At 43.7% G+C, this 72,089-nt stretch overlaps 1 protein-coding gene across 2 annotated transcripts; it reads right to left on the reverse strand.

Annotated features, from left to right (window-relative positions):
• Positions 1-17,216: 17,216 nt before the first annotated feature.
• DIPK2B (divergent protein kinase domain 2B) lies at positions 17,217-60,132 on the reverse strand. 2 transcript variants are annotated; one of them, XM_070289943.1, is made up of 5 exons: positions 59,745-60,132; positions 53,152-53,416; positions 28,308-28,481; positions 24,628-24,916; positions 17,217-22,887 (listed from the first exon to the last, which is right to left on the reverse strand). In XM_070289943.1, the coding sequence occupies exons 1-5, from the start codon at positions 59,975-59,977 to the stop codon at positions 22,547-22,549; spliced, it is 1,302 nt and encodes a 433-aa protein (XP_070146044.1). In that variant the 5' UTR covers positions 59,978-60,132; the 3' UTR covers positions 17,217-22,546. The 2 variants fall into 2 exon arrangements, with proteins under 2 accessions (XP_070146044.1, XP_070146045.1); XM_070289944.1 differs by lacking the exon at positions 28,308-28,481 and having other exon boundaries at positions 59,745-60,097.
• Between the last annotated feature and the right edge of the window lie 11,957 nt (positions 60,133-72,089).

Genomic DNA, 72,089 nt, shown 5'->3' on the forward strand with positions numbered 1-72,089 from the left:
GCTGCTGCTAAGTCGCTTCAGTTGTGGTCCGACTCTGTGCGACCCCAGAGATGGCAGCCCACCAGGCTCCCCTGTCCCTGGGATTCTCCAGGCAAGAACACCGGAGTGGGTTGCCATTTCCTTCTCCAATGCATGAGAGTGAAAAGTGAAAGTGAAGTCGCTCAGTCGTGTCCAACTCCTAGCAACCCCATGGACTGCAGCCCACCAGGCTCCTCCATCCATGGGATTTGCCAGGCAAGAGTACCCTCCATATTTTAATAACCAGGCTTCAAGCCCCAAGTAAAACTAACTCATCTAAGAAGTCCCAGAAACTAGAGAAAAGATAATTCAGATCAAGGATAACACATGTCCAGCACAACTTGTTCAAAATAACCATTTGAGTCAAAAAATATGAACATGGGAGGAGTCATTTTCAGTGCAAAGTATTTTCTGAGTCAGCAGTACTTCCCAAGTGCTCAATTCAGAAGCTGATTAGAAGAAAAGGATGGTTGTTGTTAAGGCACAACATGATGGCTTGCAAACTCAAGTTGAAGAAATACTTTAGTGCATAGCACAAAAACACAAAAATGGAAAATGAGGGACTTGTCATAAATTGAGGTGAATGTATGCATGAATTTCTTTAGTATATACCCAAGTAGAACTGCTAGGTCATAGGATATGTGTATCTTCACCTTTGTCAGAATATGCTAAAGCATTTTTTAATGAGATGGTACCAATTTGTAACTCATCAGCCATTCTGAGTTACTTTGCTGCACATCCTCCCCAACATTTGGGGTTATCAGACTTGTAAATGTTTGCCAATATGATATGTGTGTAGTGTTATATCATCGTGGTATTCATTTGTATTCCTTCTTTAACATGAAGTCAAATAGTTTTTCATAGGCTTATTGGCTACTTATATTTACTTGTTCAAAATGGCTATTTCAGTGTTTTCCCCATTCTTATACTGAGTTGCCTTTCCCCTTTCATTTGTATGGATGTATTCTTTATATATTCTGAATGAATCCTTTTCTTCTTTAAAAAAAACAATATTTTTGGCAGCGACACTGGTCTTGTGGGATCTTAATTCCCTGAAAGTGAAAGTCACTCAATCATGTCTGACTCTTTGCGACAGTCCATGGAATTCTATACAGTCCACGGAATTCTCCAGGCCAGAATACTGGAGTGGAGCCTTTCCCTTCTCCAGGGGATCTTCCCAACCCAGGGATTGAACCCAGGTCTCCTGCATTGCAGGCAGATTCTTTACCAACTGAGCTATCAGCAAAGCCTTCCCCAACCAGGGATCAAACCTGGGTCTGGCAGTGAAAGTGATGAGTCCTAACCACTGGACCGCCAGGGAACTAACTCCCCGTGAGTCCTTTGACTGATTTGCAAATATCTTCCCTCATTTTGTGCCTTCTTTATGTAGTCGTCTAATGAATTAAAATTTGCAAAATTTTAGTGTAGTCAAATGTATCAATCTTTTACTTTGTGGTTATTGCTTTTTGTGTCTTAAGAAAATGTTCCTTCGTCTCATGTCATGAAGATATTCTTCCATATTCTATTCAGAAGTCTCAAAGTTTTGTCCATATTTAGTTTCATAATCCACCAGAATGCTTATGTAAGCTATAAGGTAGGGATGAATGTTGTTAGCCTCTTCCAATCTCCCAGATATCCTCACATAAGTAGTAATCTTTTATTATCTCCTCCTTGTTCTAATCAAGGACCTCAACTGAACACTCTTTGGCACTTCTCTCCCCCCCCCCCCGAATTTTCATTAGACCAACATAGCTCAGACCTTCTCTTTCTCTCCTAAAGAAAAATGTCTCATAGAGACAGTGAACAAGATAGTGAACATGAGGCTGACTGTATAATTGACCATGAAGACAAGAAGTGCTTGATAAGAGGGAGACTACTGAGGGGCAGTATAAACAGGAAAGACCCCTCCAGGAGCAGGTAAGCTTCAGCTGGGTTTTGAAGGATGGTTAGTCCTAAGAAATCCCAAGCAGGAAAAAGAGCAAATGCAGGGGTGGGCTTGGACTTGGAGTCTGGTGGTACATTTGGGTTGGTAGTCCTTGCCACTGTGATCTGACCTTGTGGCTTGACACTCAGGATCTACCAGGCTGTATCCCATCCCAATGGTTGGTGGTAGAACATGAATGTGAGCAGAGGTCTTGATACCATCAAAGCATTATATTATAGCATGATGGTTAAGTACATGGACTCTAGAATCAGACCTAGGCTCAAACCCCAGGTCCACTGCTTACTAGTGTGTGCCATGGACAATTGACTACTATGCACTGAATTGTGCCCTCCTCCCCAATTCATATGTTGAAGCCCTAACCCCCAATGTGATGTATTTGGAGATGGGGCCTTGAGGAAACAAGTAGGTTTATATGAAGTCATAGGGGTGGGGCCTTCCATGATGGAATTAGTATCCTTATAAGCAAAGGCACCAGAGAACTTGCTCCCTCTCCCTGCTGTGTGGGGACATGGCAAAAAGGCTCTGTCTACATGACTGAAGCGACTTAGCACACTACAAGCTGGGAAGAGAGTTCTCACCAGAACCTGACCGTGTCAGCACTCTGATCTTGAGCTTCCAGCCCCTAGAACTGTGAAACCATAAATTTCTGTTGTTTAAGCCACCCAATCTGTAGTATTTTGTTAAGGCATCCCTAACCTAAAATGTTTATTTTCTCTAAGCCATGGCTTCCTCACCTGTGAAAAGAATAACATAATATTTACCTCTCAGGGTCTATATAAGAAGTAAATGCATGCAAGAAGCGAACAAGCACACAACAAAATGAAATGATTTGTTTCTGGCACACAGTAAACACTCAATAAATCTGTGAAGTTACCCCTGAGGAGTGGAAATGGGAGGAGGGCATCACTGTGACTGTGGGGAAACTTCTTCAGCAACATAGATTCTGCAAAGGAGATTAGATCAGTTTCCTTGGTCTCCATGGCATGGGTGGAATCAGTAGTCCTTTTTCTGGACCCATGGCTAATACCCTCTCCTGAGTGAAGGGATAGGGCAGGGTCATCTATGAAGAGGTGGGTTCAAACCCCATAGATGAAGTCATTTATGTTAGACTTGCTAGAGTCTGGAGAAATCAGCCAAGCACAAAATTTTAATCAAAAATAAAAACTTGAGCTCAATCACGACTCCCATTCATTGCCATCAGACACAGCTGCCTTTGAACTGTTAGGAGCATTGGACAGCCTCCTTGGGTGGGAATACCTGGGACACTTCTTTGATGCTCTAAATCTATTTGTGAGCCGGGCCTCTGGCCATCCTGCCAATGTCCTGTTGCTCTCAATGAAGATTTTGGACCCAGACCTAACTGCCTTGGTCTTCCCTAGGAGACATGGATTCCTCTGTACAACAAGAGTGTACGTAAGTCACATCTTCACATGTACAAGAACATTGACAACAGCTTTATTTCTAATAATCTTGAACTGGCAGCAACTCAAATGTCCCTCAGTGGATGAATGGATCACGGATAGATGATATCTCCACTCAACAACGAAAAGGCACGAAGAACAGATACACACAACATGGCTACACCTCAAAAATATGTTGAGTGAAAGAAACCGGATGCAAAAGAGTACACAGTGTGCAAATGAGGTGCACTTCAAGAACAGACGAAACGGATCTATGGTGGAACCATTTGGAATTATGATGACCTTCATTGTAGGTGAGAGGGGCAGAGTAGTGAATAGGAAGTTACATGGAGGACATTTCTTGGGAAATGATGGTGCTCACGTGGGTGAAGAAATCTGAAAATTCATCAAACGGTACACTGAAGATGTGTGCCTTTTAGATGTCTAAGTTATACCTCAATTAAAGGAATAAGAAAAAAAGGATGGGAAGTGAGAAATGGAATCATCAATTAAACCAGTAGAGCACAAAAGAAGGCTAGATGGAAGAGTCACTTCAGCATGTCCTCTGTGGAGGGGGGCAGCCAGCTGCAGTGTGGTCCCATAAATGCAGCCAGTGTTCCCAGCCACTTCTGGGGGGGTAGGGGGGCTGTGCAGAGTCACCCCAAGAGGGGAGGCCTGCCTTTATCTGAGTACAAGGATTGGGGCTACTCAGCCAGAGACTCCTCAGCCTCCAGGAACAAGTTATCACACAGTCTTTCTGAGAAGACAGACAATTTGCTAAAAATTACATGAGATTTTGCCAGCCCTATTCAGTCTCTTAACCTCTTGGCAGCTGCTTCAGGCATGTCACAGAGCCAGTTGAGACAGTTTCCAGAGTGGAACAGAGTGGGCGTTAATCCCACAGATTTGCTGCCAAATGGGAAGAAAAATGGCAACTTAAAAAAAAAAAAAAAAAACCAAAGTAATAGTATTTACAGGCCAAGACTGCTTTACTGAAGGGCCCGAGTGTCTCCTAGAGCTTCCGCCCAATTCTGGGTTGGATGGAGTTTCCTCCTGTTCTCAGGGGGTCACTCCCACCAACACTGTGGCCTCACTTGCTTGTTCTGTCAACGCTGAGCCACTTTCTTCACGAGCAGAGGTCGCTTGTCCCCTTTCACTCAGCCTAGAGTGGCCGCTGCTTCCCTTTCTTTCCTCCCAGAGGTCCTGAGAGTGGCAGGGCAAATTGGATATCTCTCTCTCTCTTCTTCCATCTCCAACATATAGTTTTCATGCATCTCTCCACAAAAACCTCTATTATGGACACTGCAATGGACAATTACTCTTTGATATGAGTAGCCCAAAATTATGTATGTGCAACCTTACCAAAACTTTTTTAATGTGTAAATATTATCCCCCTTTTCTATGAGTACACCAAGGCAATATAAACTGACTCCCATGTAACTCACGACTCTAAGGAGCAGCACAAAACTCAAATGGAAACTGAGAGACAGCAGGCTGGGGGTTTAGCCCTGAACCACATAAAATAGAAGAAATGGTCGGTGTGAAAATTATTTGTTCCAACTTTCATAGTTAGTCACCCAGTTTCTGAAATTCTTCTGAAACTTTGTGTGGGTGACTTTAGTTTCTAGGACTTAACTGGAAACTCAACATTAAAACTGGTTCAGTTTTTTTTTTTTCAATAAGATTTTATCTCCATTTTTTTTTTAAAGCAATCTTGGCACTGAAGATTAAGTCTGTCTCAAAGTCAAGGCCAAGTCTTGGAAGCCTTGGTCAAGTCCCAGTTGGCCAGACCATCTTGGACATGGCTGCTCCCAGGCCACTGAGCATATATGAGGGAGAAATCTCTGCTCTTTAATATGTCTGCATTTTTTCATAGTAAAAAAATAATTTTCCACGCCTTTTCTTTTATTCTAGGTTCATGTTAATGCTTTTAATTTTCTATAGTGACCACATATTTAATATTGTTATTAAAATAGTTTTAAAGCTCCAGAAGGATATTTATTAAATTAAAAAATAGAATTGGTTTTGTAAAGAATCCAAAGCCCCTTTATCTAAATCCAACCACTGTTAATATTTTGTTGCCTTTACTTCTAGTCTTATTTCTATGCAAAACTTTTTATTGAAAAAGAGACAAAAACCAAAAACAGAAACAGAAAAAGCTCAACACATGTAGAGCAGTTTGGTGACCTGTTAGTTTCACTTAGCACTGGAGTCAGAGGCATTTTCTTAGGCATTTTCTTCAGCCATTATAACTTCTCTGTAAATGGTATTTTAATTTATTACATATATAATTGTGTGGCTGCTGCTACTGCTGCTAAGTCGCTTCAGTCGTGTCCGACCCTGTGCGACCCCATAGATGGCAGCCCACCAGGCTCCCCCGTCCCTGGGATTCTCCAGGCAAGAACACTGGAGTGGGTTGCCATTTCCTTCTCCAATGCATGAAAGTGAAAGTGAAAGTGAAGTCGCTCAGTCGTGTCTGACTCTTAGCGACCCCATGGACTGCAGCCTACCAGGCCCTCCATCCATGGGATTTTCCAGGCAAGAGTACTGGAGTGGGGTACCATTGCCATTATGTGGGTGCAACCCTAAATACAGGCTTCTCTAGTAGCTCAGCTGGTAAAGAATCTGCCTGCAATGCAGGAGACCCTGGTTTGATTCCTGGGTCAGGAAGATTCCCCTGGAGAAGGGATAGGCTACCCACTCCAGTATTCTTGGGCTTCCCTGGTGGCTCAGATGGTAAAGAATGATAAAGAATCCGCCTGCAGTGCGGGAGACCTGGGTTCAATCCCTGGGTTGGGAGGAAGGCATGGCAACCCACTCCAATATTCTTGCCTTGAGAATCCCATGAACAGAGGTGCCTGGCACGCTGCAGTCCATGGGCTCACAGAGAGCTGGACACCACTGAGCAACCAAGCACAGTACAGCACAACCCTAAATACACAGGCATTTCTCTTGGGAATTTGAATTACATACAACTCTGCTATTTAAAATAATAGTGTGATTGTATAATTTCAATGCATACATCTTCTGTTTCTTATCTTGAAAATTTTTAGTGTTGCTTTAGAAAAAATTTTTTGGCAAAGTTATAGATGTATATACTTTGGAGAGTCATATAATGATGCAGGGACTGTTAAAAAAACAACAGCTGCCCCCCACCTCTTCCTCTCCATTTGCCTTGTCACATGGTGGCAAAAAAATATCTTTCAGCTAATTCTTCAGTCTACTTACTACCGCTTCTCTAAATACCAGGTTTGAATGAAGACGTCTTGTTTTTTTCTATTGTCTGCATTATCTATTGAATCTCTGCTATGGAAGATAAAGATGTTTTGCTTTATTTTTTTCTTCCTAGCCCTCCCTTCCTATACACACTCTTTCCATTCTCTGAAAATGAATATATCACCATTCTGGCTAAGTCAATATGTAGTGTTACGAAAAGAAAAATTTCCACAGACAACGTGCTATTCCAGTAGGTTTTTATTCAGTGATTCATGAATTAGGCATCATCCAATCTAGCAGACAGAAAGGAGCTCTGCAAAGCTGTACAAGGTGAGAGTTCTTTTTTCTTTCTTTTTTTAAAAAATACTTAAATATTTGGCTGTGCCGGGTGTTAGTTGCAGCATATGGGATCTAGTTCCCTGGCCAGGGATGGAACCCAGGCCCCCTGCATTGGGAGTGGAGTCTTAACCACTGGACAGCCAGGGAAGTCCCTAGGTGAGAGATTTTAATGGAATAAAGGGAGCAGGGACAAGGAAGTCATACTAGGCATTTGACACACAAAAAAGTGTTGGACCAGGTTGGGTACCTTGTGTGGAGCAGACAAACTCTGATTGGTTGGTTGACGTGGTCTTCTTTTTTCCGGAGAGCGGAGTGTAGAAACTTAGTTAAATTTTGATTTGCTGGCATGTGGCTTAGCATGAGTGACTCCATCTTGGGCCTAATCTGGTTGTTTTAACAGTGTTTCAATTATTGTGTCTACGTAAATGCCATTTAAAGCTGAGCCATGTAGTACACAATGCTCATTTTTTCCTTTCCTTCATAATTTTTTTTTCCCCTCAGAAGTTGTTAATTGCATGGTTTATTCCTTTGCTTGGTTTTCTATATATTTACTGTTAATTCAAATCCAAATACTTCGCCAGTGGTCTGCATCTTCTCTCAAAGCATTCAGATGCATCAGGTTTATATGAGTTGCATCTTCCCAAAGGTATAACTCTTGAAGCCTTCCGACCTGCTCCCCTGTGGACTACATAGCCCCATGCCTAGTGCACAGCTATGTCCTGGGACCACCCTTTGCCGTCATCCAGGGATCTTTTCTCCTTTCTCCTGTGCTGGATCCCTTGTTTTCTATATCTCTGGTCTCTTTTATCTTGGGTCTGTGTGTGTAAAGTTGCTTTAGTCATGTCCAACTCTTTGTGACCCCAGAGACTGGAGCCTGCCAAGCTCCCTCTATCCATGGGATTATTCTGGCAATAATGCTGGAGTGTTGCCATTAACTTCTCAGGGGATCTTCTCAAACCAGGGATTGAACCCAGGTTTCCTGCATTGCAGGCAGATTCTTTACCATCTGAGCCTTCAGGGAAGCCCTTTTCTTGGTCTACTGCCTGCTTTGGGTAGAACACCTCCTCCAATAGTTTCCTAAGACAGAGTGCTTAAAAATGAAAACATTTGAGAACTTGAATGTCTGAGATTGGTAGTTTGAACAGATTTAGAACTGACTGATAATTTGGGTAGAGAACTGAAGGTGGGAAAAAGTTTCTTTCAGAAATTTGAAGTCACTGGCTTCTGGCTTCTAGTGCTGTTGAGAAATATGAGGCTCTTCTGGCTCTTGACCCTTTGTATGTGGTCATCTGCCCTACTCCCCAGCCTCTAGAAACTTTAGGGTCTTTCCTTTGTCCCTAGAGCTCTGACCAGTTATGTATTGTAATGGGCTTTCCAAAAGTTCTTCCAATGTAAACACTTTCATTTTGGGAAATTTAATTTTCTTGTTGATGATTTCTTCCAGTGTGTGTGTCCATGTTTGCGTCTGTATCTGAGTTTGGGTATATGGGTCTGTGTCTCTGTATATGTGTTTGTGTGTGTCCCTATGTCACTGTGTAGTGTCTGTGTGTCTGTGTGTGTGTGTCCTCTTTGGAAGTCCTATTATTGGATGATGGACCTCTTGGACTAATTTAATTAGTTTTTGATTTAAAAATTTTAATTTTTCTCCTCTCATTTTTAGTCTGACGTTTTGCCCTAGTTCCTGGGACTTTTTCCACTGGTCAAACCTGGAAAAGTTTGGATCACCAAAATCAGTTCAGTCACTCAGTCATGTCTGACTCTTTGTGACCCCATGAACTGCAGCACATCAGGCTTCTGTGTCCATCATCATCTCCCAGAGCTTACTCAAACTCATGTCCATCAAGTCAGTGATCCCATCCAACCATCTCATCCTCTGTCATCCCGTTTCTCCTCCTGCCTTCAATCTTTCCCAGCATCAGGCAATGACTCAGTTCTTCGCATCAGGTGGCCAAAGATTGGAGGTTGAGCTTCAGCTTTAGCATCAGTCCTTCCAATGAATATTCCGGACTGATTTCCTTTAGGATGGACTGGTTGGATCTCCTTGCAGTCCAAGGGACTCTCAAGAGTCTTCTCCAACACCACAGTTCAAAAGCATCAATTTTTTGGCCCTCAGCTTTCTTTATAGTCCAACTCTTACATCCATACATGACTACTGGAAAAACCATAGCTTTGACAAGACAGACTTTTGTTGGCAAAGTAATGTCTCTGCTTTTTAATATGCTGTCTAGCTTCATCATAGCTTTTCTTCCAAGGAGCAAGTGTTTTCTTTTAATTTCATGGCTACAGTCACCATCTGCAGGGATTTTGGAGCTCCAAAAAAATAGTCTGTCACTCTTTCCATTGTTTCCCCACCTATTTGCCACAAAGTGATGGGACCAGATGCCATAATCTTAGTTTTCTGAATGTTGAGTTTTAAGCCAACTTTTTCACTCTCCTCTCTCACTTTCATCAAGAGGCTCTTTAGTTCTTCTTCACTTTCTGTAATAAGGGTGGTGTCATCTGTGTATCTGAGATTATTTATATTTCTCCCAGCAATTTAGATTCCAGCTTGTGCTTCATCCAGAGTTTAGTGTGATGTACTCTGTATATAAGCTAAATAAGCACGTTGACAATATACAGCCTTGACATACTCCTTTCCCAATTTGGAAACAGTCTGTTGTTCCATGTCCAGTTCTAACTGTTGCTTCCTGACCTGCATACAGATTTCTCAGGAGGCAGGTCAGGTGGTGGTATTCCCATCTCTTTAAGAATTTTCCACAGTTTGTTGTGATCTACACAGTCAAAGGCTTTGGTGTAGTCAATAAAGCAGAAGTAGATGTTTTCCTGAAACTTTCTTGCTTTTTTGATAATCCAGTGGATGTTGGCAATATGATCTCTGGTTCCTCTGCCTTTTCTAAAACCAGCTTAAACATCTGGAAGTTCACGGTTCACATAACCGTTGAAGCCTGGCTTGGAGAATTTTGAGCATTACTTTGCTAGTGTGTGAGATGAGTGCAATTGTGCCATAGTTTGAGCATTCTTTGGCATTGTCTTTCTTTGGGATTGGAATGAAAACTGACCTTTTCCAGTCCTGTGGCCACTGCTGAGTTTTCCAGATTTTCTGGCATATTGAGTGTAGCACTTTCACAGCATCATCTTTTAGGATTTGAAATAGCTCAACTGGAATTCCATCACCTCTACTAGCTTTGTTCATAATGATGCTTCCTAAGGCCCACTTGACTTCACATTCCAGGGTATCTAGCTCTAGGTGAGTGATCACACCATCGTGGTTATCTGGGTCATGAAGATCTTTTTTGTATAGTTCTTCTGTGTATTCTTACCACCTTTTCTTAATATCTTTACCAAAATAATATCACCAAAATAAATGATAATAATACACTATAACCATTGAATAAAATAAGAATCTCCAAGTCCATATGTATATAAATGTATTAATAAGTAAGTAGGAGGGAAGAAAAGTTTAAAAAAAAAACAATAGAATGCCAGCTAATAAATGTGAAAGGAATAATAGAATTTAAAAAATCACCATTTGGGAACTTCTCTGGTGGTCTGGTGGTTGTCTGCCTTCCAATGCTAATGACGCTGGTTTGATCCCTGGTTGGGGAGCTAGGATCCCACATGCTGCAGAGTCACTGAGCACGAGCACCACAAGTAGAGAAGCCCACGTGGTAATGAAGAGCTAGCACAGCAAAAAAAAAAAAAAAAAAATCACCACGCGGCAACCATCACAGTAATACTTGATTCAGGCAAGAATCATCAATGGATGTTAAAATGAGTGTGTGTGAGTTTGATGAATACAGGACATTTACATAGTCTTGAAGTATTTCCTCTCCAATTACAGAGTAAATATACAGTGGAGAAACCAAGTGAATCCAAAATAGGACAAATTGACTTCTTGTATCTTTTGATAGGCTTCAATGAAGTGAGCACAGCATCACTTCTGAAGCATTTCTGCCCAAGATGAAAAAAAAAAAAAACCCTAAACTAAACTGAATCATGAGGGAACAACAGACAAATCCAAATTGATGGAAATTCTACAAAATAAACAGCCTTTTCTCTTCAAAGATGTCAAAGTGATGAAACACACGCACACAGACGCTGAGAAACTGTTCTAGATTAAAAGAGAGTAGAGAGAGGTGCCGATTAAATGCAATATATAAGCCTGGGCCAGAAAATTTTTTTCTGTGAAAGACATGATTGGAGAAATTGACCAAACTTAAATAAGGCCTGTAGGTAGATAATAGTGTTGTATCAATGTTAATCCCCTGATTTTCAGAATTGTACTGTGGTTATATAAGCATTTACTTTATTTTTAGGATAAAAACTCTGAAGCATTTAGGGGCACATCTGCAATTTACTTTAAAAGTGCTCAGGAAAAAAAATGGAGAAAAGGGGTGGTGGGGGAGGGAGAAAGAGGAAGAGAGAGACAGAGAGAGGGAGAGAGGGATGATGGAGAGGGAGAGAATGATAAAGCAAACATAGGGAAAAATTTAACAGTTGGGAATATGAACACAGGGTATATGGGAGTTATTTGTAATCTTCTTTCAACTTTTCTGAAAGTCTTAAATGATTTAAAAATAATTAGAAAAAAGGAGAAAGAAATGAACAGCCAATGAAGTTTGCCAACTGTGACCTCATGTGGCTGGGTGAGGTGTTTGAGGGGCTTCCGATGTTGGGATCTTTTAGCTTTTTCCCATGAGGCTTACTCTGCAGTTCTGCCTTGGGGGACGTGCACAGCCACTGTGCACACATGCCCTTGAGCCCCCTGAAAACTGAGTGACCTGCTGTGCTAGTCTCTCTGCAGCCCCTGAAAACCCTTGGATTGACTCTCTTCAGGGAAGAAGCTTCTGATTTGTTGGCACTTGGAGCTTGGCCATCACCTGGCCATTACCTGGCTGTGAAGTGTCGGGGTGAGGGTAGAAAACTGGGATCCAATTGCTTCTTAAAATGGCCTTTTACAACTCACCCATATTTCAGCCTTCTCCTTCACTTTCTGAGAGATCTAGAGCCATCAATTTCTCAACCTTTTGAGAGATTTTGTGATATAAATTGAGGAGTTTCTCAAGTGGCACTAGTGGTAAAAAACCCACCTGCTAATGCAGGAAACCTAAGAGTCACGGGTTCCATCCCTGGGTCAAGAAGCTCTCCTGGAGAGGGAAACGGCAACCCACTCCAGCACTCTTGTCTGGAGAATCTCATGGACAAAGGAGCCTAGTGGGCAGTCCATAGCTTTACAAAGAGTCAGACATGACTGAGCAACTGAGCACACACACATGCTATAAATTGGGGTGGTCATCAGCATCCTTTGCTGCCAACTTAGGGTTCTGTTCTTTTGGTCCTGCCTAGTTATTTGCTTTCCAGCTTTCAAAATTTTGTTTCTATTTTTCTCCTCTCTCATTTCCCCCTGTGTGGTAGTTAATACCTATTAAAAGCTCCAGTTAATCTCATTTTAGGAGGGGTTACTTTCCTGGTGGCTCAGATGGTAAAGAATCTACCTGTGATGCAGGAAACCCAGGCTTGATCCCTGGGTCGGGAAGATCCCCTGGAGAAGAATATGGCAGCCCACTCCAGTGTTCTTGCCTGGGAAATCCCATGGACAGAAGAGCCTGGTGGGCAGTCCATAGCTTTACAAAGAGTCGGACATGACTGAGCAACTAACACACACTTACACAAGTGTTTAATCCATGGTTTTTAACAATCTGTGCAGAAATCACTCTGCATTCTTGCTTACTTCCTTTGGATATTGTCCCAGAAGTGAAATTATTGGGTAGACTGTGCAGTCCTTTTGAGGCTCTTGATGAACATTGCCAAATTGCTTTTTGATAGGATTATATTTTCACCAAGTTCCCACTACTTACCTCTTTTCCCGAAATTTTGCCTGCCTTGGGTAGCATTATTTTAAAAGCACAAGAAACGTGTGATTTTGACATGGGGAATATTAACTCACTTTTGGCACAGTTCCTCCTAAAGAATGATTTTTTTCAGAGAGAAGATGCAGGTAGGGGTATGAAATGGAAAGGTGGGTTCAGGTAAAGGGCCGGGGGCTCAGGGTACTGTGTGTGAGGTTGGGGGCGGTGCAGATTTCAGCTCTCTTCATGAGGCACCAGGGTTTGTATGTAGAAGGAAAGGAATCAGAAGTGAATGTGTGAGCCCCAGGTCTCTACTGCCTTCCAGAATGGTAGGGGCAGCCCTACTTCAGTACAGGTATATTCATTCAGCTGGGCAAACTGAACAACGGAAATGGTGCTTCTACTCAATGTGCATCACCCTGGAGTAAGCCCTAAACGAGAGACCTGAATCTTCTTTTTATTGATTTATTTATTTCTTTTGCTGAAGTATAATTGATTTACAATATTGTGCCAATCTCTGCTGTACAACAAAGTGACTCAGTTATATACACATAGGTAATCTGAATCTTCCTTTTAATCCATCTCAGTTTCCCTTCTTAGTTAGGACCATCTTGTCACACGTATAATCCTTTTGTGTTTTGTCTTTTGTGTTATATTACCCAGCCCCAGTATGCAAGGCAGTTTCTTCACCTGGTGCTGAAAAATTTTTGCTTCACACACTGAGTTGCTTTTTTAGTTTTTTATTTTGGAATAATTTTAGACTTACAAAAATGTTCCCAAATCATATACAGAGTTCCCCCATCTGACATCCCTTAATGTTGACACCTTACATAGCCATAGTACTAATGCTTCAACTAGGAAAAGAACACTGATAAAATACTATGTACTGATATAATTCAGTTCAGTTCAATCACTCAGTCGTGTCCTACTCTTTGCGACCCCATGAACCGCAGCACTCCAGGCCTCCCTGTCCACCACCAACTCCTGGAGTCTACCCAAACCCATGTCCATTGAGTCGGTGATGCCATCCAACCATCTCATCCTCTGTTGTCCCCTTCTCCTCCTGCCCTCAATCTTTCCCAGTATCAGGGTCTTTTCAAATGAATCAGCTCTTTGCATCAGGTGGCCAAAGTACTGGAGTTTCAGCTTCAACATTAGTCCTTCCAATGAACACCCAGGACTGATCTCCTTTAGGATGGACTGGTCGGATCTCCTTGCAGTCCAAGGGATTCTCAAGAGTCTTCTCCAACACCACAGTTCAAAAGCATCAGTTCTTCAGTGCTCAGCTTTCTTTATAGTCCAACTCTCACATCCATACATGACCACTAGAAAAACCATAGCCTTGACTAGATGGACTTTAGTCGGCAAAGTAATGTCTCTGCTTTTTAATATGCTGTCTAGGTTGGTCATAACTTTCCTTCCAAGGAGTAAGCGTCTTTTAATTTCATGGCTGCAGTCACCAACTGCAGTGATTTTGGAGCCCAGAAAAATAAAGTCAGCCACTGTTTCCACTGTTTCCCCATCTATTTCCCATGAAGTGATGGGATCAGATGCCATGATCTTAGTTTTCTGAATGTTGAGCTTTAAGCCAACTTTTTCACTCTCCTCTTTCACCTTCATCAAGAGGTTCTTTAGGTCCTCTTCACTTTCTGCCATAAGGGTGGTGTCATCTGCATATCTGAGGTTATTGATATTTCTCCCGGCAATCTTGATTCCAGCTTGTGTTTATTCCAGTCCAGCGTTTCTCCCAGTCCAGCGTTTCTCATGATGTACTCTGCATATAAGTTAAATAAGCAGGGTGACAATATACAGCCTTGATGTACTCCTTTTCCTATTTGGAACCAGTCTGTTGTTCCATGTCCAGTTCTAACTGTTGCTTCCTGACCTGCATACAGGTTTCTCAAGAGGCAGGTCAGGTGGTCTGGTATTCCCATCTCTTTCAGAATTTTCCACAGTTTATAATTAGATCCTAGAATTTCACCAGTTGTCCCACTGAGAAAGAGAAAAGTGGCTCACAGTAGCTGGGCCTTTGCATTCTCCTTGAACCTAAAGCATTTCTCAGATCACTAACGTTAAGCAAGGCCACTCTGTGACCATGGTGAATCAAGACAGAAAACAAGGCCATTCAGGTCTGAACACAAACAGCATCATGAGCATTGTTTAAATAAAAATGACCAAATACACCCCGTCCTGGCTACTGTGAGTGACTGCTGCTTTCCTAACTACAGAGTTAACCTGCGCCATTCCTCCTGCTTTTAATGATAAGATTTACTGAGGCGTACAATTATGGATTTACCTCGGTTACTGACAGCATTCCATCTAAAGCAAAGCTCTTCTTTCTTGAACTCTCCCCTAAATCACTTAATAAGCCCAAATCTCTAAGTCTTTTCTAACCCCCTCTTACTGAGACACTTCATATTGCTCCATGGTGCCCATTCTACCTTGTTTTGATGAGCGGTAAATTCAACTGGTTCAACTACAGCTCTGTTGCTGTTGAGTTTGGGCTGGTGAGTGTTGTCACTGCTGATGTCCTTTTCCTGCTCCAGGACCCAGCCTAGGCCCCCACGTTGTATGTAGTTCTCCTGTCTCCTTAGGCACCGGCAATCCACAATAATTCCTCACTCTTTCTTTGTTTCTCATGGCTAGTTGTAGGTTGTCCCTCAATTTGTTTGATGTTATCTCATGAGTTAATCGAAGTTTTGCATGTGGGGCAAAAATACCCTTCTCAGCGCATCATATCAGAGCGTACCTGATGTCTATGTGACTTATACAAGTGACGTTGACCTTGATCACTTGGTTACAGTAGTGTCTGCCAGGTTTCTTCAAGCATAAATTTACAATTTTTTTTCCTCTTTGTAATTAATGGGTATGTTGTGGCAAGATAACTTTGAGATCATGCAAGCATCCTGTTTCTTCCTACTTTGATCAACCAGTTTCAGCCCCCACTGAGGATTCTTGCCTGCAATCATTATTAATCTGGTGTTTGCCAAGTGGTGATTTTCCACTTGCATCATTTCTTCTGCATTTATTGGAATTCTACTGTAAAGAAGAGCTCTTGCCTTTCCCATTTATTTACTTCTCTGGTTATTTATTTGTATCAGTATGGTCTCATAAGAATTGATTTTATTGTATGGATTATTTCTATCATTACTTATTTAGTATTTAAATTGTCCCAAATTTGGCTATGGGAGCCCCTTCAAGTTGGTTCCTGTGTCCTTTTAACATGCCCCCAATTTTTTTAGCACGTCCTCCCTTTCTGGCAGCACAAGAGTATTACAGGCTTATCTTGTACTTTCCCTATCTAGTCTCAGAATCAGCCATTTCTCCAAAGAGCTCTGGTTTCTTTTACTGAAGAAACCAAGACCTAGGCACTATGTACTGGAGTGTCACTTCTTATAGGCCATCTCAGAGAATAAAGCTAGGAAATATATTTCTATACACTTCTCTACACTCACATCTCTATCCCTATATCTCTCCATCTGTGTATATATACCTAAAAAATCCCGAGATCAGGGACTTCCCTGGTGGTTCAGGGGTTTAAACTCCACACTTGCACTGCAGGGGGCTTGACTTTGATCCTTGATTGGGGAACTAAGATCCTACCTGCCTTGAGTTGTGACCAGAAAGAAAAAAAATCATGAGTTCATAGTGATGCTTCCAATTCCAATCTAACATCACAACATTCAAAATTGGAAGGAGCACAAAATTCTGTATTTCCTGACTTGTTACTTTTTTCTCCAAGCAATACTTGCTCAAGACTTAAAGTAATTTCAGAACTGCTAACCCAGATTCTTATAGGAAAAATAATCACTAACCAGAGCAGAGTTTTTGTGAATGGATTTCCCCCACTCTTTTTAAATTGAGGTAGAATTCACATACTATAAAATTAACCATTTTAAAATGTGTGTAGACTTCTTTTTGTTTGTTGTCTTATACTATGTTGTCAAAAGGCTTACTTTCCAAGTTACCCAGGTTAGTTTCTCTGTGTAGTTATTTTATTCTTTTTTTTTTTTCAATACAGTTGTGTCCATTTGTTATTCTTTGTATTTCATTTTAGTTCAACCCACATCCTGGCTGATCTTGGTTCTTTATTTGTGGATTGTGTGAGGTATTCTCATGATTCTAAAAAAAAGGTACACTCAGAGAAGTTTCACTCCCTCTCCATTCCTTTGGCTCACTCCTATTCCTCTCTTCTTTCCACTCCATTGACATCCATTCCCTGTAGGGAACCAATCTCATTAGCTTCTGGTTTATTCTTTATATAGCTGCACACCCACAGACTTGTGTGTGTGTGTGTGTGTATATATATCTTTTTTTGCATCACAGGTGAGCAGACACATAAATGTTTTCTTGTATCTTTTTTCTTACATGAAAAGTAGCATTCTATAAACATACCTCAGTGTTTTTTTTCTCACTTCATAGTATAACTTGCAAATCACTCCATATCAGTTCCTAGAGATCTTCTTTATTCATTTGTAGAGCTGCATAGCTCTCCTTTGTGTGAATGTGTGCTGCAGCGTATTCAATCACTCTCCCATGGCATTGAAATTGTTTTCAATATTTGCAATTATGAACAATGCTGCAATCAATAGCTTTGAGGCACTGAGTTTTGTGAGAGGGGCTGGCACAAGATCTGAAGGCAGATGACTCAGCTTCCAGAACTGCCACTCTGTCTGTGGGGCCACACTGCCTCCATAGGTAGCTCAGGGCTGAGATGATGCCCTGATCACCCTAGTGGGCTGGGGCTTCTCCCTCTCCTTGACTGCTTCTACGATGAGCTCCAACAGGTGGGCCCCTGGTCGCTCAGTTCCCCTTTGCTGGCCTATTCCTCTAAGTTGCCTTCTTGGAGGGTCATTATATCTGCACATTTGGGGCCCCCTGCCTGGGTGTTAACCCTCCCTCACAACCCACAGTCACAACAACTTTTAAACAATGACACAAAGTTGTTGCAGACAGACCAGAGTATACTTGTGTGCATGTGAGCTCAGCTGTGCCAATATTTGTGGACAACAGGCCTGAAGTGGGCAGAAAAGCCATATCACCATGCATAGACAGTGAGCCAGGAGCTTTCAATGGGCCAAGAGGGTACTAGAATTTCCTGAGCGTGGATGGACTTCCCAAGGCCCCCCAAATTACCTGCTTGAGGAGGATTCCCTCCTGAGCCTGGTGGAGGGCCAGTCTGGGGATGCGAGCGTATTGGCTTCCCAGCTGCCTTTCAAGATCAACCCAGAGTCTGGAGAGCGGAAGGGAAGAAAAATGGCCCCATCACACTGTCTGGCAGCCTGCAGCACCCTCATGATTCCTCTGGTCTGAGCAGAGCCTTGGGACAGAGGTCAAGATCCCTCCCAAGAGGCTACAGCACTCACTTCAGCTGTGTGAGGAGCCCTTTCTGCCAGGAAACCCTCTGCCCTTTCCTAAAGAAAGGCCATCAGATACAGAATGCCCACATGTGCCAGGCCCTTGAGAAACGATCAGTCATTTAAATGGGATAATAACCCTATGAAGGTAAATCTTTTCCTCACCATTTTATGGATGAGGAAAGTGAGACTTAGGTTAAGCAACTTGCCCAAGGTTACCGAGTAACCAGCAGAGTCGTGATTTGAAACCGGGTCTGTCTGATTCCAGGGCTCTACTTTTTTCCAAAATGGACACAAATCCCACAAAGTATTTATTTGAACTCTAGAGGAAACATTCAGGCTCCTGCAATTGCTTATCAGCAGAAGTCAGACGCTACACGGGAGGACCCGGAAAGTGGGAGACCTGAAAATTGTTGCCTTGAGCAAATTTCTGAACCAGTTTCCTTGTTTGAAAAGTAGGACTTGCCCACAGGGCTGTGGGGATGCCGACCTGACAACCGCAGCCAATGGAGTCTGTTCTCCTAGGTCAGTTCCTTTGCCATGATAAGGCTTCCCTGGTGGCTCAGACAGTAAAGAGTCTGCCTGCAGTGCAGGAGACCCAGCTTCAATCCCTGGGTCCGGAAGATCCCCTGGAGGAGGAAATGGCAACCCGCTCCAGGATTCTTGCCTGGAGAATCGCATGGATGGAGGAGCCCGGGGGGCTATAGGCCATGGGTACTCGACTGAGCGTCTACCACTCACTCACTTTGCCATGATGGTTAGTAAATATTTTATATCACCTCTGGTTCCACAGATACTCCTTTTGGTTGTGGAAGTCAAGTGAGACCCCAGTAAATCCCAAGAACCCACCACACAGAGGTTAATCAGCATTCTCCGGCAGTCAGAGCTGGCTGCGTGGGCATGCAACATGGAGTTACACAGGACCCACGCTTAGTTTAATGCTCTGCTGACACCATCTTGCATTTCTCAATGACAGGAGGCCCCATGTTTCCATTTTGCACTGGGCCCCACAAATTATGTAGCTGGTTCTGCAGGCAAAAAGACAGTGGCTGATGAAACCCAGAAAAATACTCTATTGTCTCCAATCAGATTCCACTACAATGATTTTATTCTGACTGAAGTCTCTAGAGTGTTGACTCACTTGTCTCCTGGCTGTTGAGAGGAAAGAACTGTTCTTGAGGAAGTGGCTATATCCTGTATATGTCCAGCATGCTGTCTTTGTCTGTTCTGGCTGCTATAACAATACCACAGACTGGGTGGTTTATAACCAATAATTATTTCTCACAGTTCCGGTGGTTGGGAAGTCCAAGATCATGGTGCTAGCAGATTTGATGTCTGCTGAGAACAAGCTTCTTGGTTCACAGCCAGGACCGGATCTTCCTGCTGTGTCCCTACAAGGCAGGCGTGATGGAGCTCTCTAGGGTCTTATTTATAAGGGCACTCACCCCATTCATGAAGGCTCTACCCTCATGACCTATTAATAGTTAACTCCCCAAAACTCTACTCCCAAATACCATCACATTGGGAGTTAAGATCTCAACCTATGAATTTTGGAGGGGGACACAAATAATCAGTTTAGAGCACATGGTGTATGAAAAACACCAGGGTTGAAAAACAGTCATTATTCTTAGCAAGAACATTTTCTGAGCACTTGCTCTGTGCTCAGCCTGGTGCTGGTTGTGACAGGGAACGCAGAGCTCTGTGCCACTGCCACCTTCAAGGAGTGCCCAGCTGGATGGGAAGGAGGGGCATATATCTCTCTGGAATACCCTTGGGATTAGCCTCATATAGGCACAGACTGGGGGTTCAGGGGTACAGAGGAGGGATTCAGAAAGGGCTTGATGGGGACTGGGCTGTCAGGAAAAGCTTAGGGTCCAGGTAGGACTCAGGTCTAGTTAAGATGCCTGGGGTTTAGTAAGTGGAGGAACAGAACGGTCCAAGCCTCAGACCTGGATATGGACACATAATAACTCCCTCCTGGTGGGTCTGGCTTTTGAATCCATCAGAATAGACTGGAGTTGGGGAGTATTGCAAGTTGGGTTCTCTGCAAGCAGACATTAAGATGAGTTCAAGATAAGTGTTTGTCTCCTGTGGCTGCTATAACAATTATTCCAAAGTGGGTGGCTTAAAACAATAGAAATGTATCCTCTGAGAGTTCTGAAAACCAGAAGTTTAAGATCAGTTTCACTGGCTAAAAAAGCAAGGTGTTGGGAAATCACCCTCCAGACCAAGCCAGGAAGCAACTGTCTCAAAAATTCTCAGGCAGCCCAAACCTGCCCTTCCAGAAACTTGTCTCAGCATCCTCATTGTCATGGTTGCCCCAGAGGTAGTCAAAAGGGAGACCCCCAACTGCATTGCAGTGTACAACAAAATATGATTTTCCTTGGCTCATCTTTAAATGTCAACAAAGGGACCAAAGTTGGGCAGGACAGAGGTTGAAGGGGACTTCCCAGGTGGCGCTAGTGGTAAAGGACCTGCCTGCCAATGCAGAAGACTAAGAGGCTTGGGTTTGATTCCTGGGTTGGGAAGATCCCCTGGAGAAGGAAATGGCAACCCACTCCGGCATTCTTGCCTGGAGAATCCCATGGACGGAGGAGTCTGGTGGGATACAGCCCATAGGCTTGCAAAGAGTCGGACACGACAGAAGCAACTTAGCATCCACACACAAGGCTGAAAGGGAAGGCAAGAGGAACATGGACTGGTCGCTGGAGTTCTGAAACTATCCTGGCAAGTCACTCTGCCTCCCTGGGCCGTCACTCTGCCTCCCTGGGCCTCAGTTTCCACATCTGCTGCATGAAGCCTATTACGCCAGGCATTTTATCTTAAAGGTGGTGACTCAGAGGTAGAAAAGTGAAAGTGAAGTCGCTCAGTCATGCTTGACTCTTTGTGACCCCATGGACTGTAGCCTGTCAGGGTCGTCTGTCCATGGGATTCTCCAGGCAAGAATACTGGAGTGGGTTGCTATGCCCTTCTCCAGGGGATCTTCCCAACCCAGGGATCGAACCTGGGTCTCCCACATTGCGGGCGGGCGCTTTATCATCTGAGCCACCAGGGAAGCCCAAAAGAGGAGGCCAACTGAGAGGTCTCTGAAGGTAGAGGGCAGGCAGGGTGACTGGGGAAAAGTCCAAGGAACCCCCATTAATGTTTGCAGCCTGGGCAAAAGGATACATGGAAACCCACATACCATGTGCTAATCATTTGAAAGGTATAAAACATGCAAACTGTTGAATAAAATATATTCTGTTGGCTGACCTTGAAAAAGTTTTTTTAGAATGACCCATAAGGCCAAGTTTGAATGAAAATTCTCAGACTCCTTAGAGTCCTGCCCTAGAGGAAGTTATGTAGAGAGACCTGGCCCTGGTCCTCGGCTATGGCTACGAAGAATGTTCTACTCACAGACCTCCTGCTCTAGGGAGCTCAACTGGCTAAGTGCCCTGCACTGTGCTTTGAAATCCATCTTTGTGGCTGGGCTAAGGCCACGCTTCCCAAGGGCTGTTCCCTGCAGCAGGAATATAAGAGCGGTCCATCCTTGCTTGGGAAGTTTCTCTGATGACTGGCTTTAGCTCAAGGACACCCTGACAGCCCTGCTGAATCTTATTTTGGTTGAGCAGAGGGGAGTCTGGGATGCTCTCATCTGATCTTCTTGCCTTCACTCAGGGGAGGGGGCGTCAGCCTTCCAGCCTGGCCTTATGATTCTCCCCATGGTCTTTGGCTCCTCCCTCCTTTCCTCCCACACAGCCATCTTCCTCAATACAGTCTTTGCCCACTTAATCCTGTCTTGACATCTGGTTCTCAGAGGATGTGGACAAACATGTTGGCCCCCAGCCCAGCACTCTTCTCTTCTTACCCCTGCCTCCTTCCCACGCCATTAAGTGCCTCCTGTCTCTGTGTCCCCTCGGCCTTCAGTCTCCTCACCCCCTGGCAGTATGGAGAGTGTTCCAGGAGGGCTAGCACCGGGGCCAAGTCTTTCCTCCATGTCACTCTTTTGACCTCCATGGCTATGTCTCATTTACCCTGTCTGGGCATGCATGCTTCTGGAACATTCTTTGTAACTGACTGGGTTGGGAGGAGGAAGTGTGTGTCCTGGGCCCTTCACATCTCTGGCATTTTTCACTAACTCAAGAGTCTTGTGGAGAAGAGAGAAAATTGAGGCTCAAAGAGGCTGAGTGAGTGTCCATACCCAGGTCTTCCAATGCCCAACCCTGGGCTCTTCCATGATGTCCCAGCTAGGGGTAGAGGGGACAGGTGGCATGGCTACCCTCTGGCCCAACTGTCCTCTGGTGGTTGGCATCTTCCTCTGTCTCTGGGACACCAAAGTGCCTTTCTCCTAATGGCTAGAAGGGAGCAGCTTCTTTCAACCATGCAGTGAGCCGAGTGGGCAGTGGAAGTTCCAAGGATGTGGGTCGGCAAGGCTCCAGCCCCTCAGAACTTATCATTATACTTGCAGTCTGGGTAGCGGTAGGCGAATCTGGGGTCACAGGTTCTCAGGGGTCTCAAGATGTCCTTCAGCCGGCTGGCAGCCCCAAGGACCTCCGGGTCTGGTCGGGTTCCGTCTGCGCAGCGAGTGAGCTCGGCGTCAATCTCCTCCTGCACTGGGGACGGGAACTTGGCCTGGAGAAGCAGGGGCAACACCCGGCTGCACACCAGCACCAGGTTCTGCTTCTCAGGGATGGTGTCACAGGAGGGCAGCTCAGTCTGGCAGCCAGAGACCAGGCAGCTGAAGATGTCTTTATTGTCTCCTGCGCCGGAGGCTGCTTGGCTGCCTACACAAGAGATGGAAGATGTTATATACCTTACAGCCCCTGTTCCCTGTGGGGAGGTGCCTCTAATGAGAATTGCTGGGCAAAGTGGTTCAGCCTCCTAGTATCTCCAGTCCCCAGGAGATTTAGGGTTCAGGGACACGACAGGCCCTGTTGAGAACCCTGGGGTGGGGGGGGGCGGGGAGCTCCTTTTGCTAAAATAAGATGAGCTGGCCAGGGAAATGCACTTCTCCATACCAGAACTTGGCCTTCTAATTATAAGACTCTTGGAAGACTTTTGAGAGTTCTTTGGACTGCAAGAAAATCGAACCAGTCCATCCTAAAGGAAATTGGTCCTGAGTATTCACTGGAAGGACTGATGCTGAAGCTGAAACTCCAATACTTTGGCCACCTGATGCGAAGAGCTGACTCATTTGAAAAGACCCTGATGCTGGGAAAGATTGAAGGCGGGAGGAGAAGGGGACTACAGAGGATTAGATGGTTGGATGGCATCATGGACTCAGTGGACATGAATTTGGGCAAGCTCTGGGAGATGGTGAAGGACAGGGAAGCCTGGTGTGCTGCAGTCCCTGGGGATGCAAAGAGTTGGACATGACTGAGTGACTGAACAACAGTTGTAAGGCAGACATACATGCTGTGATTCTCCCATGATTACTACTGAATTCGGGAACACTGAGGAGATTCCTCAGACTGGTTCCATTTTCTCTTTTTAAACACAAAGTTGGGAGAAAGAACAGGTAATCCAGAATATGCCTTCAACTGACTGGAGTGGGACTGACATTCAGTGAGTCACATCTCTGAATATTCTGGAATCACCCTCATTTCTTTTCATTTGATTCTTCTTAATAAAGGCAAATCAGGAAAGGAGTAAGTGTGGCTTAATTGGTCTATCTTTGTAAGCCTTCTCATATAAATAAAATCAGAAGTTTGAGATTAAAATCCTCTGTCCTACCACAGGGCTCAGAATATCTGGTCACCATTAAGAACTGGAGTGTTCAAAAGGTTCTAGAACCCTGGCTGAACCTGTGCACATCATGAGAAACACAATTCACTTATACACCTCTGTTAGTGCCATGCTTTTCAATTTGAGGACTTTTTGCAACCTTATGGACTGCAGCCCACCAGGCTCCTCTGTCCATGGGATTCTCCAGGCAAGAATACTGGAGTGGGTTGCCATGCACTTCTCCAGAGGATATTTCCTACCCAAGGATCAAACCCAGGTCTCCTGCATGGCAGGCAGATTCTTTACCATCTGAGCCACCATGGAAGCTCTTACACAAACAAAGGGTCCCAAATGGATTGTGAAATGTACCAGTGAATCTGCCAGATTGTTCAGATAAAGGCTAAATGCATTGATGGGAAAGGCTCTGAAGGGGAGCTGGATGTGGGGTGGGGGGTTCTCCATGTGTGAGGAGGGGCTGAGCAGGTCCCCGCACCACACAGACACATTGGGCAATGGCAGTGCCCACAGAGGGTGCCGCTGGGGCCATACCTCCATGATCACCATGCTAATCTTCCTCTCCTGCAGTAACAAGGTCAAGTTCAACTCTGCTTTGGCACTGGAGCAGAGACTTAAAAGGGGAAAGGGACCCTTCCTCTTCCCAAACCTGGGCTGCTCTCAATATGACACACTGGTCAAGCCCAGTGATGTGATACCCCAACTCCACCGCCCATCACCCCCCCCAACTCCTGTCACCCCGACTTTCCCTCTGACAGCTGCTCAGCCAGATCCATGCTGGGTACCTTCCTGCCTGTCGATCACGCCCAGTGCACTGGCATCCCGGATGAACAGATGCCCGTTGTTGAAGATGCCAAACATGCCTGCATCCACGTGGGTGAAGTAGAAGAAGTAGTTCAAATCATTGCTCCTCAGAGATTCCAGGACACCCAGGAGCTGGTAGGCTAGGTCGGCCGCCTGGTCTGGTGGTGCACCATAGAATTCCTGCAGCGGACTGGTGCTGGTACTGACCAGAAATCTACCACAGGAGCCCAAGTACTTGGGAAGCGGCCAACCCTCAGCACCCGGGAAGATCTGCCAAGCCAAGAGGAGGAAAGATGAGAGGATTAGAGAGAAAAAACTCCTGGAGGCAGCTCTCTCCCTTTCTCTCTCCCTCTCCTTCTCCTCCCTCCTCTCTGTTCTCTCTCACCAAGAGCACACAGAAAAATCAGCCTTACATAGGTACCTACTGTCTCAAGACATCAGCAAAGCATCTCTTAACCTTGTTTATACCTCTTGGAACATGGCAATTCCTTGCTCCCCCACCACCCCCGACCAGTTATTATTCTATTCTTGATGGAAGGATTCATAAAATAAAGTTCTTATTTCCATACGATGGATTATATGTCAACATAGTTGCCCCAAGCGAGGTAAGAGAGTGCTGATGCACTTGCCATGATTTTAGAGGGCATTCAGGCGTCAGGGGGCTTCCCCAGTGGCTCAGTGGTAAAGAACCCATCTTCAATGTAGGAGACACAGGATACGTGGATTTGATCCCTGGGTCAGGAAGATCCCCTGGAGAAGGAAATGGCAACCCACTCCAGTATTCTTGCCTGGAGAATCCCATGGACAGAGGAGCCTGGTGGGCTACAGTCCATGAGGGTCACAAAAGAGTTGGACACGACTGAGTTCGCATGCATGCACTCAGGCATCAGGGGAATGTGTTTATTTTCAGAGTTGTATATTTGAAAAAATACGACTCTCATTTCAGATTTCACAGATATGTCTGCTTAGGAAGAGGCTATGGAGGGGAAAAGGGTCAACTTAAGACAGATTTAAAGAAAAATATCTTAAAAAATAACAGTACAGTTAGTAAGTTCTGGGATAGGGCAAAAATTATGAAGATGACCCTTGGGTAAAAAGTTCTGGGAACCACTGCACTGGCCCTTGGCGAATCTGCCTGGCTAGGATAATTACATATTCACAGAGACTCCACAACTGACTGGAATGTTCTGACAGCCTAACACTGGTCCAGGGAAGCACAGAGCTCCAGCCAATTCCGTCTCCTTGTAAGGGCTCCAGGAGTATGAGATTAACATACACACTAGTGTATATATAAAATAGATACCCAACAAGGACTTGCTGTATAGCACAGGGAATGCTACTCAATATTTTGTAATAAGATATAAAGGAAAAGGATCTGAAAAAGAAATACGTGTGTGTGTGTGTGTGTGTGCTCAGCCGTGCATGTGTGCATGTGTGTGTGCACTCAGTCATGTCTGACTCTTTGCAACGCCATAGTCCTTCAGGCTCCTCTTTCCATGGGATTCTCCAGGCAAGAATACTGGAGTGGGCTGCCATTTCCTCCTCCAGGGGCCTTCCCGACCCAGGGATCAAACCTGCATGACTTGCATCTCCTGTATTGGCAGGTGGATTATCTACCACTGTGACACCTGCCCATATATATATATACGTAACTGAATCTCTTTGCCATATATTTGAAGCTAACACAACATTATAAATTAACTATATCTCAATAAGGGAAAAAAAAGGAGGAGAGAATCCTGGCTTGTCTTTTTTTTTTTTCTGACTATTTATTGAGGCAGCTATATCTAGAATGGTGTTTCTTTATGGGAGAAATGACAGAAACTATAAGTACTTGGCACTTTTCCTCTTATTTTCCTTCTTTAAAAAAACAAAGTCATCCTCCTTCCTGATGATGTTCTGTGGCCTCCTGCCACTTTAGCCCACTTGCCACGTTGTGAAACCTTTTCTTCTCTGTCTACCAGGACCCCTCCCACTGCGTGCCACAGAGGAGGGTCCCTGGTCCCCTGGCAATGTCTAAATGTGTGGCCACGGAGTCATCCCTGTGTTGCAGGCTTTCAGGAGCTAGAGCTGGAAGTAGTCAGATCATCCACCTCAGCCACCAACAGTAGGACAACGAGAGAAGAAGACCTCTGAGGGTGCAGGAACCAGCAATTCCTTCTTCTCCTCTAGGATTTGAAATGCCAACATTACCAGGCGGCTTTTAGCAGAACGGGCATGGACTCTGACATCAGACAGCTCTGGGTTTGGGTTTTATTACTGACACTGGCTAAGGTACTGTGAGCAAGTCACTTCACTGCTCTGAGCTCCACTTACCTCATCTGAAAGAGGGGACAATAATAATATCCCTGTGGGGTTTGTCCTGAGCATTAAATGAGATCATGATGTACAATATTCAACACAATGCTGAGAAATGAGTTGTTATTATGTACTTACCCATCACCCTTTGGCCAATAATATATAACTACTATATCATATATAAAAAGAATATATAATTATCTTATGTAATATCTCATAGTTATAATAACATATATATTATATATAATATTAGTATATTTAATATATACTATATAATTTATATAGAATAAATAATTATATTAGTATATTATATACTACTATATACTATATAATAGTATATATTATACTATATTAGTATAACCAGGATAAAATATATTATAATTATAACACAAATCATTATAATATAATATAACAATTAATTATAAGTATTAATATTAACACAATACTATAAATAATTAAAATATAGTAATATAATATCGATCATATTATCAATATAATATATAATTGTTATAATCATCAACATCACTATATATATAATAAATAATTATACTTGATAACAATACTAATCATTATTAATTGTTATGGTGCTCCTTCTTCCTCCACGCCCTCCTCTCCCTGTCCCTTCTCCCTCTCTTCTTCCTTCCCTTCTGTTTCCCCTCCCTCTCCTCCGCTCCCGCTGCCTCTTCTTCTTCTTCCTTTTTCTTTTCCTCCTCTCCTCTCTCTTCCTCCCTCCTTAATCTGCTACTCCCTCCCATTTCCTAGTTTCCTCTGTGCCCACTGAGTAAGTGTCCTGACTCTTGGGATCGGGGAGAAATGGGTGTCCTATAGATGTTGACTTGTTAAGAACTGTCTCTATCACTGGACCGAAAGCTGCATGAAGGCAGGGCCAGCACACCTGCCTTGTTGACCAGTGTTCTAGAGCATCCTTACCTATTTGACCATTCCCTTTTTGATGGAGGTTTAGGTTACTTCCATCCTTTCATCTTTTCCAAGCACAGCTGCATAGCACACCTCTGACTGGGTCATCCTTTGGTTTTTCCTCACCTTCCGAGCTTGCTCATACCTTTCTAATCTTTAAGACACCTGGTCAAAATTGCCCTCCTCCACAAAGCCCTTCAGGGCTTTCTCTGGCCATGAAATGTCCACTCCTAGCTGTGCCCCCTCCTCCCCAGCTCCCACACTTCTTTCCTCTAAAACAACAACGCATTTTTACTGAGTGCCACAGAGGTTCTATTATAACATGGACTGGTGGCCCCAAGGTATCCAGTGATGGGAGAGAAAGCTCAACCCAGGTCCTACCCCCTCAGAGCCTGATGTGAATCCCCTCCCTGGACAGGCTTTCCAGGGCAGGGTGACTGCATACCTGTAGAAGGACAGGATGCGTGTTGACAGCTAGCGTGTAGAGTAGACGCAGCTTGTCCCGGTCCGTGAAGTGGTCCATGAAGATGCTGCCAGCGTCAGCCACCTCTGCATAGCGCCGGACCACGCGATCCAGGAGTCGCTGTGATGGGCAGCGCAAGAGAGGGCTGGACAGGCCCTTCAGTGGGGCAGGAGAGATCCGGGGAGGAGGAAAAGGTGCTGAGTGCTTGTGGGGGGCTGGCAGGACTGGGTATGGGCAGGCTCTGCTGTGGGGGAGATCTCTGGGTTGCAGGGGTGAAGTGGGCCTTGGGGCAGAATACCCCTAGAAGGTGGAGTGAGAGGGGCCTGAGTGGGGTACATGGGTGAGAGCTGGCATTGAAGAGAAGGGACTGAGAGATCCTGGGGTCACATAGGAGGGTGCTAGGCAGGCAGTACATCCCTAGCAAACTCCTAGTAAGAGTTTCGGAGCCTCTGTGTCTCCACACACATTTTGCAACTCAGAAATTGGAAGTTTGCAGGTTAGTGTTGGAAGGGTTGGATTCAGGATTTGAACCTGTTATGAACTGCATGTTTGCCCCTCTCTTGCATCTCATTCATGTGTTGAAACCCTAATCCATAATGTGATGGTATTAGGAGGTGAGGCCTTTGAGAGGTAACCAGGTCATGAGGGTGGGGCCCTCATGAATGGGATTAGTGACCTTACAAGAAGAGGCCTGAGAGAACTTGCTCCCTCTCTCTGTTCTCCAGCACCCCGAGGAGACCATGAGGAGATGGCTGTCTGCAAACTAGGAAGAGAGATTTCACCAGGAATCAATTGGCTAGCACCTTGAGTTTGGATTTCCCAGCCTCTAGAACTGTGAGAAATACAATTTTGTTTTTAGCTCACCTAGTCTATGGTCTTCTCTTACAACACCCCAAGCTAGGACAGAACCCAATCTGATAGACGCTAACATCCAGGCCTTTTCCCCTGTGGTAGGCCTTGCCCCTCCCTCAACCTGATAAGCTACCCAGGTGGAGACCATAGAAGAAGATTTGAAGCTATGAGACAATCTCTTTGCTTCTGATAATCTTTTCCTACACAGCCTGAAATTCTGCCATTAAAGATAGTCATTGTTGGGGCAGGGGTGGTGGTTAGGGTTGTGTGTGCATGTGTGTGCTAAGTCGCTTTCAGTCGTGTCCGACTCTGTGTGACCCTATGGACTGTAACCCACCAGGCTCCTCTGTCCATGGGATTCTCCAGGCAAGAATACTGGAGTGGGTTGCCATGCCTTCCTCCAGGGAATCTTTCCAATCCAGGGATTGAACCTGTGTCTCTTATGGGTTCTGCATTGGCAGGCGGGTTCTTTACCACTGAGCCATCTGAGAAGCCTGGTGGTTAGGGTTAGAGGTAAGTAATTTCTTCTTCTCTTTTCCAAGAGCTGATTCATAAATAAAAAGTACCTCTGGGAGAGGTATTGGCCATAAAACAATGATAATAGTAGGTAATAATTATTGAGTGCTTACTATACAACAGGAGCTGTTCTAAGACCCTCACAGGTAGAGTGTTCTTTCATTTCCTTCTTACAAGAACCTAATAAGGTAGGTACTACTACTGCTCCCATTTTGTGGATGGCAATACTGAGATTTAGAGAGATTAAGTGACTTTCCTCAGGTCACACATACCTAGTATTTGTACTAAGACAGACAGTACACCAGGTGAGAGGTAGGTAGGTGGAGCCAGGTAGGACCTGCATCGTTATCTTCACTGGGGTTGTAACTCTGTATTTGAGTAAGCTCAGAGCACTCATTCATTCATTCACCTACCAATGTTTGCAGAGAATCCACCAAAGACCAGGCTGTATTCTAGGCACTGCAGATGTAAGGGGGACCACAGCAGACACTGCCCTTCCAGGCCTGTCAACCCCAGTTGACAGTTGTTAGTTGCTCAGTCATGTCCTACTCTCTGTGACCCCCATGGACTGTAGCCCACCAGGCTCCTCTGTGCATGGAATTCTCCGGGCAGCAATACTGGAGTGGGTTGCCATTTCTTTCTCCAGGGGATCTTCTTGACTCAGGGATTGAACCCAGGTCTCCTGCATTGCAGGCAGATTATTTACCATCTGAGCCACCAAGTAGGGGAGACTGTCAAATGCCCAGGTGCAGGGAGTGCTAATGACCAGCCTGAGGTCAGGGAGCTGTGGGAACCCATGGATGCAGGGCCACACTAAAGCTTTTGGAAGTGTTGGTACAAAATCCTTTGTTTTCATGGGCCCCTTTCTCCATAAAAAAATGCTTAAAATGATATTTTACAACTGCATTGGTATAAAGATAAATACATTAATATTATACATTCAAACATGTTCTTAGACCAAAAAGATTATTTTTCTTCTGATTTTGAAAGAAATCAAAACATTTTTGTGGGCCCCTCAAAGGCTTCTTGGAAGACAGTGAAGTCTGAGTGGAGGCCTGAAGCAAGCGTAGAGTGAGCCTGCAAAGGGTGGAGGAGGGTATCTGTACCGAAGGAATAAGATGCACAAAAACCTTAGTGATGCTATGACAGCATGGAATAAAGATTCCATTCTTGGAATTTCTAAGAAATTTCTTTCACACTTTAAAAACTTTATTTATTTAAAGAAATTCATTTTTTTTATAATTTATTTTTTTTAATTGAAAGATAATTGGTTTATAACATTGGGTTGATTTCTGCCATACAGCAACACAAATTAGCTATAGGTATATGGAGAGAATAGCATGGAAGTATATACAGTAACATATATAAAATAGATAGCCAGTGGAAATTTGCTGTATGAGTCAGGGAACTCAAACTGGGGCTCTATAACAACCTAGAGGGGTGGGAAAGGGTGGGAGGTGGAGGAAAGAAATTCATTAGCCTTTAAAAGCATTACCAAGAGAGAAAGAAAAACAGAAAATATTTGGAGCAGAAGCCAAGCCCCTTAGTAGTGTTTGGTGGGAAGGTGGGATTTTGGGTTCTCTGAAATTGAATGTTATTATTTTTATAAATGAAAAGGAAAAGACAAAACAGTTAAAGTTCCCCCAAAGCCCGTGACTGTTCTATTACCCACACTCCACTGACAAAAAAAGAGCACCAGGAAAGAGCAGAAGACCAGAGAAACCAAGAGTGGAGCCAGGTCCTGGATGGGGGTGATTTCCCCTGTGCAGAACACTCATGGAGTCACAAAGAGGAAAAGGCTCATTTTTGCCAGAAAAAGAGTAGGAAGGAATATGAGGGGGAAAGGGGATAAATGAGGAATTTTAATGCATAGGGGAAGGGGGGTGATGGATTGTACAATAAATAGAAACTTTTGAGAAAGGCCCTTAAAGGGAGTGGGCGTATTTTTCCTAACTCCTTTTTCCTTTCCAGACTGTGGAAGTGATGTCTGGTGCTTGTGCAGCCATCTTGGACCAGGGCATGCTAAGGGTTGTGGAGCATCAAAATGAAAGTAGGCTGGATGCCTGACAATCACAGAGCCATTATATCTGCCCTGGACAGCTATGTATCCATTTCTTTTATGTAAAATAGATGTATATTTCGATCTTGTTTAAGCCATTGTTACTTGGATTTTTCTCACATGTAGCTGAACGTAATCCTAAATACCAGAGAAGAAAAGAATGGAGGTAGCAAGATCGGTTAAGAATGTGCAGTGGTCCAGTTGTGTGATGAGAGAATGAAAAGATTTGCAGGTATTTGTAGGTAGTAGAATCCACAACTCTTGGTGATTGGCTGAGTGGGAGAGGGAGGCCAAAGAAAAGGGAGGTGTCAGAGTTAGTAGTCAACATGGGGGTGGACGCCAGAGGTATTGTTTGTGGAGATGATTTTAGAACATGTTCACAGACTCTTAGACATGCCTCCCATCCAGGTGGAGTCTGGTTCTCCTCCTGGAGTATGGACTGGCTTTGGTGACTCACTTCCAGTGACTGGAAAGTTTATGGGAGTGATGCTATATGGTTTCTGAGCCTTGACCATAAAAGGAGATACAACTTCTACTTGGCTCTCTCTTGTACCCAACCACCATGCTGTACAGAAACCCAGGCTACTTGGAGAAAAAGCAAGATCCTTAGCCCTCATTCAGCTGAGTACCTAGTTGACAGCCAGCCCAACTTGCCAGACAAGCGACTGAGCCGTGTTGGGAATGGCTCCTCCAATGCTCTATTGAGCGTCCTAGCTGATGCTGTGTGGGGCCTCGGGAGTTTTCCTACCAAGCCCTACCCAAATTGAATATTCATGAGGAAAACTGATGATTGCTGTTGTTTTAAGCCCCTAGTTTTGAAGTGGATCATTATTCAGCAATAAATAACTGATATATTTGCTGAAAAGGTTCAGGGCCACTTCTAGAATTATCACCAAAAGAGGCTCGAAAACCATCTGGTACCCCAATCTCCCTTAAAGGTGGAGGCAGCTGCTTCCCAAGGTCCCACTCACAGAGTGGGGCTCTGTAAACTTCTGTTTGTTGTGTGATGGCCAAGTGCAAGCCCACAATGATATTGGCCAACGGCAAACAAGTAAACATTTCCAATAAAATAATGACTCATTATTTTATTGGAAATACACACTTTCTGTGGATTTCCCATTACTTTGGAGGTTCCAAGTCACTACTCCATTCTCTATACATGGGCAGCAGGGCTAACACATCACCTTTCAGTGAAAGACAAAAAGAAAACCAAACCCTGAGCTTCCGTTGCCCCTCCCTCCTCATGCCCAGTTTCCTCATCCTTGTATTTCCTGTTTGGTGCCATTGGTAGGTCAGGGTCTTCATGGTGCAGTGATAGTGACTGGGCTTTTGCTCTGCTGCATTGTCACTTTACAGGGAACTTCAGTGCAAGGTGTACTGAGTGATTGTCAAGCTTTTCTACCACAGTCCCTAACAGTCTATAAAACAATCAATGAAATAGAATGGGTATATCAGTGTGATGGTCAGTTTTATGTGTCAACTTGGCTAGGCTGTGGTGCCCAGTTATTCAATCAAACACTAATCTAGGTGTTGCTGTGAAGAAACTTTGTATAGGAGGTCAACATCTACAGTCAGTTGACTTAAAGGAGGTGAAACTGTATTTGATAATGTGAATGGGCCTGATCCAAGAAGTTGAAAGGCCTTAAGGGCAAGACTAAGGTTTCCCTGAAAAGGAAGAAATTCCACGTGTGGACTGTAATATGAGGTCCTGCACAAGGGTCTCCATCCTGCTGGCCCGTCCTATGGATTTTGGACTTGCCAGTCTCCTCAATCTCATAAGCCAATTTCTTAAAATAAATCTGTTTATATATGTGTGTGTGTGTGTATGCACAAATATATCATATATGTCACATATAATTATATTACATATAATTATTTCATATAAAATTTATTATATTAATTAATAAATTATACCATATTAATATTGGTTAACAAATTATTAATATTGTATATTTGTATAATATACTATCATAATACAATATATGCATTACATACATATAATAGATACACACACATATTATACACTGGTGCCAAGGGAAAAGCACTTGCTCTCTGTGGAAACAATAGCAACTGAGAAGGAAATCTAGATTTGCTTTCACTTTTGAATCTTCTAGTGAAATCTGAATACACCAGAAGTAACTTCCCCAATGAGCTGTTTGACCTTCAATTGGCTTAAATCCACATCTTTGCCTGTGTTTGCTCAACAAAATCACCAGCAATCAGCGGTGTCCTCATGTAAAGGGTTCTTACCAGAACGAAAGCATGAAAGCGAAATTGCTAGACAAATGACTTTATGACTCTGATGGAGGTCCTTAAAGGTTAAGAGTTGTGCTCCTTGTTCCTCCCTAGGAGCCAGAGATAAGAGAGTCAAGGGAGCAGGAAGGCGGTTTCCTCAAAGCAGGCCACAACCTAGAAGTTATGTGGACCTTCAATAACTTTGCCAGAATTGCGCTACGATTGAAGTTCCAAGCCATGGTTGGTGGGACACAGTTCGGGAAAGGAGGGTAACACTTTCTGGAAGTTCTAAGTGTCAGGCCATATGGCAAGCCTTTTCGCAGACATTATCCTGGCATACAAGACAACTACTTAGCCTTTAGTTCTCCTTTGCTCTGTGATGCTCCTGGAAATTTAAAGTGATTGATTTTGAAAAGAGCTTAAAGGATTTGTTGGAAATGCAGTAACATTAATTTTTGCACCTTGTGCTGGCCAGTGCAAATGGTTGGCTGCGTTATCAAGGGATCCAGTAAAATATTCCCATTTTCCAGATGAGAACACTAAGGTAAGGAACAAGAAAGGGAAGTAGCTTGTTAAAGACCATGTTGCTTATGGGTGCATATTATCCTCAAGTTCATTTCCCATATTAATGATCTCACTTGGTTCTGGATGGTTTTTAGCTGTTTCTCCAAAGCAAATGCTACTTGAAAAGCAAAGATTTACAAAGCAACCTAAGTGTCCATCAACAGATGAATGGATAAAGTGGTTATACACACACACCATGTAATACTACTCAGCCATAAAAAAAGAATGAAATTTTGCCATTTGCAGCCACATGGAGGAACTTGGACGGCATTGTGTGCTAAGTCCCTTCAGTCGTGTCCGACTCTGTGTGACCCTATGGATTGCAGCCCCCCAGGCTCCTCTGTCCATGGGATTCTCCAGGCAAGAATACTGGAGTGGGTTGCCATGCCCCTCTCCAGGGGATCTTCCTGACCCAGGGATACAACCTGTGTCTCTTACATCTCCTGCATTGGCAGGTGGATTCTTTACCACTAGTGCCACCTGAGAAGCCCTTATACTAAGGGCTTATACTTCCCACCTGGGAAGGCATTGTACTAAGTGAAATAAGTCGGTCAGAGAAAGACAGATACTACATGATTTGTCACTTACCTGTGGAATCTAAAAAAAATTAACAAAATAGTGAATATGAAAAAAGACACAGAGCAAACTAGTGGTTACCAGTGGGGAGAGGGAAGTAGGGAGTGCGATGCAGGGGTCAGGGATTAAGAGGGTCCAAACTATTATGCATAAAATAAGCTACAAGGATACATTGTATATGCCACAGGGAACATAGCCGATATTATTTTTTTGAAAAAGGCAAAAATTTTACCATCACTGAATATACTTGTTCTGATCGAAATAAACGTATAGAAGAAAGAACACTAGCTGCTCTTAGAAAGAAAAACCTAAGACAAGAAGTTGGCTTCCCTTTAAGACTGGAAGTCAGCAAGTTATGGTCACAGTGCTAACTAAAGGCACAGGAATTAATTAATTCAGGAATCTGAGCTTCTTTCCAAGGACGCATACAACTTTTTCACTTCTCAGATAGGATCTGTTCTTTGGTCCTAAGGCTTTAAAGAATGTAAAAGTAAGACAAATAAAAATTATGTTTGCAAATTATGGCACACATCTGAAGATGATATCAGATGTGCTGGCTCCAATCACTTTATTCCACTCCTTACTCTTTCCAAGGGTAAGGGCTACCACCATCTTCCCCATCAGTGGATCAGAACACAGGCGGTGCCCACACTGTCTGTAGAGAATGGTCAGCCTGTGTACTTTTTTCCATGCACCAAGACGATAGACATTTCCAAAGTCTGCCATCTCGAGTATGTTCATTGTGAGATACTCAAACACTATGGAAATATACAGTGTGAAAGTAAAAAAAAAATCACAGAGGCCACCATTGTTCTGTGTGGGTATGTATGAATACACACATGGAGTGATGCCAGGAAAAAAAAAAAAAAAAGATCTGAAGTTAGCTTTTTCAGTAAGAAGGTTTCTCTGGCCAACTCAGTTTGGAAAGCTGAGGGAAATCTTGAACAAATGAGTTTTTACATTTAGTGAATTTATTTTTGTCAAGCTCCTAGCACCCAGGGAGAAGAGAAAGTTCTAGGGCTAATAAACGTGTGAGTTGTCTTTCTGGTTGCACGACTCAACACTTTTCACATGATTTAGTTATTAAATATGCTTGTGAAGCAGGGTTAGGTTAATTATGTATCAGAGTTAATCAATGTGTCTTGATTAGAACAATGACAATTCAATACCTGTATCGGTTGCGGGTAATTAAGCCGAAAGTTGCTTGAACATTTCTTCAAGCTTCATTGTATTCAAAACCATGAAAATCCCTGTTTGGTTTATGATATTAAGAGAAACAGCTCATGGTTCTTTTCCTACTCCAGTAGATGGATTTTTTCTCCCACCTTTTATTAAAGAGCTTTCTGTTTTTGTTTTGTTTTGTTTTGTTGTTTTTTTTTTAATCTGAAACACAGACCTGATGTGAGGTTTCTTGGTTTGCTAACTTTTCATTCTACAAATGCTGGCCACCACAGCGATTATCTTGGAGAAATCATACGGATGATTAAAGCATCCAAAAATGTCCTCAAAAAACAACCTTTTATGTTACTTTATGACACAGCTTGTCTCAGCCGCTGTTATTGGTACTGGAGGAGGGAGGGAATTTTGTACAATAGATGGTCCCCAAATCATTTCAGTTTTGCTTTGAACTCCATAAGCTATGGTAGCTTTACAATAGGCCCCTTTGCCTCTGCCCTCCCACCCCCACTGTCCCCCGCCCGAGAAGCTTCTCTCTGTTACAGATCAATTTAGGTTCCCTGCAGTTTAGTCCCTGAAGGAAAGCTGGTCACAAAGGGTAGAAGCAAGGACAGGGAGTCAGCCAAGAATGAATCCAGAATCTGGAGTTTACCTTAGATCACCTCAGAGTGGATAACATACCTCGGAGGGGTGACTAGATGTTAAAACAACATTAAATCAAAAACTAAACAGACTTGGTTGGGCGGGCCGAGGGCTATAAAACATTTCCCTTGCACAGGAACGCCTGTCTCTGACAGAGCTCTCATTTCCACATAAAACTGAGCCTCTAGCTCCGCAACATCCTTTCTTTGGGTGGGGTTTCTGTTTGTTTAGATTCTTGATACTCCGCAGAGTTTCTGGGTTGAGCCCTGATGGAATGTTTGAGAAGTTCTGTTTAAATTGATGGAGAGGATTCCCAGGAGAGGAGTAATGCAGATTCCCCGCTGGGACCCCCCCTTGGGTGGTTATGTGGCTTCATCCTGTCTCCTGCTTCCAGCAGCACCTCCGGGTGGACCTTCTTCATATCTAACCTCTCCAGGCCACTGCCGGCTCCCCCCACCCCATTTCATCCTGGAATCCATTGGCCTGGGTAGGGGTCTTTGCCTGGATAGGTGGCAACCCAACTGCAAAGGTGACAAACCGGACTCAGTAGCAGCTTTGAGAGGCAGTGGGGCTTCCCAGGTGGCGCTAGTGCTAAAGAACCTGCCTGCCAATTCAGGAGACATAAGAGACGTGGGTTCAATCCCTGGTTTGGGAAGATCCCCTGGAGAAGGGAATGGGCACTCCAGTATTCTTGTTGCCTGGAGAATTCCATGGAGAGAGGAGCCTGGAGGGCTACAGTCCATGGGGTTGCAAAGAGTAGGACACGACTGAAGCGACTTAGCGCATGCACGTGATAAAACAGTTACAAGCATGTCTTTCGGAGGCAAGTTACCTCTAACGCCGGCTCTGTCATTTAACAGCCACGTGACCTGGAAAAATTTCTTCAAATGGTCTATGCCTTAGTTTCCTCATGTGTAACTGGGGGATAATAATTAAGGGGACTTTTTGACTTATCTTCTAAACCTGGATATTTTTGAGATTGAAAGGGATACTTGTTACTAGATCAGGACAGCTGGTAAATGCTGGGACTGTCTCTGGCAAACCTGAATGTATGGTTACTCTAATAATTATGGCACCCACCTCATCAGGGTGTTGCTAAGGTCAAGTCTTTGGGGAAAGTGTCTGACACATGGGAAGGGCTCTATGACTATTTGCTATTATTTACTCCAAAGATAGGAACTTTCCCAGTTTTCTCACTTCTGTTAGTGACCCTTCTCCCAGTCTTCCAAGTTAGAATATCTGGAGCTGTTTTTGACTTTCTTATCTTAATAGCTGGTCTCTTCCATCTTTGCTTCACCATGTCAAGTTGTGCAATCATCAGTGTGATCTCCAACATGTATTATGTTGTGTCTATTTGTGACCTCAGTCACCTCTCCCCCAGCTTGTGCTCCCCCTGGGCTTAGCTGGCCCCAAGGGTATGCCTTTAGGCAACTTTCTTTCTCTTTCTGAGGCTGTTTCTTCATCTCTCATGAGGGTATGATGGTTGTTGTTGTTCAGTCGCTAAGTCGTGTCCAATTCTTTGCCACCCCATGAACTGCAGCACACCAGGATTCCCTGTTCTTCACCATCTCCTGAAGTTTGCTCAAACTCATGTTCCTTGAGTTGGTGATGCCATCCAACCATCTTGTCCTTGGTCACCCGCTTTTCCTCCTGCCCTCAATCTTTCCCAGCATCAGGGTCTTTTCTAATGAGTCGGTTCTGCTCATCAGGTGGCCAAAGTATTGGAGCTTCAGCTTTAGCATCAGTCCTTCCGGTGAATATTCAGGGTTGATTTCCTTTAGGATTTACTGGTTTGATCTCCTTACAGTCCAAGGGACTCTCAAGACTCTTCTCCTACACCATAGTTCACAAGCATCAATTGCTTGGCACTCAGCTTTCTTTATGGTCCAGATACAGCACTCCATTGCCTGGCTCTAACTGGCTCTCTGGACATTGTAGATACCTGATATGACTTTCCTGAAAGCATGATAAACATCTCATTTTGTTTTACACACTGTGGAGTGCTTTGTAAACATAAGATAGTGTTATCAGTTCCAGAGATCAACAGGGTCAACGGTAATATTCCCCTTCCCTAAATTTCACAATAAGTTGGATCTCTGAGCAGGAAACAAGGTAGCCTTTGGAGGGTCAAACAAATAAACTCCATGCTGTGACTATGGTTGACCCAGGACTGTCTTTAAATTTGGAAAAAACAGTTGGGAACCCCAAGAAACTCTGGTGAGGGAGCTATGGAAGGAACTTCAGAGAGAAGGGTTGGGGAATGAGTGTTATCATCTTGTCCCCTATTTGGAGTTGCCAAGCAGATATGTCTTGGCAGATTGGTTACACTGGGCACTCAGACAGGAAATCCAAGGGTCAGGAGTTGGCTTTGTGGTTGGGGGAAGAGGGTGCACAACCCGTGGCCTCCTGCAACCCATGGGCAGGTGGCCAGGCCACTGAAGCTCACTTAGCTGATTTTCCTCTCAGATCAGCACCCACCTAACAGGCTTCTGACTACGAGCTGTCTTCCACTGAGGAACCCTACTTAGTGGTGGAGTCAGGATTTGAACTCAGGCCTAAGTTCCAGGTCAGATGGTACTGCTTTCTCACATTGAAACTCAACCTCTCCTCCCTAATTTCTTCACCAGCAGCTGTGTTTTGGGGGTCCTGTCCTTTTTCTGCCAGACAGCCTCACTGACCTCACCCCCTTGCCCATCCACCTCGCATACCACTTTTAGGTCCCATTCGTGGAAAGTGCACTTTTCTTTAGAAATGCCAGTTTTCAAACCCTGTACCAGACCTTCTGAGTCAGCAGCTCTGGGGCTAGGACCCAGCAATGCCAGTGTTAACCAGTCCTCCAGGGAATTCTGATGCTTGCTCAAGTGTAAGAACCACTGTCTTACAGAATAAAATGTAGCCTCCCACCCCCCTGCCCCAGACCTACCATTACATCCATCCAATGCTCTTGACACATACTATAATCATGGGTTGTGACATTTGCCACTTTTCACAGTTACATCTTATTCTCACTTTCATGGCTTTGCCCAGACACTCTTCATTTATTCTCTGGCAGATCTGCCCTGGTCAGGGCTACCTCCTCTTGCTTACTGTCCCTTACTGTGTCTCTTACTGTTAAACCTTTGGCAGCCAGAGGCTCCCTTGGTGGCGATCCTGGCCTCTTCTATGAGGTAGTCAACACGGTGGGAGCAGTAACTAGCTTTTTCCTCTTATAAGAGTCTATCTCTTCCCTCCTCGTCCTCCATCTTCCTGCATTCCAGGGTCCCAGAGGCTTTGCCACTGAAGTCTTTGTGGCCTGCTCCAAGATTTCTACTGTGGCAGATGAAATAATCATTGTGGCAGGCAATTCAGCTGATAGTTGGGACAGGCAGGGCAGCTGACACAGAGTAAAACACTGTATTTCATGGTTTGTCATTTTGATTCAGGTACACCAAGGTTGGTCATAATTCTCCACTGGGCCATTTCATTTTATAGGTTGCTGGTTTTTTGTTTCTCTCTTTCTTTTTAAATCAAAAGATAGGAAGCCAAGTGCTTCTGACAACTCATTTGAGCATGCAAACTTGCAGAAATTTCCACTGAAACTCAGTGGCTTCTGCTGTGCAAAGGTCCGGTGGTTCAGGAAGCCCAGATAGAATTCTGATTATCAGGAAAACCTTCAATCCAGCCTCAAGCTTGCCTGGGGGGAGGGATTACCAGGCTAGTTTTTAGCCCCAGCTGCTCTTCCCAGTGGGGAGAGGTTAATAGAAACTCAATGAAATGGAAGTCCTGGTGTGTGTGTGTGTGTGTGTGTGTGTGTGTGTGCTTAGTCACTCAGTTGTGTCAGACTCCTTGTAACCCCATGGACTGTAGCCTACCAGGCTCCTCTGTCCATGGGGATTCTCCAAGCAAGAATACTGGAGCAGGTTGCCATGCCCTCCTCTAGGCGATCTTCCCAACCCAGGGATAGAACCCAAGTCTCCCACGTTGCAGGCAGATTCTTTACCATCTGAGCCACCAGAAAAGTCCAAGAACACGAATGGGTAGTCTATCCCTTCTCCAGGGAATCTTCCTGACCCAGGAACTGAACTGGGTTCTCCTACATTACAGGAAGATTCACCTCTTCCCAGGTAGTGCTAGTGGTAAAGAACCTGCCTGCCAATGCAGGAGAGGTAAGAGACGCAGGTTTGATTCCTGGGTTTGAAAGATCCCCTGGAGAAGGAAATGGCAACCTACTCCAGTATTCATGCCTAGAGAATCCCCATGGACAGAGGAGCATGCAATGCAGGAGACCCAGGTTCGATCCTTGGGTCAGGAAGATCCCCTGGAGAAGGGAATGGTAACCCACTCCAGTATTCTTGCCTGGAGAATCCCATGGACAGACCATGGAGTCTCAAAGAGTGGGACATGACTGAACGACTTTTGCTTGGTCATATTGATACATTCCAAAGGCACCACATTACCCTTGGCTTCTTTGCTTCTCTCTTGGTGACTTTTCTTCAACCTGACTGAAGTATTTCACTGGACCCCAACCATCCTAAATGTATTTGGTATATTACCTTCTCTTTGAGGTGCTGTCCTCAGAAGTGCTTGGGCCAGCCTAACAGACAAGCCTCTGGAGGGACCACTCCTCCTCCTTCTCTGCAAGAGACCCACCATCTATTTCTCCCTTGTGTGCTTTGGGTCAAAATGCCTCAGCCGTCTCTCTTCCAAGACGACTATGGAGAGATCAAATCCTAGAGAAGCTAATAGATAACTGTGTCACCATCCCTCCTCACCCAAATTAGGTAGACATTTTTGGTATCAAGAGTCATATTCCAAGGAGTAGGAACCATGGGACTTTCAGGCTTGTTAACACCTGAGTCATGCCAGGAAAAATGCTCTCTTGGGGAAAGACTTGACTTTCCGAGACTCTGAAATCTGATGGCCTCCAGAGCTGATCGACTGGGCAGTTAGCACAGGTGTGGATTGAGAGTCACCCTGAGGCCGTGAATAATGATTGGTGAATGAGGTCTTGTTCATTCACTCATTTGATCACTCCTTCATTCCCCAAAGATTTATGAAGTGTCTACTCCATGTCAGACATGTGTGAGGGAAGACACTGATGAATAAGATGCAGTCCCTACCCTCAAGTGGCCCTCTGTCTGGTTGAAGAGGCAAAAACAGAGTGAAAGAGAGAAAGAAGGGGTGGGGGAGGAAAGCAGGAAATAAGGAAGGAAAGAAAAAGAAAGAAAAGAGAAAAAAACCCAATGCCATGGACTCTATAAAAAGTGCTTTTCTGGTCTGCTATAATTGTGTTATTAAGTCAGATTCTCCACTGGCTCCCGTGACAGGCTTGATTCCTTTCACATGTGCTGGGCTGAAAGCCACAGGTATTCTCCAGGCTTCCTTCAGCCTTGAAATAGTATCCAAAATGCCAAAGGTTTTTAGAATAAGGTGAGATTTTCAAAAGAAAGGAAGATGGCTTTCATAGTTATATTTGGATTTGGATATATGAATGCAATAGCACTAGCTTTTTCCTCTCCTGGAAATCATTTTGAGATTTCTAGTTCTGGTCATGAGAGAGTAAGAGGTATCAGGCTTACCTTTGTGATGGAAATGGCTCTAACACCTGGACAAAATATGTAAGACAACTGTGGGCATTGGACCATGACCAATATAAGGCAGTGATCCTTGAGAGAAAGGATGCATATGAGCTGGGTCTTTTCCCCTGAGGACACTTTCCAAGCTGCACTGCAGGGTCCTGCTAGGCAGAAAAACCAACGAGCAGGATTTGAGGCTACTTGAGTAGCTAGAAGCTGGGGGGCAAGGTCCTATACAGGAAAAGTCACAGAGAAGGAGCACCTAAAAAGTATGTGAAAGTTTTCCTTCAGATCTTTGGCTAACTCCTAAACTGCATAGGAGCAAGGTGGGACTCTAGGGCCACATTAGATGGCTGTATCACTGAGCAGAGTTTAGAGGCCACATAGTGCTGGAGAGGTGGGGGTTTGGGCTAGACTTCTCAGTGGGCACCCTGGGCTTTTGACTGGACCTCAAAAAGTCCACATTCTAGTGGTAAGGCTCATGTTTTATCAGCAAGGACTATGTCCTAGGAGTAAGGACGAAACTGAGAGAGACCTGTAGTAACAAAGTCCCAAACCCAATCTCAACAGAATTAAGGCAGCAGTTCTTGACTAGGGGCAGTTTTGTTCCCCAGGGGACATTTGACTACATCTGGAAACAATTTGGATTGTCACCGCTGGGAGTTGTGATGCTACTGGCACTAAGTAGGTGAGGGCTGTGGGTGTTGCTAAACATCTTACAATGTACAGAACAGCCCCTACCCTATCCTCTTAACAAAGAATGATCCAGCCTCAAGAGTCAAGAGTGACAAGACTGGGAAACCCTGGATTTAGGTGATTAACTTCATTGGCTGCTAGAACAAAGCTCAGTAGTCTTTAGGAGAAGATAACATAATTTAGAGCCTCTTCCATGTGTTATCCTTAAAATCCAGCATATAATGAAAAATTACCCAAAAAGAACACTTACTTCACTGTATTACAGTTATTATATACTTCACTTGACTCAAACGGTAAAGCGTCTGTCTACAATGTGGGAGACCCGGGTTCGATCCCTGGGTTGGGAAGATCCCTTGGAGAAGGAAATGGCAATCCACTCCAGTACTACTGCCTGGAAAACCCCATGGACAGAGGAGCCTGGTAGGCTACCCTGTCCATGGGGTCGCCAAGAGTTGGACACGACTGAGCGACTTCACTTTCTTTCTTTCTTTCTTTCACTTCTATTAGACTATGAGATTTAAGAGTAATAAATACATGAGTACTCTGTTCCCCTCCATCCCATTCCCATGGTGAAAGTACAAGTCACTCAGTCGTGTCCAACTCTTTGTGACCCCATGGATTATACAGTCCATGGAATTCGCTAGGCCAGAATACTGGAGTGGGTAGCCTTTCTCCGATAATCAAGAAAAAAGAGGGGCTTCCCTGGTAGTCTAGTGGTTAAGAATCTGCTTTGCAATGCAGATGACATGAGTTCCATCCCTGGTCTGAGAAGATTCCGCATGCCACAGACCAACTCTCAAGCCCTCGAGCTACAACTACCGAGCCCACACGCTGCAACTACTGAAGCCCGAATGCCTAGAGCCTGTGCTCAGCAACGAGAGAATCCACCTTAAGGAGAAGCCCATGCACCCCAACAAAGGGGAGCTCGCACTTGTCGCAACTAGAAAAAAGCCCATGCAGCAATGAAGACCCATCGCGGTTAAAAATAAAACAAAATAAAGAAAGAAGAAAACAACCAATAAAAGCAGAAGTAGAACTAGAGATAAGCCAGATATTAAAGCTAGCAAGCATAGAAGTCAAAGTAACTAAGATTAAGATTTCAAGAAAATAGAGGAAAAGACAGACAAAAATAATGAAAGGGAGAGAATTTCAATAGAGAATTGGAATCCATGAAAAAAAGTTAAATTGGTGTTTAGAAATACAAGATACAGTATCTGAAATTACGAAGTCACTGACTGGATTTAACCCCAAACTGGGCAGAGCAGACCATAAAATTAGTGAGCTATGTATGAGAGATAATATATGAAAACTTCAGAAGTAAATGGGAGAATATGTTTGCGGCCATAGGATAATTAGGACATTTAAAATAATTAATAAACTGGACTTCATTTAAATTAAGAATGTCAATTTATCAAAAGGTACCATTAGGACAGTGAAAAGGTAAGCCATGGGCTGGGAGAAGATATTTGTAATACATATATCCAACAAAAAGTCTTGTATCCCAAATATAAATGTAACTTTCGCAATGAGACAGATGACCCAATACAAAATGGACAAACAACATATGCCAACACTTTACAAAAGATGAAATCAGAGTAGCCGATAAGTGTATGAAAAGGATCTTTATATTGTAAGTTACGAGAAAAATACAAATTCAGCTCACACAATGAGATATTGGTAGACACTCACCAAGATGACTAAAATGAAAAACTAAAAATATCAAGTGTGATGAAGATGTGGAACCATGGAACTCTGTCTTCCATTGCTTATAGGAAGAAATCAGTACAACTACTTTGGGAAACTGTTGGGCAGTATTGACTAAATCCATAGGTACACAATATAACCCAAAAATATCCTTTCTGTATGCTTGTGTTCACCAACTGATAAGATAAGAATGTTTGCAGAAGTTTTAATTTACAATAACCCAAACTAAATACAGCACAGATGTTCATCAACATTAGAATGAATAAACTGACTTCATCATATAATGGACTAGTCTACTGCAATGAAAACCAAGCTACTGATTCATGCAACAGTATGGTTAAATAGCTTGACAACATGTTGAGGATGTACTGTGTGATTCCATTTAAATGAAGTTCAAAACCAGGTAAAACTGATTTATGGGGATTTAGTTCAGAATGGTTACTGTTGGGAAGGGGTGCGGTGATCGACTGTTCCATTTTTCCTGGAACTGAGGGGTTTCACAGAATGTGAGACTTTCAGGGCTGAAACAAGTTTAGTGTCAAGAAAATCAGATGGTTGGTCACCCTAGAGGCAGTCTTTTTAGGGAAGGGACATGAAAGAGCCTTCTGAGGGGCTGGAAATGTTCAGTATCTTGATGTGGACAGTGGTTACAGGAATGAACACGTGTAAAAATTTAGCTCTACATGTTATATATGCACGTTTAAGTACATAGGTTATACTTTGATTGAAAAACTTAGAAAAGAACTCTATTTTTCAAAGTATAAAGTGAAAATAAACTACAGACCAGGGCCATGGGGAGAATTTTGGTGGATAACAAAATGAAGGCCCAATGTTCATAATGTTTGCCTGTCTTCTTTGACATGTATTTGGCCTTTGATCTGAAAAGGGTGGAGCAAAACAGTGGTGAACAGGAATGGGGTGCCAGAATGTGTAAAGGAAGCTTTCATTGTTTGGAATGAGTTTTCCCACCTGGAAGATTCACAGAGACCTTGCAAACAATATTGCTGAATCTTGGGCAGTGAAAGGGGAAAAGAGAAAAGGCATAAAAATTCATTTCTGATATTCAAAGGAGCAAGAGGATAGATTTTGCAAAGTACTGCATGATAGGAAATATTATTGACAAGGTATTAATAAAATGATTTGTGCACCTCTAAACTGTGGAAAGTTCTGAAAGAGATGGGAATACCAGACCACCTGACCTGCCTCTTGAGAAACTTATATGCAGGTCAGGAAGCAACACTTAGAACTGTACATGGAACAACAGACTGGTTCCAAATAGGAAAAGGAGTACGTCAAGGCTGAATATTGTCACCCTGCTTATTGAACTTATATGGAGAGTACATCATGAGAAACGCTGGGCTGGAAGAAGCACAAGCTGGAATCAAGATTGCCAGGAGAAATATCAATAACCTCAGATATGCAGATGACACCACCCTTATGGCAGAAAGTGGAGAGGAACTAAAGAACCTCTTGATGAAAGTGGAAGAGGAGAGTAAAAAAGTTGGCTTAAAGCTCAACATTCAGAAAACTAAGATCATGGCATCTGGTCCCATCACTTCATGGGAAATAGATGGGGAAACAGTGGAAACAGTGCCAGACTTTATTTTTGGGGGCTCCTGCAGATGGTGGACTGTAGATGGTCACTGCAGATGGTGACTGTACCCATGAAATTAAAAGACTCTTACTCCTTGGGAGGAAAGTTATGACCAATCTAGATAGCATATTCAAAAGCACAGACATTACTTTGCCAACAAAGGTCCGTCTAGTCAAGGCTATGGTTTTTCCTTTGGTCATGTATGGATGTGAGAGTTGGACTGTGAAGAAAGCTGAGCGCTGAAGAATTGATGCTTTTGAACTGTAGTATTAGAGAAGACTCTTGAGAGTCCCTTGGACTGCAAGGAGGTCCAACCAGTCCATTCTGAAGGAGATCAGTCCTGGGTGTTCATTGGAAGGACTGATGCTAAAGCTGAAACTCCAATACTTTGGCCACCTCATGCGAAGATTTGACTCATTGGAAAAGACCCTGATGCTGGGAGGGATTGGGGGCAGAAGGAGAAGGGGACGACAGAGGATGAGAAGGCTGGATGGCATCACTGACTCGATGAACATGAGTTTGAGTAGACTCTGGGAGTTGGTGATGGACAGGGAGGCCTGGCATGCTGCGATTCATGGGGTTGCAAAGAGTCGGACACGACTGAGCAACTGAACTAAACTGAGAAGAGGAAGAGATGATCTTAAGTCATTACCAGGGAATCATTTAACAGAATTATTCTAGAATAACTCATTTTCCTTTGATCTGGCCTTTGGCATTTCTACTTTTTAAAATGTATTGAATGTTTCTGTGGCTTAATAAATGGTTTTTAGAATGTAGCACATGTATCAGTTACATCTACCAATTTTTTCAAGCAAATATCTTTATAGATTATATATTATATACTATGTAGATAGTCAATCCCCAGGACTCTGAGACAAGCTACACTCTATCAAAAGCGTTTGCTCCAGAGTAGGTTGCTATAGTGATAGGGATAGCTAGATACCCAGGAAAGACGTCATAGAAAGAACAAAGGATGGCTTGATTGATTTAAGAAGGGGCTTGGTTGGCTAACATCTAAGTTCAGGAAAAGCTGAGGGCCCCGGAAAGATGAAGTCTGCTCTGATGGTCTGTCTTGGTGACTGTCCAGCCTTCAGTAATGCTTTTTCTGGGGACTGCCTCTAATCTGCATTTGAGACTCATAGGGAAGGAGCAACTCATGTCTACCTTTCCTGAGTCTTCTCTTGCCTCCGTTTTTCTCTCCGAACCTGTCTGTGTCAAGGGAAACCTTTCACTGTCTCCTTTTCATTCATGAGATCAAGAATAATTTAGGAGTCATTTTCGAGGATGCGTTGGATAATCTATGAGTCCTGTTTCTTTAAAAAAAATTATTTATTTTTGACATGTACACACTGCTGTATTTATTTATTTATGGCTCACCAGGGCTTCCCTGGTGGCTCAGATGGTAAAGAGTCTGCCTGCAGTGTGGGAGACCTGGGTTCGATCTGTAGATTGGGATGACCCCCTGGAGAAGGGAATAGCAATCCACTCCAGTATCGTTGCCTGGAAAATTCCATGGAGAAGGGAATAGCAATCCACTCCAGTATCGTTGCCTGGAAAATTCCATGGACAGAGGAGGCTGATGGGCTACAGTCCACGGGGTTGCAAAGAGTCGGACACAACTGAGCAATGACACATACACACACTGCTGAATTATCAGACTTCACTGCATGTGCTTTGTCTCCCCCACTGGGGTGTTATCTCTCAGAGAGCAGGAGCCTTGTCTAGACAGGCTTATACCCTCCTAGGGTCTAGGATATGTCCTACCCATACCCCTTCAATGTTTTTTTTTTTTTAATAAAATTTAAACAAAAAGAAATTGTATCATTCATTTAGCAGTTACCTGTAAAACTATATTCTGATTAAATGGTTAATATGCACTTTGGTTACTTTATTTCTCTTAATATATGTGTATGGTGGTTTAGTCGCTAAGTCGTGTCCAACTCTTGTGACCCACCAGGCTCCTCCTCTGTCCATGGAATTTTCCAGACAAGAATACTGCCTTTTTTTTTCTCTAGGGGATCTTCCGAACCCAGAGATTGAACTTGGGTTGCCTGCACTGCAGGCAGAGTCTTTACTGACTGAACCCCCTGTGCCTTTTGCGTCTCCTACATTGGCAGGCAGGTTGTTTCCCACTAGCGCTACCTGGGAAACCCATCTCTTATTGTATTTATGTAAGAAAAGGAATTGAGACAAAGGAAGTAAAATTGCCAGGCACCTTGCTTTAAACAAAGCTTCCTGACCACTCTATACCACCATCTAGTGGGAGAAAAAACTTCACTTCCCACCTGACAAGAAACAGGGTTAGCGTACAGAACAAGGTTCAGAGTGGATGGCAGTTGAGGGGATGGGAGGAGGACTCGATGGAGGAACTGTTTTTCCTCTGATTAGCCACGTGCTGCTGAGGGTGGTTACTTCTTGGCACTTGCGTAGCAGCAGAGGAAACCTTCTTTGTGGTTTTGTGAACAAGCACATCATGATAAACTCTGGGTGCTGTCCTTGGCCACGGCTCTATTTGTGGGCTAGTAATTTAGGCTGTGGGGTATTCCCGTCAGAACAATGCAGGTTTTGGAAGAGAAAAGTCATGGTTTTATTAGCATAAGTGCCACAGACATACTCCCACACACATTGCATTGTTTCACCCTTTTGCTGATTCCTGGTCCAGTCCACCCTCCTTGGCAGCCCTTAGCTGCAGTGTATTGCCTATGGCTCAAGAGAGGGTCCTTGGTATTAATACAAAATTGCACTTGGCATCTGATGGGGAGCACTGGATCTTTTCATCCAAGTCGACTTTTCTAAGCAACACCAACAGTCCAGGTTCTGAGGGCCCTGCACCAGTCAGATCCCTCCTGCCTTCAATTTTCTTTTATTTCTTCATTTCTCCTTCCTTCCCTGCCTTGCCAATTTTCTGAGCCAACTCATCAGTTTCTTGTGGCTCCTTTTGTCTCCTCCAAACACACATCAGCACATCCTCACTCAAATACGCACACTTGAGGGTCCTGGCCTAGATCCCTGGGGGAAAGTGGCTCTTGAGGAATTCAGAGAAAGCACACTGAAGCCATGTGCTGAATGGCCTTGCCAATAGGCAGAGTTGGCATCGGGCCATTGAATATAGAGTTGAAGGATGAGGCAAGTCTCCCTACCATCCATTCTACAATCTCTCTCCACTTGACTCCTAAAACTCCCATGTGAAAAGAGAAATACTATAATTTCTAAATTAGAGATCAGGACTTCATGTCTGACCAATTGTCAGAAAAATAGGATAGAGCTATTTGGCCAAGTCTGGGATGAATCGGCAGTTACATAGATGTCACCTCATAGTCCAGCTGAAATCATGACAGAGGCTGCTTGCATGGAACACTATTGAGGAGAATTCCAGGGCCACATCTGGGTTTTGTGGGGGAAATAATGCATGGAGGTATTAGGAAGGTCTGAGATAGTCATGGGATGGGCTAGTGGGAGCATCTTAATATTGACTTTACACACAAATGGTTTCTCAGAGGGCTACAGTGAAATGCTATTAGCTGTTAACATCCTGGCATGAATTAAATTATTAATGTCACCTGTCACCTGTCAGGGCTCTAAGGGAATGGAGTCAGAGGATTGGTGAAGTTTTGTAAATGGCTTATTTTTCATTTTTTTATTAAGGTAAATTTTATATCATGTAAAATTCATTATTTGGACCATTTTAAGGTGAACAATTCAGTGGCTTTTAGTTGTACAACTATCACCACTATCTAACTCCAGAAATTTTCATCACCCCAAGAGATACCGTGTATCTATTAAAGAGTCACTCTTAATTCTCTTCTCCTCTCAGCCCGTGGCAATGACTACAATATGGATGGGCTTCCCAGGTGGGGATAATGGTAAAGAACCCACCTGCCAATGCACGAGACGTAACAGACGTGGGTTTGACCCCAGGGTGGGGAAGATCCCCTAGAGAAGAAAATGGCAACCCATTCCAGTATTCTTGCCTGAAGAATTCCATGGACAGAGGAGCCTAGTGGGCTACAGTCTGTGGAGTTGCAAAGAGTTGGACTCAACTGAGCAACTAATACTTTTACTCTCAGGACTCAACCACAGTTTCTAGTCCCCAGGGATCTTCTGCTTTTACCACAGCATCTACACTCATCAAGGTAGGTGACACTAGATGTACCTGGCAGGTTGCTTTGGACTTTTTAGCCCCCCTAGGATAATCTCCACTGCATTATGAAGTGTCTAGAAATGAGGGAAAGAGGGAGTCTTCCTTAGTTCAAAGCCCAAGACCAGTTTAGTCACTTTCTGTGAAATCCCAAATGTATCTTATGCACCAGGAAGTTCTTTCCTTTGGTACATGGTCCAGGTCCCAGGTGGAGACAGTCTAAGGCCGGTGGCTTGGGAGAACTGTGCCTGCCAGCAAGGGAGCAGACAACAATGAGAGCAGGAGGAAGTGATGGGATTTTCAAGGGGTTCTGAAACAATTCCTTGTGTATCTTGTTTTACTCTTCCTGGGGACTCCTATTTGTTCTTGAGCACATATTTGAGGCAAAGCCCAGGAGGTCTCGTATTAGTCCTTCCCATGTGGCCAGCCTGAGAGTGACAGATGGTGGGTACCCCAGGCCAGTGCAGGGAGGGTGTTTCTGCAGGCAGAGGATGTGTCTGCAGGCACAGAAAGAGGCACAAGGCCATTACATCTAGGGTGTGTACCATGCTGTGGGCTTTGATATCTGCCCTCTGTTTCATGTTTCTGCCCAGTGTTGAGCAGCTCCCATAAGGTTCTTCCCGCCTGAGTCTCCAATTCCTATCTCCCACACCAACTCCAAGACCCTTAGGCTGGGTCCTGCCACCACCTCTCCAGCCTGGGAATAGCTTGACTTCCTCTGGCTTATTTTCTCCCCGTTCCAGGCCAGTGAGATTTGTAAAGTACAGAGTACAAAAGGACCACGTGTAAAGTTCAGTGTCAGATGATGGCCATGTTACCAGCAGCTTGATTCCTCTTGATTTCTAAGCAGTTTCCACACAACCATAAGGCAAAGTCACATGGTCTTTCCACGTGGTTGAGATATCTAGGGACCAGTGATTCTGCTTTGTTCTGGGTGACTCATCTTGAACACACCAAAGGGAAGGTCTATTAGTGCTCAGAATTTACCTGGGCAGCCTTATGTGCCCATTTGAAGTGGCTAGTGGTCTGGGGACTTCGAGAAACAATCTTGGCATGCCCCCGAGGAATGCCAAATCCTCCAGCCTCATCATGGCAGGAAGATTGAGGTGAATTCTTCTTTCTCATCTTTGCTAAAGGTGAGTGGCTCCTCAATCTTTAGAGGTGGCATTGTCTGCCCTAAGGGGCTGGGCTGGATGTGCGTGGAGGTCCATGACTATGTTGGTTTGGATAAAAATCAGATGATACCAGCAATGACAGTGCAGGAGGGGACAAACACAGGGTAAGATGTCACCAGCAATGTGCCAAAGCTCTGAAGGCAGCCTACTCATGGGAGTGGGTAGGAACTCTTGAATGGGAGGAGGGAGCTGCGTTACTGGAGTCTGCTTTCGCAGTGACTTAGGTTTGGTTCTTCTTTATGGTGGGAGATGAAAAAGGAAGCTGATTTTCAGAGTAGGGTCTCTGGATCGTGAAAGAGGATGTATATGGAAGATTCTAAGACAGTCACATGGAGTATAGAGAATAGACTTACAGACATGGGCAGGGGAAGGAAGGAGAAGGTAAGATGAATGGAAAGAGAATCATGGAAGCATATATACTACCATATGTAAGACAGACAACGGAAATTTGCTGTGTGACTCAGGGAACTCAAATCAGGGCTCTGTAACAACCTAGAGAAGGAAATGGCAACCCACTCCAGTGTTCTTGCCTGGAGAATCCCAGGGACGGGGGAGCCTGGTGGGCTGCCGTCTCTGGGGTCACACAGAGTCAGACACGACTGAAGTGACTTAGCAGCAACAACCTAGAGGGATGGGAAAGGATGGAGGTGGGAGGGAGGTTCAAGAGGGAGGGGACATAGGTATATCTGTGGCTAATTCATGTTGATGAATGGCAGAAACCAATGCAATATTGTAAAGCAATTATCCTTCAATTAAAAATAAAATCGTTATGAATATTCCAAAAAAGAACAGTGACAGTTTAGGGGTTAGCAAACATTGTAGGTGAGCTAATCCCTTTTGGGGGAGGGGGCAAGGTTGGTGAGGGTCATCCCGTCAGATGTTCAGACCAGAGACGGCAGCTAGGAACTCTTTCCCAAAGAGTCCCTCAGGGTCACATCAGAGAAAATGGAGAATGGCAATGGGAGGAGTCCCTCCAACTAAACCACTTTGTGAAGTTGCTCAGTCGTGTCCGACTCTTTGTGACCCTATGGACTGTAGTCTGCCAGGCTCCTCTGTCCATGGGATTTTCCAGGCAAGAATACTGGAGTGGTTATCGTTTCCTTCTCCAGCGGATCTTCCTGACCCAGGGATCAATCCTGGGTCTCCTGCACTGCAGTCAGACTCTTTATTGTCTGAGCCGTCAGGAAACCTCTTTAGTTCCTATCTCGTCACAAGCCATGTTGTTTCATGACACTGTTTTGTCCCACTTTAGACAAACTACAATTGCTTTTGCCCAGACAGACTGAGATGTGAGCTGGCAATGGTACCCTCTGTTCTCCTGCCCCCCACAGCCAGGACACTCACCCGCACCAGGTCTGGTGTGAGTCGCTTGGCCTGCAGCCATTTCTGGAACCTCCCTGTTTTCCGCAGGACACGCTCAATACTGCAGGTCTTGGGGGCAGCTGCGGAGGCACAGATTCTCCCGTCTGAGATCTTGTTTTGCTGTTTGCTGACCAGCCTTGAGATCTCCACTGGGCGCCAGGTTTTGAAATCATCTGAGTAATTTGCAGAGTAAGAAGGCAAGTCATCAGGAGGTGGTCCGAGGTGTAAGGCCAGCCCGTTGTCAAACCTGAAAAAGGATCAGCCATTTTCAGATCAGCCTGGGAGCTGGAGAGAAGGAACTAGGCAGGGACCAGTCATACTGCCAGAGCCAGCAGAGCCTGGGGACAGGGACATAGGGGCCCACATCTGCCCGGATCCATTTCTTCTCCTTAGCCTGGGGTGCTCCAGGCTCTTTCTGTCAAAGGACTATTTTTGTTTTCTCAGGCTTAAGGAAGTTTATATGTGATGTCAGAAAAGGTGAGGGATCTGCATACTGGACACAAACTTTATCTTCTTCATTTAACTGGCTTTCTGTGAAGGCAGCAGTTTTACACACTCTGGTACCTTTGATTCTCCTCATGTTCCATCCCCACTTTTAGCAGGCTTACAGAGCTTAAGTGCCTTGCCCAAGGTCAGATAATACGTGGCTAAGCAGGGGTGCAAACCCAGGGCTCTCTGTCAGCAAAACCCATGATCTTTCTCCTTCGCTACCCTGGTTCTAGCTGCGGCGTGCGGAATCTAGTTCTCTGGCCCCTTCATATCCAACCCCAAATGGCCCCATCAATTTTTCTTTCAGTCCAAAGATTTAAGTTTGTGGTCCCAGCCAAGTCTCAGGGAACAGTGGCTGTTAAAGGGTCAGCAGACTCAAAGCTATCTGGGATCCAGGAGGTGTGTGATTCCACACAATGGGGGAGAGGCACTGGCCTATTACCATTTGCTGATTTTCTACGCCCAACCCACAGTGACCCTTTTCTCCAGTCATCTCTCTAGCTGTGTGCCAACATTTCCATCAAGAAAGAATGCTAGATCTTCTTCTCGTTCATATATGAAAAATTACTAAGAAAATTGTGTATCTTCATTATTATTGAGGGTTATACTGCAAATGAAAATTAGGTATATATGTTATATATTTAATTTCTTTTTTTTTAAATAAATAATTGTTTTATTGAAGTATAGTTGAATTACAATGTGCTAATTTCTACTGTATAGCAAAGTGATTCAGTTACATGTGTATATACATTGTTTTCCATATTCTTTTCCAGTGTGATTTATCACAGGATATTGAATATAGTTCCCTGTGCTATACAGAAGGACATAATTTTAAACTTAATTTCAATAAGAATCTTTAAATTCTTATTATTGGGCATTACTGGGCAACCTCATGATAATGAGTTTTCGAGGAACTAGCTCCACACCCTACATTGTATTTTTTTCTCGCTTACATGACACAGTTACCCTAAGAGACTGCAAGCTTTTCTAAGAAGATGCTCTAAGAAACTGTCAGTCAATACCTTCTGTGATACTGGACTGTTCAAACTTCAATGGAAATAGGCACACAGAATTCTATTCCAGGACATTGCCACAAATCTGTTTAAAAAGACCAAACGCCAAAAACTTGCAAGGAATCAATTTTACTGGCATTTTTAGGACAATCATGGGAATTGATCCTCCACACTGGGAGGATAAGGAAGAGAAGGCAATGGCAACCCACTCCAGTACTTTTCCCTGGAATATCCCATGGACGGAGGAGCCTGGAGGGCTGCAGTCCATGGGGACGCTAAGGGTCGGACATGACTGAGTGACTTCACTTTCACTTTTCATTTTCATTCATTGGAGAAGGAAATGGCAACCCACTCCAGTGTTCTTGCCTGGAGAATCCCAGGGACGAGGGAGCCTGGTGGGCTGCCGTCTCTGGGGTCGCACAGAGTCGGACACAACTGAAGTGACTTAGCAGCAGTAGCAGGGCCCTGAGGCAGGCCTGTTTCCTGTAACTGCTCTTGTTCATGCGGGTTCAAACCACTTCTTCCCAAAGGCCTGTAACTAAGGGTCTATAACCAGATGGCTCTTTTAGATAACAATAACAGCAACACACATTTATGAATCACTTTAGCAATCTCTTTGCTAAACACTTTATGTACCATAATTCAGTTATACCTTTCAACAAACCTATGAGGTCAGCGCTGCTGTTATCATGCAGATAAGGAAACTGAGGCACAGAAATGTTAAGTGCTTTACTCCAAGTCACACAGCCAGGAAATGGAGGAAGTAGCCTTCAGGGCTCCAGAGCTTGTACTCTGAACCACTTTGCTGCTACTTAGTCCTTTATCATCCATTTTATGACTTAGCTCTTGGGAACAGACTGGTAACATTATTAGGGGTTATAGCTGTGTGCTAAGTCCCTTCAGTCATGTCCGACTCTTAGTGACCCCATGGACTGTAGCCTACCAGGCTCCTCTGTCCACGGGATTCTCCAGGCAAGAATACTGAAGTGGATAGCCATGCCCTCCTCCAGGGGATCTTCCCTACCCAGGGACAGAACCCAGATCTCCTGCATTGCAGATGGATTCTTTACTGTCTGAGCCACCAGGAAAGCCCATGAATACTGGAGTGGGTAGCTTATCCCTTCTCCAGGGGATCTTCCTGACCCAGGAATCAATAGGGAACAGATAGGGAAAGAAGGAAAAGTGACATCATCCACCAATCATGTGTCTTCAGCCTACCCAGTCAGCCTCAGGAGCTCACTCTCTGTTGCTGAACAACAAGCATTGTCCAGTTCTTAATGAGGACAGGTCCTGGAGTGCTAATGCTTGTCTGGCAACAGCATTTCAGCTTACCATCTAAAAGCCTGGGATGGGTTTTCTCATAAGGTAGCATCATGATCATTTTTCAAAGTGGAGAAATGTTTGGAGATGAACAAGAACAAGATGAGCAAACACACCTTTGGAAAGAGAGGCGAAGGATGTGAATTTGCAGACTATTTAACAAAGGAGAAATACAAAAGGCCAAGAAGTCTGAAAAAAGGGCTCAACTCAGAAGAATATACAAAGCAAAAATAATCGTAATAGTAAACATTTCTGAGTATGCAAGAAGTAAACTCCATAGGAAGAAGTCTCCATTTGGATATGTATATATATATGTCTCAAAATTCTAAAAAGTCACTATATTTTTTGACCCAGAAATTTTACCTTTTAGAATTTGTTATAGGAATTAATTACTGATATGCATATCACATAGGAGGAGGTTCAACATAGCACTGTTTTTAATAACATAAAGTGCAAAAAACCCTAGTTGTCCTACCACAGTGATTTAGCTAAATAAATTAGGATTGACTGATGCAATCGAATACCATGAAACTGCTAAAAATCAAATTGTGGGGAATAGTTAATGTGGAAAAATCTTCCCGATATATTGTTAAATAAAAGTTTCCAAAAGAGTGCATAATATGCTCACATTTTTGTTGAAAAAACTTTAATCCACACTTAGCAAAAAGGTAGTAAGGGTCATACACCAAAATGTTAATGAAGCGGTGATCCTTGGTGAGGAATTGTCTGAGATCTTTATTTTGTGTTTTCTTTAATCGATATCTCCTGAAGATTCTAAAATAAAGATATATCACTTTAAAAATAAGGAAATAACTATTTACAATGAAGAGAAAAGGACTATAAACAAGGCTACATTTCCAGACCCATTCCCTGGCCTCAGTTTCCTTGCATTGAGAATGTGACTTCTCAGCGTGAAGCGTTCCAGACCCCAACCTGCCCTGCCTGGTGATTTCCTGCTTGGATCTGCACGCTTCCCTTTCAGGCAGGCACATGTGGAAAATGAATTCTGAGGGAGCTGAAGTAATATCCTGAACTCAAACTGGAACACAAACCTATTTGGGGAAATGCTTCCTGAATTTGGCCATTACTTGCCTGATGAGAAAAGCCTCATTTCTTTCCACTTGGTGAAGAGTTGACTGTAAGATTAATATATTCTTATTTACTTATCTGGAGGGGGAGGTGAATCTGGAGCTCTTCCTCAGGTGAATCCCTTAATTTCCCTCCCTCCTATCTTAAAATCTGTCCCTATTTTCACTGCCTTCTTTCTCTAAGGAATCAGTCCCACCCACTTCCCCTGTGTTACTGGTTTTATTCGTCCCATTTCTTAGGTGGGAATTCTTGAGTTCATTTTCCACATCTCCATCTTTCTTTCCTCGCACATTGAGTGGATCGACAAAATAAGTCTCCAGCTAAATTGATTTGCATCCTTCCTGCCCAGCTTTGTTCTCAATGATCTTTCTCCTGGTCGAGGAGAACTGGTCTGCATCACCTGGCCATTCTGCACACTGCTTTCCAGAAGATCTTTGCAAAATACTGGCCTCATCTTGTCCCCACCCTGTGTAACACCCTCACCATTGCCTGCTACAGAACTCCTATAAGTGGAAGTCTTTCAATTTTTCAACATTCAAAATGCCTTAAAAATGATAATAGAATATACACACACACACACACACACACACACACACACACACACACATATATATATATATATATATATATATGATCTTCCCTGGTGGCTCAGACGGTAAAGAGTCTGCCTGCAACGCGGGAGACCTGGGTTCAATTCCTGGGTCGGGAAGATCCCCTGGAGAAGGAAATGGCAATTCACTCCAGCACTCTTGCCTGGAAAATCCCATGGATGGAGGAGCCTAATAGGCTACAGTCCATGGGGGTCACAAAGAGTCAGACACGACTGATCGACTTCACTTTCACTTTCATATATATATATATATATATATATATATATACACACACACGTGTGTGTGTGTGCTCAGTCGTGTCTGACTCTTGGTGACCCCATGGACTATAGCCTGCCAGGCTCCTCTGTCCATGGGATTTTTCCAAGCAAAAATACTGGAGTGGGTTGCCATTTCCTCCTCCAGTGAATCTTTCCAATGCAGGGCTCGAACCTGCATCTCCTATGTCTCCTGCTTGGCAGGCATTTTCTTTACCACTGAGCCACCTGGGAAACCCATATATATGCACTACCATATATAAAATAGATCACTAAGAAGGATCTGCTGTGTAGCACAAGGAATTCTACTCAGTATTCTGTAATAACCTATAAAGGAAAATAATCTAAAAAAGAATGAATATATGTGTATAGAGAACTGATTCGCTTTTCTATATACCTGAAACTAACATTACATTGTAAATCAGCTACACGCCAATAAAAATTTTTAAAAAACAGTCTACTAGGAAAAGTTCATTTCAACTCCCTGTGATATCTACCATCTCACAAAAGAAGTTCAGCATTTTTATCAGTATTTTCTGTTTGTTATTTCTGTTTAGTAACTCAGTGGAATACTCAAGTTTTGGTTAATATAGATAATAAAATTATTGTCAGTTAATGCCTTCTGCCTGGTCACCAAACCTTACAAGCCAGGGGCAGAGCCTTGAGGGAGGGCATAAGAGAAGAGGTCTATTACAAAGTGTCTTTGATATTGAGAAGGCTGGAGACCACTGGCTCACAGGTTAGGGTCCCAATTCCTTGATATGGCATTCAAGGCCCCCTGCCCCTTGCAACGTCCTCCTTGTGCCATGCTTCCACATGGGCCCCATGCTCCAGCCACGAAGGCACACCTCTGGGCCTTTGCTTAAGCTGATGCTTCTACCTTAAGCTGCTCTCCTCCCACTTAATTTCAGCTCATCATCCTTCATGGCTGTGCTCAGAAGCCCTTCTCTAGTCCCCATTTGGAATTAATATTCTCTCCCTGGAATTCCCCGAGGTCCTTTACACTTCACTTCTGGCCTGCCTCAGATCAGGCCTTATTGCTGTTTGTAACACTGTTCCCTACCTCCTGAACCCCTGGAGGGCAAGGACCAGAGTTATAACAATGTCATTATAGCATGTCCTGGGCCTTGGCCATAGTAAAGGTTCATTGCACATGAGTTGACAGGGCTGATTCCAGAGCATGGTACCATTCTCTGGGGAGAGCCATGTGCATGAGATTTATTAAACTTAGGTTTTCCTCTGATCAAGGTAACAGTTCACAACAGAAAACTCATTCAGAAACTTTGGAGCAAACTGCTTTGATTTGAGTCCCAGATATGCCACTTATTAGGTGGTGACCTTGAGCCAGTCACTGAACCTTGCTAGGTTTCCGTTCACTATCTGAATCATGGGTGCGAATCACTAACTCCTAGGATTGTTGTGAGGTGAAGATAACAATAGCTTAAAAACGTTCGTCACATAGTAAGCTTTCTATAAATTTTATTTCCCTGCTACTATGAGAAATGAACTTGGTAAACTCAATAGTCCTGGGCTACTTCATTCATGGAAAAGAAAACTTGAAAACTTTATGCTCCCACTTCCAAAGGAAGTGTTGGATTTAGCATTTAGAGCTGGAATTAGACTTCACACCTTCCCTCCTCTCCATCCCAACCTTAACCTATTACCACTATAATTAAATGGCTTTGCTTTAGCTCGCACCCAAAAACTACACCCTGACTTATTTTCAAGAAATTCCTGGACCTCATCACATGAAGGGAACAACATTTTGCCCCTCAGAGTTATCCAACTGAGATTCTGACCTTATTTCTTCTTTAAAGAACTTCTTGCAAATAGATGTCCCGATGCAGGCGTTACATTTATCAAGACCGAGGAAAGTCCTTCCCAAATTGTAGCTCGTTCGGACTCGGGACACCGGAGAAGGAGAGGGAGAAGCCGGTGAAGAGACAGAGTAGCTCAGGCTGGAGACCCACAGCAGCAAGAACGGCCAGCCCAGGTGGAGGGCGGCAGCTTTGGGCCGCAGCCGGGGCTCCATCGCAGGCTCAGGATTCCAGCTGTACCCACTTAGGGCTGTGCAGAGGCAGGTCTTGGCAAAAGAGAAGGGGCTGGCTTTAGGGCGCTGACCCCATCCCAGCTTCACAGGTTTCTGCTGGAGGATGCTAAGGACCTTGGGGCTAATGAGGCTGGGGAGGAGGTGAGGAAGTCCGTGGAGGATGCTGATAAAACTGTTTCCAGAGTTACTCTTCCTCTGCCCCGGGGCGGCTGCTACAGGCTGGGGAGGGGCTGAAGGGCAGATTTCGGGATGGACAATGGCCAGGGCCTCCCTATGCAGTCCTTTTGACAAACACAGGATATCCTGGCTGTGCAGGAAAGGTCCAGGCAGGATGCATGTCCGACCTGGTTTCCACCTGGGAGTTTTAAAGGATCCTGAAGGCCTCCACCCTCCACTGTTTTAATTCTGGGTGTATCTGTCCCTATGAATCACACACACACACACACACACACACCCCGACCCCTTCCCAGCCCCCTGCCATGGATAATTTGGCGTGCCCCTTCACCAGCCATATTTGGCTATGAAAGAACTAGAAGTCAGTTCACCAACCATTAAGCAGCACATTTTGATTTGAAAGGTGAAGCCTTTTTACCGCTTAGGGCAGGGGTCCCCAAACTTTTTGGCAACAGGGAGTGTTTCGTGGAAGACAAATTTCCCGTGGACAACGGGGGTCGGGGGATGGTTTGGGGATGATTCAAGCACATCACATTTATTGTGCAATTTATTTCTATTAGTATTACATTGTGCTATATAATGAAATAATTATACAGCTCACTGTAATGGGAGCCTGCATCCAGCTGTGTCTACCCTTCTCCCCACTTACCTGAAAATCCCTCTTCCTTTAGCTCAGTTGGTAAAGAATCCACCTGCAATGCAGAAGACCCTGGTTCAATTCCTGGGTAGGGAAGATCCACTGGAGAAGGGATAGGCTACCTACTCCAGTATTCTTGGGCTTCCCTGGTGGCTCAGCTGGTAAAGAATCTGCCTGTAGTGCAGGAGACCTAGGTTCGATCCTGGGTTGGGAATATTCCCTGGCAAAGAGTGTGTCAACCCACTCCAGTATCCTGGCCTGGAGAATTCCATGGACTGTATAGTCCATGGGGTCACAAAGAGTCGGACATAATTGAGCAACTTTCATTCCCTTCTTAGTGGCCAGGCTGACTTGGTGGGACTGGATGCCCCAGGATGGCCTTCCTCCTGACACCAAGATAAGGTCCAGAGCATGAAGTAGCTGGCCGTGCTAATTAAGGCAGGCTTGGGTTGAGAGAGGGGAAAAGGGAGTCAAGAGGAGGCTGGGGATGGCCTCTGAAGAACTGGGGAGTTTTGCTAAAGATTGGTAGGAAGAGCAGGATAAGGGCAGTTCTCTGATGGTTAAGCATGTACTTATTAGCTAACTGTATATCCTCCTCAATGAAATGTCATTTTGCTGTTGTTGTTGTTGTTGTTGTTGTGAAGTTGTGAGAATTCTTTATATATTGTAGACACTAGTTCTGTGTTGGTTAGGTGGCTTGCAAATATTTTGGCCCAGGTGGTAACTTGTCTTTCATCTTAACAGGGTCTTTTGCATTTATAAAAGGTACAGAAATACCGAACATGGTACAGGGCTAAGTACAGATCCCTGGAGAAAGTGCTAGAAATGATGTTCTAGATTCAATGTAATTTAACAAAATATATCTTACACCAGGTTTCTCTGGTGGTTCAGTGGTAAAAAAAATCCACCTACAATGCAGGAGTCCTGGATTTGATCCCTGGGTGGGGAAGATCCTCTGGAGAAGGGAATGGCTGCCCACTCCAGTATTCTTGCTGGGATAATCCCATGGACAGAGGAGCCTGACGGGCTACAGTCCATGGGGTTGCAAAGACATGGGCAACTGAGTGCACATTCATATTGTACTTACCGTTACCTCAAGGCTTTAGTTTAGGTCCTGCAGATGGTATCAGCAGCAGGGGGACCAAGAGCTCAGGAAAGTTGGTCATGGATAGTACAGCAGTAGCTTGCTACACCAGGGGCTTGATTCAGCTCCTGATATCAGGCACTGATTAGAGTTGCCAGCTGTTCCAGTGTGCCCAGGGCTGTCCTGATATTAGTCCTGAAATCTCAGGTAACCCATTAATCTTGGGAAAACTCAAATGATTGATCACCCTAGTACTGGTAGACCTCCCATACGAGGTATATGAGATGACATTTCAGGTGTGCCATTTGGCTATTAGACTGAAAGATAACATTAAAGGTTGGAGGTCTTGAGAGACACTTTGGAAGTAGACCTATAGGTATCTCTCACACACACACACACACACACACACACACACACACAGAGGTTTTTAAAAATTTAGTTAACTTTAACATTTTCTCACTCATTAAATATTCTTCTATGAGACCATTTATAAATACTCTATTCCACTATATAGATATAGCACAATTATTTAACAGATCCCTTGTTTTTGACACTTTGGTTGCTGATGGGTAGGATTTCGACAGCAGAAATTCCTCAGAATGATGAAAAACAGATTTTTTTCCTCCCTCCGAAAATGCCATGAATTGTAATATCCAGTATCAATTGAAGTAGCAGCTTTTTAGAGGCAAAATATAAGAAACATGATATCAAGTATCCATTTAAAAATGATCGAGATTATCCTTATAACTTTAAATATCTGCTACTTCCTTTTTTCGAATCCTGACCAAATTTTGAAAGTGTTTTTCACATTTGGAGTCTGAACATTTTGCTGAGTTGCTGTTTCCATGGACTCACTGCTGTTCATAATGTTCACATGATTCTCGGTCTCTTTGGTACATTTAATTCAGTGACATGGCAAGTATAGCAGGTAAGATTTTCAGTCTATTTGTTCATCATCTTCTAGATGTGAAGACATACAACTTTACATTTTATAATTCAACCTGATTTCTACTTTGAGCTTTCCATTCTGGATTGCTGGAAAAACTTAGCATGGTTATTTCTTCCGTTTTTCCCTTCTCTGGAATTTCTCTGTGGCTCTGTGGGATTTACTCAACATTCAGCCACTGGATGGAGATATTTGGTACCACTTTCTCTTCTTAATCCCTTCAAACTCTACTTGGGACACATGCTTTAGCCTGCAAGACTGCCCATCACGCCTTTAGATGTACCTTGAGTGTCACTTTCTTTCTGGAATTTTGCCACTCCCTTACTCGGGTTCAATCCCTGGGTCAGGAAGATCCCTTAGAGAAGGGAATGGCTACCCACTCCAGTATTCTTGCCTGGAGAATTCCATGGACAGAGGAGCCTGGCGGGCTACAGTCCATGCGGACACAATGAGTCAAATACTACTGAGCGACTAACAGTTTCACGTTTTCACTTTACCCTTTTGTTCCTAGCACCACCAGGAAGTAGAGCCAAGATTCCCTCTCTTTTAGGCCATATTTGCTTTCTTCCCTGCCATATTCTCCCTCCAAGTAAATGAGAAAGGGACTAACTCTCTGCTTGAACTGGTGGGAGGGGAAGAAAGAGGAAAGGACAAGGGTAACAAAACACAGGTTACTGTCTACAAATGATTTTCTGTCACACAAAGTATAACAGATTGTGCTTTCATGACTTATTTGGTGGAACCATAGTTTCACTTTTTCCCCTAATTGAGTTATTTGTCACTAGTAGTTAAAGATCTTCTCTTAAAAGTCTACCAGATCCTGTGACAGAGTCTTCAGAACCTGGCAACAGTTCTTCATGACATATGGTCCACCAGGGCAGAGATCTTCCCTTCTTTTGCCTCAAGTATCCAGAGCAGTTTATAGCATATGCTGCCTCATTTTAAGTAAAAATTAGCTATCCAAAGTTAATATACAGCTGCAATGACAATTAGATGAACCGATCCCTTTTACATATTGCGAAATTCTCAGTCACAGGCAGCAAGGAGCCTGTCATCACTTCTGCCTTAATTCGGAGGCTGACAGTTTTGTATGATCTTGAATATAAGGTGCTTCCTAATTTCAGAAACGTTGATGATTTTTTTTCTTTTAAATGTGTGACTCAGAATTGAAGAAATCTGCAAGGCAGCTGACAGCCAGCAGGAGGCACAGTAAGAGCAGTACTTTGATTTGTTTAATCCCAGGGGTGGGAGTGAGTGAGTGAAAGTCACTCAGTCATGTCCGCCTCTTTGCGACCCCATGGACCCCATGGACAATGAATTCTCCAGGCCAGAATACTGGAGTGGGTAGCTGTTCCCTTCTCTAGGGGATCTTCCCAACCCAGGGATGGAAACCAGGTCTCCCGCATTGCAGGCGGATTCTTTACCAGCTGAGCCATTAGGGGGTGGGACACATGGGCAAATGGTAAGATGGGAAGCATAAATGAAGGACCCCACTGAAGGGGCCCTCGCTAGCAAGCCAATGATTTGGAGTGGCATGGAAGGTCAGTGTGAATGGTGTGGGATGGATTACTGTGTGAAGAACACTGGGCAGGCCATGACATGGAGTTGATTTGAAGAAATGGTGCTCAAGGCCAAGGAATGAAAGCAAAAGGATGAATGTGAGAGGTCATAAGAGATACAGTCTTCATGACTTGGAAACTGAGTCAATGAAGAGAACAAGGGAGAAGGAAGAAGTCACAGAATTTAAGAGTTTACATACATGGATGTCTGGGAAAATATAATATTCTTGACAGATGTCACGACTGAGGAAGAAGAGTTGGTGTTGGAAGACAAAAATCCTGGTTTGGGATCTTTGAATTTAAAACATTAACTGCTTATGTATGTCTTATTAATTGATCTCAATAGGCATGATTGCTTTAGAATATCAGAATGTGCCCAACTAAATTATTACCCACTTCCCCTATTTCCATCTTGATGATTAAACTATGGCTTTAGATTTCAGTAAATATCTTTCTGAAATCTGGTTATACTGTATTATTAACATTCTCCTGATGTATGCGTGTCAGACTAGTGATGTAAAAAACAGTCAATGAGGGGATTTCCCGGCATGCCAGTGATGAGGACCCTGTGCTTTCACTGCTGAGGACCTGAGTTCCATCCTTGGTAAGAGAACTAAGTTTCTGCAAGCTCTGTAGCACTGCCAAAAAAAAAAAAAAAAAAACCCAATAAAAGAAAAAAAAACCCAAAGCATTGTATATGTGCACCACATCTTCTTTATCCATTCCTCTGTCAATGGACATTTAGGTTGCTTCCGTGTCTTGGCTGTGGTAAACAGTGCTGCAATGAACATTGGGGTGCGTGTATCTTTTCAGGCCAGGGTTTCCCCTGGATATATGCCCAGGAGAGGGATTGCAGGATCATATGGCAACTCTATTTTTATTTTTTCAAGTAACCTCCATACTGTTCTCCATAGTGGCTGTACCAATTTACATTTCCACCAACAGTGTAGGGAGTTTGAAATCAATATATACACACTATATTTAAAATGGGCTTCTCTGGTGGCTCAGTGATAAAGAATCTGCCTGCCAATGCAGGAGATGCAGGTTTGATTCCTGGATCAGGAAGATCTCCTGGAGAAGGAAATGGCAACCCATTCCAGTATTCTTGCCTGAGAAATCTGATGGACAGAGGAGCCTGGCGGGCTACAGTCCATGGGATAGCAAAAGAGTTGGACATGACCTAGTGAATAAACAATATTTAAAATGGCTAGCCATCTGCATACACACCGAGGAAACCAGAATTGAAAGAGACACATGTACCCCAATGTTCATCGCAGCACTGTTTATAATAGCCAGGACATGGAAACAACCTAGATGTCCATCAGCAGATGAATGGATAAGAAAGCTGTGGTACATATACACAATGGAGTATTACTCAGCCGTTAAAAAGAATTCATTTGAATCAGTTCTGATGAGATGGATGAAACTGGAGCCGATTATACAGAGTGAAGTAAGCCAGAAAGAAAAACACCAATACAGTATACTAACACATATATATGGAATTTAGGAAGATGGCAATGACGACCCTGTATGCAAGTCAGGAAAAAAGACACAGATGTGTATAACGGACTTTTGGACTCAGAGGGAGAGGGAGAGGGTGGGATGATTTGGGAGAATGGGAATTCTAACATGTATACTATCATGTAAGAATTGAATTGCCAGTCCATGTCTGACGTAGGGTGCAGCATGCTTGGGGCTGGTGCATGGGGATGACCCAGAGAGATGTTGTGGGGAGGGAGGTGGGAGGGGGGGGTCATGTTTGGGAACGCATGTAAGAATTAAAGATTTTAAAATTAAAAAAATTAAAAAAAAAATGGCTAGCCAACAAGGACCTACTGTATAGCACAGGGGACTCTGCTCAATGTTACATGGCAGCCTGGATGAGAGAGGAGTTTGAGGGAGAATGGATACAAGCATATGTATGGTTGAGTTGCTCAGCTCTGCACCTGAAATTATCACAGCATTGTTAATCGGCTATACTGCAATATAAAATAAAAAATATTTTAAGAATAAAAATCAATAGAAACAAGTAACAATAACAACAACAACAAAACAGTGAGATGAGCTATTATGGTATTTTTAAAATTTTATTTATTTATTTTAATTGGAGGCTCATTACTTTACAATATTGTAGTGGTTTTTGCCATACATTGACATGAATCAGCCATGGGTGTAGGTATTTTCTTGATGAACCCTATTGGCCTTTACTGATCTCCACTCCCTGTTGTTAAGTGCTCACAAACAGTAGTTTTGCTCAGTAGTCCAGTCTAGACTTTCTAGAGGCCACCCTAAAAAAAAACCCCAGTGTATCTGAATATCTTTGATCTCTTGGCATCTGCCTTAGTCAGCACTGTGGCAGCTGTGGAGATGCACTGCTCCATCTCTTTTCATGAAAGAGAGTGCAGATCCATGCTGAAGAGTGCAGTTAGCTGATGCTCGCCAACTGCTATGCTGTGCTTAATCGCTCAGTCGTGTCTGACTCTTTGTGACCTCATGGACTGTAGCCGGCCAGGCTCCTCTGTCCATGGGATTCTCCAGGCAAGAATATTGGAGTGGGTGGCCATGCCCTCCTCCAGGGGATCTTCCCAACCCAGGGATCGAACCTATCAACTATTAGCACTTCAGAATCCAGCTCAACTTTTGAGCTGAGGCTACACTGTTTCTGGGCAGCCCCTAGTCAATGACTGAGCACAGTGAAGGTAGCAAGGTCTGGCTGCCCCTGCCCATCAGAATTCCTTTAAAGGGGAAATCTGTGCTCCAGGACTCCCTGTTGGGGTGGCTGAGGCCTTTTCAGAGATGCATTATGGTTTGAGGTGCTCCCTGCCCCAAATTGCTTCCTCTCCCCTTATCTTTCCCTTCAGGCATCTGCAAATCCATAAACCTCATGCACTCTCAGCTGCTTCTCAGAGTCTGCTTCCTGGAGGGCCCAAATGACACAAACGTGATTCTTCTATGCTCTCCTGACATTGGTCTTAGGATCAAATGTCTAAGTTTTTTCTTTTTTTAGGGTAGGGGGAGAACAAAAATAATTTGTTTAACACGAAGTCCCAAGGAAGAGATCTCATAATTCCCTCAGCTCTCTTGGGCTTCGATTCTTTTCTCAAAATTCTTTCTAAAATTGTTTCCCTTGATATAAAACATGACAACTTAATGGTGTTCAGCTTTCTCTCTGTCAGCACCATCTGCTCCAAGGTTGTAGATCTATATGTTTGTGTTTCTTCTCTGGATGACCATCGTTAAAAAATTTTTTTCCCTTAGCATGTTAACCATCCCTAATTCCCCACTTTAAGATTTTCCTGACTAGGACTTCAAAATCACTAATAGTACCTTACAGTGTGGAGACTTCTGTAGTTTTATAAAGCGCTATCACATGTATTATTCCACTAGATTCTTACAAGAAACTTATGAAGGATGCAAAGCTAATAATAATTATTATAGATGAGGAAACTGAGGTTTAGAGATGTTTAATGGACAACTAGGGGTTCCCAGGTGGCGCTAGTGGTAAAGAACCTGCCTGCCACTGTAGGAGACATAAGAGACCCAGGTTCAATCCCTGGGTAGGGAAGATCCCCTGGAGGAGGGCACAGCAACCCACTCTAATATTCTTGCCTGGAGAATCCCATGGACAAAGGAGCCTGATAGGCTACAGTCCATGGGGTCATGCAGAGTCAGACATGACTGAAGCGACTCAGCACACACACATGCACACACACAGTGGACAACCAAGGTCACACAGCTAGTACATATCAGACCTGAAGCTTGAACTCAGCTCCTCTGAGTGTACCAGCTTCTCTATGACAAGGCCTCTTAAGACGTGGTTTGAGTTTGTACTGATGGTTTCAGGGAGTCTAACTTGCATTCCCAAATGTGCAGAAGCAGCACTGGGTTCTCAGAAGGCTTTCCACATTGGTCATATACCCAAGGAACATGGCATCCTTCTGAATCCATCATGTGGGACCAGCCTGTGCCGTCTTTGCTCTACTCATCAGGGACCAATGCATGAATTGCTGGTGCCTGTGACTATCTGTATGTTATCATGAAGTGTCAGCAACTTCAGATGTCCAGGGCTCACCCTAGGGGAGGCTGCCAGCCATTGGGCTTCTTGCCTGTTGTTTCTCTTCCTGCTTCCGTCTGTGTTGTTTTTCTCCATTCACCATCACCCTCGTGAGGCTGGTTTTGATTTCTCTCTGCTTTTTTATTCTGGCTTCCTTTTTGGATGTGTTCCTTTCATCTTGCAAAAAAAAAAAAACCCAAAAAACAAAAAAACCCCAACAGAACCCTACTTCCTCTTTAGTAAATTAGCTCCTAGAAGATGTTCCTCAAACCCTGCCACCTCTCCTGAAACCAGGTGATCAGGTATTCTTTTTTTATATATATCTGTAGTATTCCCAAAGGTCAGTGGCTCAGGCAAGAATGCAAACCTAGATCTCTCCAACAGGCTTTTGGAAGTCATTCTACATTGCCTGTAACCCTTGTAGCAAGAGAAATGGTTATCTTTTATGACTTCTGTGAAAGCTCTGCTCTGAACAGCTCATGAAGCTGACCTTTTGAAATTTAGGTTCTTAAAGAGTTCTGATCACTTTCTGCTTTCAATGTGTACTTTGATGCTGGACACTTGCTTCTTTACCTGATGGAGAGGAAAGAGAAGGAACACTTGAAGGAGTCTAGGTTACTTTTTCAAATATCCTGTCCTTTTTTTTCAAGTATTAAAAGCAATACATCTTAATAGAAACTTGGTGGATAAAAAACATTAAATGTTAATGGTTCTGGGAATGGACTTTAACATTTTTTCAGTGCATTTATACCATACTTGCTTTTTAACTTAAAAATACACTGAAATAATTTTGTGTCATTATTTTTCCTAAAGGAGAATTTTTCATGGATGTATAATATGTGCCATAATTTCTTGAACCAGTCCTTGTTATTATTTTTTTTTCAGTCCTTGTTATTAAGGCATCTGTTAGAAATTATGCAGGATCTAATTTCTCAAGTGGCAAAGTTCCAAAACAAACTTTGGTTTTAGTCCTGAAATCTTTGGGAAGGTTGATCAGATAGGGTATTTTTAACTGCAAGCAACAGAATTTTCCTACAGTCGTTGTTCAATCAGTCATGTCCGACTCTTTATGACCCCATGAACTGCAGCACACCAGGTTGCTCTGTCCTTCCTCATCTCCTGGAACTTGCTCAAACTCATGTCCATTGAGTTGTTGATGCCATCCAACCATCTTGTCCTCTGTCATCCCCGGAAATTTGTCTAAATACCACAAAATATATTACCGCATGTAAAAAGTCCAGAGATTTAGTGGGCTCCAGAAGCTCAAACACATCAAAGAGGCAGGATCTTCAGTGGTTAGGACTCTGCCCTTTCATTGTTCAGGGCCCCAGGTTCAATCCCTGGTCAGGGAGCTAAGATCCCACAAGCCACATAGTGTGGCCAATAAATAAATAATTTGAAAAGAGACAGGATCTTGCCATCTGTCCACTTTCCATGTTAAGTGAGTCAGTTTTCCCTCCAGGTTGGCTTCCCTGGTCATAAATTGGTGGCTGCAGTTTGGGGCATTCACATTCAGACATATCAACTCCTAGTGGAAGAACAAGAGACATCTGTTAGAGCAAGAAATTGTTTCCCAGAATCCTCCAGTCCTCCCTTCAGATCTCATTAGCTAGCACTGGATCACATCCTACCTCATCACTGGGAAGAAGACTGAATTTATCATGTAGGAATCCATTTTCTTGCAGGGTAGACAGCTAAACCAAAACAAGGTGTGGTTAGAGGGGGAAGAAAGTGTGGAAACGAATGGCTAGTAGTGTCTTGGCTTGGGTCCCCCAGAAACAAACTCTGAAACAAGGATTTGAGGATTGAGAGGTGATCTCAGGAAATACTGGTTGGGGAGGAGAGAGCAAAGATAGGGAAATGAAGGAAGCCAAAAGAGAGTATATTGCCAAGTTAGCTAACTGAGGTTCAGTCCTGCTGGGGAATTCTGGGAGATAGTGGAGAGCAAACATGTTGGCGTTACTCCAACTGAGGGTCAGACAACGGGGGTGTTTATAGACCAACTCTCAGCCGCTGTTGATTGAGGGCTGCTCTCGGGGATATTAACTCCATGGTAGTTCCAGCCTGCCTCATACAGGCTGTCAATAGTCAGAGGAAGATCTCAGGCAAAGTGCTGCAGTGTTTGAATTTGGATGCCATCAGTTAGGATGGGAATGAAGGAGGCACCAAGGGCAGGTGGACTGGACACCCACAGTTTCCAGCTGCTGGTGAGAAGCCAGCAGTGTGTCCTACCTTGGGCACCTTGAGAATTTCTTTGGGGAAGGCTTTCATCCTCCAATATCAGGGCTGGTTAATAGAGCAGGAAGAATCACAGAACCTTAGAGCTGGAAGTAATCATCGCAATTATCTGAAGTCTAGGGTCTAGACTAGTTTAACTTCCTTTGCTATTTTAACTGGAGCCAAAAGAGATCAACTGATGAACTTGGAATAAACAAGTGGCAGATCCTATGGTAGGAATGCTGACAGGACTAGTGTTTGGGGCACTAGGCAGAGCAGGAGTATTAATTTGGGGACAAGCAGTTCAAATATTGAAGTTGTTATTATGGAACCATTCAGAATTCTGTTATGCTTCCTTGTATTTATTTTTACAATTTAAGTTGAGTTTATTTTGAATTAGAGCATATATGTATGGAGAGGGGCACATAATATTTTTAGGGCTTTGTGTTTCTTCTGAAGTTCCTGACCTAGACTTAAACCGAGGGATCTGGGCTCAGTCTATTGAGCACCACCCTACATATACCAGGCTGCTCCCCTCAAGGGAAGGACTTTCACCGCTCTGCCTTGTGGCTGCTGTCAACGCCAAGTTCAAACGGGCCTGGGGCCACCTTGATCTTCTGAGAGCATTGTCCTCCAGGTTGACTCAGCATCAAAAATTGAGCTGCTCCATAAAGAAGAATGAAATAATGTCATTTGCAACAACACAGATGGACCTAGAGATTATATTAAGTGAAATAAGTCAAAGACAAGTATAATATGATATCACCTATATATGGAATCTAAAATATAACACAAATGTACTTATCTATGAAACAGAAACAGACTCATAGACATAGAGAACAGACTTTTGGTTGCCAAAGGGGAGAAAGGTGGGGAGGGATGGACAGGGAGTTTGGGGTTAGCAGATGCAAACTAGTATATATAGAATGAATGAACAAGGTTATTCTATACAGCACAGGGAACTATAGTCAATATCCTGGGATAAACCAGAATGAAAAAGAATATGTATTTATAGGCTTCCCTGGTGGCTCAGATGGTAAAGAATCTGCCTGCAATTCAGGAGACCTGGGTTCAATCCCTGGGTCAGGAAGGTCCCTTGAAGAAGGGAATGGCTACCCACACCAGTATTCTTACCTGGAGAATTCCATGGACAGAGGAGCCTGGTGGGGCTACAGTCAATGGGGCATGGGGTCACAAAGAATATATGTATATATAAAATATTTTATTATATTTATTGTAATATAATAGTAATAGTATATTATTAGTATAGTATATATTAATTATAATATAATAATATTTGTTATATTTATATTTTATATTATACATATAAAATATATATATGTAAATATATATATGTAAAATCACTTAGTTGTACAGCAGGCATTAACACAACATTGCAAATCAACTATACTTCAATAAAATA

This window comes from Ovis canadensis, chromosome X, assembly GCF_042477335.2.
Source record: "Ovis canadensis isolate MfBH-ARS-UI-01 breed Bighorn chromosome X, ARS-UI_OviCan_v2, whole genome shotgun sequence".
Lineage (NCBI taxonomy): Eukaryota > Metazoa > Chordata > Mammalia > Artiodactyla > Bovidae > Ovis > Ovis canadensis.

Excerpts from the sequence above, each read along its gene's own strand:
- DIPK2B (XM_070289943.1), bottom strand. The coding sequence starts at position 59,977 with ATGGAGCCCCGGCTGCGGCCCAAAGCTGCCGCCCTCCACCTGGGCTGG. Across the intron at positions 24,917-28,307 it reads CGCATCCTGTCCTTCTACAG|ATCTTCCCGGGTGCTGAGGG; the intron begins GTATGCAGTCAC and ends TTGGCTTGGCAG. Across the intron at positions 22,888-24,627 it reads CGTGATCGACAGGCAGGAAG|GCAGCCAAGCAGCCTCCGGC; the intron begins GTACCCAGCATG and ends TCTCTTGTGTAG.